This window comes from Delphinus delphis, chromosome 2 (assembly GCF_949987515.2).
Source record: "Delphinus delphis chromosome 2, mDelDel1.2, whole genome shotgun sequence".
Lineage (NCBI taxonomy): Eukaryota > Metazoa > Chordata > Mammalia > Artiodactyla > Delphinidae > Delphinus > Delphinus delphis.
This window is the reverse complement of record NC_082684.1, coordinates 138,052,412-138,121,855: the sequence shown is the minus strand read 5'-3', so window position 1 is coordinate 138,121,855 and position 69,444 is coordinate 138,052,412. Positions and strand designations below refer to the sequence as shown.

Sequence of the window (69,444 nt, the reverse complement as noted above, 5' to 3'; positions counted from 1 at the left end):
GAGAGCAGGGAAAGCTGAAATCAGTCCCTGGGGAAGGGAAAGGGGCTGGAGGTGGTGGGGATGCCTCAGCAGTGTAAGTTGAGGGGCGGGGTCAGAGAGGAGAGTCCCAGGAGAGTGTACAGAAGAAATAACTGCATCTCCAAGACATCTTCAAGAGCCTGGCTCTGGAGGATGATGGGGGATTCATCTCTGGGCAGAAGCCCTGGTCCTTCTTGCACCCTGAGAGCATATTCAGCCTCTTGTCAGTGGCTGCAGGCTCTGCAGGAGACCAAGCTCAACCAGAGACATGCCCACCTGTGTAGCTCAGGACTCCTTCCCTGGTGGCTGTGCTCGCTGTCCAGGGGTGGTCGCAGAGGTCCTCCTGGCCAGCTGCTCCCAGCTCCACCTTCAGTGACTAGCCTCCCTGGTTCCCACTGGTTCCCAAGCCTGGGTTTCTGGGCTTCATATCAGTTCTTTGCGCTAGGCTTCTGTTCTGCCACCTTCCTTTCCCGCTCAAGTTATCTTGACTTGGGAACACCCTGATCCTTGAATGGTACCGCATTTAAAAGCCCCCATGGTTGCCCACTTGTGTGTGTGGGGTCACCCCGATGGGCTTGGCTTCTCCTAAGACTGTCTTGTATTTGGGGCAGAGGAAAGGGTTCATGCCACAGAAAAACAGTTGACTCCTCAGGGTCAGGATGGGTGGTGGTAAGTGCAAGGCAGGCAGGGGTCATCCAGGGGGCCCGGCTGGCACCCCTCTAAGCCCCCACATCTTGTTTGCCAAAGGAGCCAGTGTAGGAACAGGCAGGACTGTGCTCTACGGACACCACGGTGATGATAACCATTAGTCATCATAAATTTTATTTATTTATTTTGGCTGCGTTGGGTCTTCGTTGCTGCACGTGGGCTTTCTCTAGTTGCGGCGAGTGGGGGCTACTCTTGGTTGTGGTGCGCAGGGTTCTCATTGCAGTGGCTTCTCTTGTTGTGGAGCACAGGCTCTAGGCGCGCAGGCTTCAGTAGTTGCGGCACGTGGGCTCAGTAGTCGTGGCGCACGGGCTTAGTTGCTCCGCGGCATGTGGGATCTTCCTGGACCAGGGCTCGAACCCGTGTCCCCTGCATTGGCAGGCGGATTCTAAACCACTGCGCCACCAGGGAAGTCCCATAAATGTTAATAACAGCTACTGATTGACCTCCTGCCATGTGGCTGGCCTTTCTCCCAACAAACCTATGTGGATGTCAGCTACCACCTGCACTTTATAGGTAAGGACACCCTCTCAGAGTGGTTGTGTAACATGCCTAAAGTTGCACAGCTGGTGAGTGGTAAAACCAGGATGGAAAGCCAGGTCTCTCCCCAATCTATAACCATCAGTCAAATTCTCCACAGGCTGTGCCTCCTCCACGAAGCCCACCGTGAATGTCTGAGGCCCTGTAGCCCCTCTGAAACACCATGGCACTGAGCCCCCATTTAAGCAGACACTCCCTGAGCACCCAATCTTTGTGTGCTGGAGCCTCTGCTGGCTTTTGGGAGACAAAGACAAACACCTTCAAGCACCCGAGATTTCACATCCCCTAGCAACCAGCATGGTTTCCGCCTTCTTAAGCTCTCCCACCATTGGCAATTTTACATTTAACTAACCGTTGCTCTCTAGCGCTGCCACTGCACGCTTCCACTATAACCTGTATTTATCAGCCAGAACTGATAACCTTTTCATTCATAAGCAGTGAACCTTAATAGTCTTTGCCAGCCTATGAGGGCCCCTGAGCAATTTACATATCAGCTGAAGCTATGATGGTCAGAACATCCAAGCTGGAGCCCCAGTAAGGCACAAAGTGAGAAAGTTTCAACCGAGGCCCCCGGCATTTGGACATTGTGACAGGCCCATTTCCCATCGTGTGAATTCTCTAGTGTGTCCTCGTCAGACTGCTGGGTGACGGCAATTCGCTATGAGTCACCAACCTCAGGTAACTCAGCTTTGCCAAATAACCAGTGATACTAACAAAAGCTCATATAAGGGTGCTCTGAGCTCAGCCATCAAGGCGTTAACAGACACCTCTGTGTGACCAGGTATGCGGGGTGGGGTAGGGGTAGCACCCCGGAAAGGGTCAGCCAGTGCCCCAGGTAGGGGTTCTTAAAGGGACCATAAGACTCAACTCACAGTCCTCACACAGTTCACAGGTTTATTTGTCCAAAATAAATACAGTCTGAGAACATCCATTTCAATACTCCTACACACGACTTCTTCACCAAAAGAGCAGCGTAAGATATAGACACACAGTTTGCAGTGCATGTTCTCAGGTTAGGCTCAGGAGGGTGTTTGCCCTGGCTTGTGCTGGGCTGGGTCTAGCTGTGAAGATCCCCCCCCCCCCCAGCAAGGTTCCCTTCTCTGCTTGGGACCTGAGTCCCCTGCCAGGACCCCTACAGCCTGTTCCTGCTCCTGGAGGACCTGCCACCTCTCCTCTCTGCAGCCTAAAGAGAGCGGCATTCACAACCGTGTGGCCCTGTGGCCAGCCCCTCGCAGAGAGCTCTGTCCTATAACACCAGCTACCGCTGCAGGCCCATTGCCGACTCCTGACCCCGGAAGCAGCTCACCCCGGGCAAGGGGAAAAACTGAGGCACAGCTGGCAAATGGATGGGAAGCACTCTCTCCTGAGCCCTGCCAGGAGACTGAGAGCCCCTGATGAAGGGAGAAAGGGACATTCACTACCCTCCCCCAGGTATCCCCTGGGGCCTGGCCCACCAGGGAGCAGGAAGAGGGGGAGACCACCCTTTGTCTTCTCTTTGCAGATCAAAGGTTCGGGTCCACGTTCTCCTGGTCTGAGGCTGCCTCATCATCATCTGGGGACTCCTATATCAGAGCCAGAGAAACCCAGTCATGGGCTTGTGCCACCCCCGGGTCGTAGCCTGGGGGCCAGCATCTCCTTCCTCTCAGCCCTGCCGCCAACGGAGCCAGAGGAGGCTCTGCCACCCCCTCCCCATGGTCCTTTGGCCTTCCCTCTGTCCTAGCTCCCAGGCTGCCCACGGCCACATGGCCCACCATTGGCTGACTCCCTCTTACCAGGCTGAGGCCCCTGTCCTGCCGCAGGGTAGCATAGAAGTTCAGCACACGGGGGTCACAGCGAATCACCATGGGGTCAAAGTCCAACACACATAGGCCCTGCAGGCTGCGGGCCCGGGAAAGGGCCACATAGGCCTGGCCGCTGGCAAACACACGGCCCAGAGAGATCTCCACGCAATCCAGGGACATGCCCTGGGGGATGGAGGGACAGGGCTGGAGCCAGCTCAGGCTGAATTCACTTGTGCCCAGGAACCTGACCCCACCTCCACCAGCCCAGCTATTGCCCCTGATCTCCTTGCCCAGTCCAGAGATTCTGAGTCAGAGAGACAGGATGATGGGTGTCTGAGTAGGGGGGTGTCCAGGAAATACAGATCCAAGATAAGAGTAGAGGGATAAGGGTGAAAGGCAAGAGCTCAGGTCTGGGTCAGACAGGCATAGAAATGAATCTTGGCTCTGCAGGGCACTAGCTGTGTGACCTTGGACAAGTTACTTAACCTCCCTGAGCCTTGGTTTCCTCTTCTGTAAAACAAGAACAATTATTACAACTATACCTCCCACAGTTGTCGTAATATGTTGAAATTAACATATCCAATAGTGGCTCAGAAAATGGCAGGGCCCGAGATGACAGAGGGGAAGGGTATGTGTCTAGGAAAGAGAGAGGAAGTGGGATGGGAAATGCACTAACGAAAGGTTTATTCTACAGCTGGTCTGGAACTTTCCATCCAGGGCAAGTTCAACCCTCACAAAGCCTCTAAGACCCCCCCGCCCTTCAACATGCCCCAGGCCTATCCTGCCCCCGTCCCCACGCTCACCTGGCTCTTGTGGATGGATATGGCCCAGGCCAGCTGGAGGGGCAGCTGCTGCCGGCTGAGAAGCCGGCCCCCAGTGGCCTGCACCATCCAGCGGTCTGCACGGATGACCTCGGTGACTCCACACAGGAACCGCACCTGGGGCAGCCCTGAGGGAGGCGTGGAGAAGTCCCACCTTTCAGTCCCGCTCCAGGGCTCCAAGGTGAGGACAGGCCTCACCTTTCCATGCTAGCCTTTTCCTCTGCACACTAACCCCAGGGCCCTGCTGCAAACCCGAGCAGTAGGACTGCTCCCCTATCACTTACCTCTCCCCTCGGCTTCAAACCCAACTACTACCCCTCGGGCACCATTTACCAGGCCCCGAGACACTGCCAAGTTCTTCACCAGCATCACCTGCGAGAGAAGGAAAACTGGAGGCATGGACAGCAGGGCATCCCTACGCCTGGCCTCAGCTCCAGGGGTCGCTTCGGCAGATCTCTGAGGCTGGGGTCTGTCACGGAGGGGCACTGAGTCTGCTGGGGCCCCTGCGACAAACTGCTTTATTTCCTTAGGTCTCAGTTTCCCCTTGTGCCAAAGGGGAATGACATTTGCTCAGTTTGCCTCAGAAGGAGGGGGTAAAGAACAATAAGGTGACAGGGCACAATGACCATGTCTATTAGAGGGAATGTGTATGGACCTCAATCTTGAGGGATAGCCCTCTTCCAACCACTGTGCCTGCATTTCCCCCTAGGTGCCCTTTGGAACCTGAGAAAAGGATCCCACCCGCACCATTGTGGAAGGAAGGAGGATGCTCACAGTAGAGGCTACACTACAGAAGACAACTGAGTGCGGTAGGTATTTTACTCTGAATTTAGAGATGGGGAAACCCAGCTTCAGCAAAGGAAAAGGATTTGTCTAAAGCAACACTGCCTGGAGCTTCAGGTGGAGGAAGAGGAGGGCAGTGGAAAATGGAAAGCAGGAAGGTGACTGGGAACAGGAGGGAAGAAGTTTGCTATGGTCACATCTGGGCCCTCTGGCTGTGGAGCAGCCCGTGCAGAGGGGCTAGGATCAGGGAGGCCGATGCTCACAGGGTCTAGGCCCTGCTTCCCACTCACCTGAGCCCCCAGCTTTAGCTGAAGGAGCTGGCTAACGGGACATTGGGCATCCAGGGTCCGGGCTTGCTCAGGGTCACTGTCCATGGCCTCAAAGCTGTGTACCTCACCTGGGAAAAGAGAGTTGGGCAAACAGATTACAAGTCACTGACTTGTGGCTCAATTTCCGAAAAAACACATTAGACCAGGGCATGGAGAGAGGTAGTGAGCACAGCTCAAACCTAGCTGGGCTTTGGAATCAGAGGCCTGGGTTCAAGTCTCATTTTTAGTGTTTATTGGCTGAATGACTTTGACCCAGGAAAGGTCACATCTCTCAAAGACACAATTACATCTGCAAATGTAAGGGACTTTATGGTCACAGGGGCTGGGACCGAGATATCTGAGATATCTAAATGACACCAAGGGCCCAGGCTGCCTGGGGGGCCATGCCTGCCTGATGGCCTCTCCCAGCTGGTCTGGCCCAGCCCCAGCTCCCTGCTCACCTGGTAGTTTCTGCAGCTGCCTCTCGTTGGTAAGGGCCACATCATCCTGGTGGGTGCAGAGCCTCGTGGCCACAATCCCATCTCGCCCCACCCTGTGGGCAGCTGTGGCCCGGAGCTGGCGGGTGACCTCATCTGAGCACCTGCAGAGGCCAGGCTATCAGGGCGGAGCCTACCTGAACACCAGGGAAGGCGGGGCACGTGGGTGATACGGCCCATGCAGCAGGCCGTGGACCAGGCTTGGGGACTGGATGGGGCACCAGGGCAAGATTTGCTGGTTCCCCAAGCTGGCCAACTTGTTCCTTCCTCACGTGGACCCCAGACATGGAGAATGAGCACGGGGGTGGTGCTTGGCTGTGATCATGGGCAGGCACCCTTCCCTGTGTCTGCCCCCAGGTTGGAGCTAGCCGCTCTCCTGAGGAAGTTAGATATGAGGAGTGAGCATAGGCCAGAGATTTAGAGACTGAGGTGAGGCTCTGATGTTGATACCCTGTAATACTGGTACCCTATAATCAGATTGGCCTCCAAGCTACAATTTTCTAGCCCCTTGCCTGCTGCCTTAGGGGAAAAAAAAAATCTAGCCTGTGTTTCTATTTTCCCCACTTCAAGCCTTCCTCCAGGGAAGCCTGGGTGCTGCAGCAACTCAAGTGAGAGGAGGGGGAAGAAGTTGGGAACACCTCTCACTGCTCTGCCACTCAGCCTTTCTCTTGTCCCCCACACTTGCTGGTGTATGCTGTGCACCTTCCTACCTGCCTCCTGTCCCCAGGCATAGAAAGCCCCTCACCACCACCACGTGCTTCCTTCATCCCATCCCAATCTGACCTGGGTCCCAAGACCCAGCTGCGGTCCATATCTTCTGCCCTCCTGGCCTCCTTTCCACTCCCAAGTTAGAGTACCTGTAGCATTTCAACCTTTTGTCCTAGCTGGGGTGGGATCACGTCTGCAACCTCCTCTCCCCCACCAAGTGGCCGCACAGGCTCAAAGAGTAGAAGGAACTTGGGTTTTAGAGTCAGACCTGAGTTCAAATCCTAGCTCAGCCACTTACTAGCCATGACTTTGGACAAGTCACTTCACCTCTTTGAACCCCAGTTTCTGCATCTGTAAAATGGGAGTGTTAACATCTCTGAATAACTCTTGTGTCTCCATCTGCCCATAATTCCCTGAGATGTACACTGTGCCAGGCCCTGTGCTGGATGATAGGGACCCAACCCTGGGGGAGGCTGGGCCCCAGTGCTCACAGAGTGACCATCCCCAATGGGGCCATGAAGCATTTCTCTCCCTTCTCTGGGTTCCTGTGCTCCTCTCTGACCCACGCTTGGATCCGCATCCCATGGCCCCTTCTCTATTCACCAGGGCCCACCTGCCCAGCCGCACAGCTTGCAGCAGAGAGATGAAGGTCTTGTCTGTCTGCCTCCACACCTCAGTCAGCTCCAGGGTCACTGGGACACATCTCCTCCAGCTCTTGGCCTGGTGGGGGCAAGATGGGGCGTCAGGGAGCAGAGCAGACCCCTATGGGGGTTAGGGCCAGAGGGTGAGTGCTACCTGGAAGCAGAACTGCGGGGGCTGGGATCCCTTGGTTACAGGCGGCAGCTGCAGGAAGTCCCCACAGATGATGAGCTGGATCCCTCCAAATGGCTTGTTCTGCTGCCGGACAGCTCTGGAGAGGAGCATGTGGTGCTTTAGGCGCTGGGGTGAGCGAGTTCCACACGGAAGACCACCAGAACCCAGTCCTCACTGCCCATACTGACCTGGCCACGGCCTCCAGCTTATCAAATAGGTCCGCTTCCACCATGGAGATCTCATCAATGACTAGCCGCTGGCAGTTCAGCCAGCCCTGCCGCACACCTGGCCGCTGGGCCAGGGCCACACACTGGGCCAGGGGAGCCTGACCCGAGCCAATGCCTGTGAGTGACACTATTCAGCCTGGGCTGAGATCCCAGCCCTGTCTCAACCCTGACCTCCCTTCTCTTCCCACCTGCCTGGCTTGCTCCCAGCTTAAGTCCCAGAGGCTCTCACTTACCTGCAAAGGCATGGAGGGTAGTACCCCCGATGTGGCAGGCTGCCACCCCAGTGCTGGCAGTGGCCACAGTGCCTGTGGGAGGCAGTGAGCCCAGGATACGCTTCAGCAGATAAGACTTCCCCGTCCCTGGGCAGAAGGCAAAGTCAGGGCCACTTCTCCTCCATCCTAGCACACCACTGTTCTCCCCACACCCACTCTGCCCCCCACTACCTGCACTCCCAGTGAAGAAAATGCTCTGGCCTTTCAGGACAACCCTCAGCACAGCAGCCTGTTCCCTGGAAAGCTCTGGTTTGGTGGGGGGCAAGCTCAGCTTCTTCACAGGCAGGGGCCACCTTGGGACTTCCTGGGGGGATAGGGCTGTCTCAGGGCCTCCCCACATTCCCTAGGCATTGCCCCCTCCCTTCTTGGCCTGGTAGCCCTTTATGTCTCTGCTGGCTTCTCTCCTTGGAGCCCTTGGGCAGCCTCGGTTCACCTGGAGATCTTGCCAGTAACCACAGGGGTCCAGGTCTCTCCTTGAGGAAGGGACCGAGGCTGGATCTCCACTGACTCCTGGTGCCCTGAAGACCCCAGTGTGCAGGTCCAGATTCTCCTTCAGCTTTCTCCCCTGGGTTCCCTAACTCTCCTGGTTCTCTTACCCATCCTTCCTTCTCACTACCCTTCCTGTCACAGATGTGTCTCTCTTGCCTCAAAACACCCAAGCAAAACCCTGCCTAGCCAGGGCACCTTCTTGCCACATCTCCTTCTTCTCACCAGCTTGTCTCAAACCTCTGTGGTCTGTGATCCATTTGTTCCAGTTCCTGAACACTGTCAGACCCACCAGACTTTGTCCCCCTATCTGATTGGACCTGTTGGCTGCCCCTACACAGCTGACCGCTTCGTTCTCTCCAAAACCTCCTCTCCTCCTCCAGGGCGACCAAGTTCCCACTTTTCTTCTGAAGCACCTTCTCTGCTTTCTCTTTTAATGTGACCTGGGCCCCCTTTTCCTAGTCTCCTTACTCAGTCTCAGGGATTGCACCATGAGAAACATGCACAATTCCCATATTCCTGTCATCCTCATAAGTCTGATGAGCATCTCGTCTGAGATAACCAGTAGCCATCTCGAATACCTCCACCATCTTCCCCCCACACTTGGGCTTTCTCGGTCTCTTCCGTCTCAGTGGCACACCCACTCCCCAAGGCGTCCCCCCTTTCCTGTCCTCACGGTGCTGGGCTTGGCCCCGGACCGGGGCTCCGTGGGCTGCTTCACCGGCGTGGAGTCCGTGACCCAGGTGGCCGCCGCGCGCCGCAGCTCCTCGGGCTGCACCGGGCTGATGGTGACGAAGTCGCGGGGCCGCGGGCCAAGCAGCTGCGTGCGGGCGGAGGCCGGCCCGGGACCTGGGGCCGCGGCCAGCTTGAGGCGCAGAGTGCGCAGGAAGCGGCGCAGGCGGTCAGGGGGGCAGTCGGAGAGCAGCAGCTGCACCGCGCCGGTCCGGGGAGCGCCGTCGGCGGGAAGCCGCAGAGTGCTGCGCCCGGACGCGGCGAAGCGCGTGAAGAGGCGCGCGGCGCGCAGGGGAAAGCACCGCGGCCGCCCCGCGGGCCCGGGCGCCTGCAGACTCAGCATCAACTCGCGGCGCTCGTTACGACCCAGTCTCAGCTCCGCGGTGCGCAGGGCCTGGCGCCTTCGCGGCTGCCCGCCCGGGCTCAACTCCTCCACAGCAACACGGCACCGCAGCTCCGCGTCCGCGCATTCCGCTGCCACTGCCTGGGTGCCCGACAGCATCGCCACCAACTCTGCAGGTCTGCAAAAAGACCGGAGCGCAGGGGTCATCACAGGTGGTATAGAGGTCAGGACGGAGAGACGGGTCATGGCCACAAAGGGTCCCGGGGCTGTCACTGGTAACACAAAGAGTTCACGGAGAAGGTAAAAGGGTCCTGGGGCGAACCGGAAATTCTCTTAGAAATTACTCTCCTACACAATAATTTCCAGAGCGGCGGATGGGCAGCGTCAAGTACACCCAGGGTTGCGGAACCTCGGCTGTCCGACAAGGGCCACAGAAGGGATCCCCTGAGCAGAAAAGAAGCCTGCTTCCAAGAGACCCAGGGCGGGCACGAGAATCCTGAGTCTCCCCCCCCCCCCCCCCCAGGAAGCAGGGGACGTGTGGAGGTAAGCAGGGGACTGACATGTAATCAGTGCCTTCTGTCTTCCAGGTACGTTCACTGGTTTATATGCAGCCAAGCAGGTCTCACTATTCCCCGTGTACCGAAGTGGAAAACAGGCTGAGAGAGGCCACAACGGCTGGTGGGAGTCAGGGCTTGTGTGATTCTGAAGCCCCGGCGCTTCCCATCTCCAAGGTGGGATGGGGTAGAAAATATTTGGCTAGGGAAATCGCGGAGGGACCCTGGCGTCCGGCTTTCCGTTTACCCTCCGTCTGACCCACTCGTATGCACCCTCCCGGCAGGGACCCCTTGAAGAGGCAGGCGCTCTGCCTCCCACCTCTAGGATCGGGTGAACACTCACTTGCGCCAGCACTCGGGCGAACAAGCTGAACAAGGTCGGCATGCAGTCAAAAGTAGGGACACTAGAAACTTTCAAATACTGGGTGTAGAGAATCACCCTATCACCGGCCGGATCTTTAAATTTTCCAGCCAATCAGAGACACCGGGCGTGACAACGGGAGTGTCTTTCTTTGGGTTTCAACTCGCGGGGCTTGGGCTGTACCAATAGCACGCCGGAGGAAGGAGGCTTATTGTGGTGGCGGAGCATACCAAGTCGCGCGGACTAGTGGGTGTGGTGGGAGGGGGCGGGGACTGCAGCGGGGCCGCGCGTGGTGTTGTGTCACCAATCGCGTCTTTGAAGGTTTACTTTCAGAACCATACCTCCAACGCACACTCCCTCCTCTCTAGCCTTCGCACTAAGGCTGAACTTGGCCTTGCGGAAGAGCTGCCTCTGATCCCTCTCATCTCTGTTTACACTCACTGGACCTTTGCCCATTTCTGGGCAGACCCCCCGAAACCCGCGCGCGCGCGCACACACACACACACACACACACACACCCATGGCCTACTGCTGTCGCTGCCCACCCCGCCCCCAACAGCTCTTTACACGCTTATCTGTCTCCGTAACCATCATTTTAGGCATTTGTCTTTCCCATGTGTCTGAGACCCGTCAGTGAGGAACTCTTGAGACCTGTGTACAAGGGAAGTGTGTGGGCCGCTGTCTTCGGGAATTCGCATCCCTCTCATTGAACTGAATGCTTAGGGAATTCATTTTTAATTATCTTTTTCCTCCCTCATTAAATCTTGGAATGACATAGCTAGAAGGCATCTTACAGGTGAGTCAGCCTGCTCATTTATTGAATTGCCCCCATTTTTCAAATGAGGAAACCAAGGCTCCAAGAAGTTTTACCAGATGTCACATAGCTTGTAGATAGCAAAACAAAGCCTTGAACCCAAGTCTAAGCCTGCTAGTTTAACTGCTACACCACACTGCTCCCAGGTGACTGGTCTAACTTGGTGAAGGGAGTCCAGCCCTGGACTGGAATCTCAGCTCGACAGCCAGTGCATTGCCCCAGGCCTGCCAGTCAGATGTTACTCTAAGCAAGTTTCCTTAATGTCTCAAGCCTTTGTTTCCTCATATTTAAAAATGGAGAAAGATGAAGATGTGATGATTGCACAACTCTGTGACTATACTAAAAAGCATTAAATTATTTGCTTTAAATTGTATGGTATGTGAATTATATCTCAATAGGACTGTTAGGAAAAAATCATGAGAAATATTTTTCCTCTTAAGTGTTGTCTTGACATATGAGTACTAGTGGCACAGGAAAATTTTTAATGTCACTGTGGTAGGCAGAATAATGACCCCCCGCCCCACAAACTGCAAAGATGTCTGCATCCTAATCCCCAGATTCCTTTTGTGAATATGTTACCTTACATGGCAAAAGGGACTTTGCAGATGTGATAAATTAAGGATCTTGAGATGGGGAGATTACCCTGGGTTGTCTGGGTAGGCCCAACTAGGATTCTTATAAGGGAGGCTAGAGAGTCAGAGAAGGAGATGAGATGAGGAGGAAGCAGAAGTGTGTGTGTGTGTGTGTGTGTGTGTGTGTGTGTGTGTGTGTAAGAGGGAGAGACAGAGAGAGAAAGATTGATTTGAAGATGTTACTGCTGGCCTAGAAAAGGGAAGAAAGGGCCATGAGACAAGCCATAGAATACAGGAGGTTTCTAGAAGCTGGAAAAGGTGAGGAAGTGGGTATCCCCCTCTAGATTCTCCAGAAGGAACACAGCTCTTGATTTTAGTCTAGTGAGACACATTTTAGGCCTCCAGAACTGTAAGATAATAAATTTGTGTTGTTTTAAGCCACTAAATATGTGATAATTTGTTACAGCAGCTATAGCAATAAGAAACAAATACAATCATAAGCTAGAAAGCGAAAGCTGGGATTATGAACCCATGTCTGTTTATTTCCAAAGCCTGTGTTCTCTCTTTCCACTACCCTCTGCTCAGTGGGCCTAGCACACTCACACTGTCGGCTACCTTCTCCCTTCTCTCTGTGTAGTACCCCAGACCAGTTCTAGAGAAAGCATGGAGGCTTCCACATGAATTTTCCCCTAACATTTTCTTTCTTTTGGCTTTCAATTTTTTTTTTTTTTTTTGGCCTCGCCACTCGGCTTGCGGGATATTAGCTCCCGACCAGGGATCGAAACCCGCCCCCCGCAGTGAAAACCCTGAGTCCTAACCCCTGGACCGCCAGGGAATTCCCTCAAGTTTTTTTTTTTTTTCCCCGGTACGCGGGCCTCTCACTGTTGTGGCCTCTCCCGTTGCGGAGCACAGGCTCCAGACGCGCAGGCTCAGCGGCCATGGCTCACGGGCCCAGCCGCTCCGCGGCATGTGGGATCCTCCCGGACCGGGGCACGAACCCGCGTCCCCTGCATCAGCAGGCGGACCCTCAACCACTGCGCCACCAGGGAAGCCCCCAAGGTTCTTTAAATTGTAAAATATACAAAACGTAAAATTTACCACGTTGACTATTTTTACGTGTACAATTCATTGCCATTAAGTACATTCAAATGTTGTATAACCATCACCTCTATTTCTAGAAAAGTTTCATTATTCCGAAACAGAAACTTTGTACCCATTAGACAATGGTTAGACAACCATTAGACAACTCCCCATTCCTCTCTCCTCTCAGCCCCTGGTACCCCAAACATTTTATTCTGAAAATATTCCAACATATACAGAAAGATAGAAAGACTTTCACAGTGAACACCATATACCTACCACCAAGATTCTACAATTAATATTTTGCTGTATTTGTTTTAACACATCTAACCATCTCTCCATCTCCCCATTCATCAATCCATTTTTTAAAACATCTTTATTGGAGTATAATTGCTTTACAATGTGTGTTAGTTTCTGCTTTATAACAAAACGAATCAGCTATACATATACATATATCTCCATATCTCCTCCCTCTTGCGTCTCCCTCCCACCCTCCCTATCCCACCCCTCTAGGTGGTCACAAAGCACCGAGGGTCAATCCATTTTTTTGTTATTCATTTCAAAGTTGCAGACAACAGTTCATTTCACGTCTGAACACTTCAACATGCATAGAATTAACTAGAGTTTATGCTTACCTTTTAAAAAAAAGAATTTATTTATTTATTTGGCTGCACCGGGTCTTAGTTGCAGCAGGCGGGTTGTAGTTCCCTGACCAGGGGTCAACCCTGGCCCCCTGCATTGGGAGTGCAGTCTTAACCACTAGACCACTAGGGAAGTCCCTATGCTTACCTTTTTTTTTTTTTTCTTAAATAAACGTATTTATTTATTTTTGGCTGCACTGGGTCTTCGTTGTTGGGTCTTCGTTGCTGCCCGTGGGCTTTCTCTAGGAGCAGCGAGCAGGGGATACTCTTCATTGCGGTGCTCGGGCTTCTCATTGCGGTGGCTTCTCTTGTTGCAGAGCTCAGGCTCTAGGCATGTGGACTTCAGTAGTTGTGGCTCGCGGGCTCTAGAGCGTAGGCTCAGTAGTTGTGGCACATGGGCTCAGTTGCTCCGTGGCATGTGGGATCTTCCCGGACCAGAGCTCAAACCTGTGTCCCCTGCATTGGCAGGCGGATTCTTAACCACTGAGCCACCAGGGACGTCCCAGTTGGTTCCTTTTTAATGCTGAGTAATACTGCATTGTATGGATATACTACAGTTTACCCATTTTCCTATTGATGGAGATCTGGGATTTATGCTTTAATTTCTCTTGAATAAGTTCCTAGGTGAGAAATTGCTGGTCGTGGAGTTTATAATTTAGTTTTATATGAAGCTGCAAGAGCTTTTTCCAAAGTGGTTTTCTGCCCACCAGGTTAACAGTGAGTCTTTGGAGCGAAAGAAGTCGGAGGAAAGCTAGATACCGCCTAGCTATAGATTAACGGTCCTCAGACTCCGCCCTCCTCCCCGCCCCTGCGCCACCGGCCGTCAGCTGGATCTTGATTGGCCGATGGAGGAGGGAGGCGGAGGCAGAGGGACTCCTCAAATCTGGGGCCGGACTTCCTCACATCTGGGGCTGGACTTCCTCACATCTGGGGCCGGACTTCCTCCCTCTGGGCTTTGGGCCCTCTTCGCATCCGCGGGGCTTTTGCTCGCTGCTGCCGCGAGGGGTCAATTCCGAGTGAAGCGCAACACTGCTCCCGATCTCCTCGCCTAATCCAAAGCCTGGTTTTAACGCAAGCTGTCAGGAGGAACGGGTTTTCTTCGCTATGAAATTTCCTCCTCCAGAACTCTTTCTATACGTCTTACCTGCTTTCTCCCACTGGCGGTCTCAGTCCAATCCCCGGCTCACTAATAATAACGACGACATCAGCACAGGACTAGGTGGTTTACTAATTGCACTCTTGGCGTTTTCTCATTTGATACTTGAAAGAGCCAGCCCCTTCCTTCCTCTCCCCCTGCGGTCCTTTCTCGCTGTGCTTTTGCCCTCTCCACCTTTACAGCCCTCAGCTTACAACAGTCTGGCAGAGGAGCTGAAAGGGTGTTTCGCGGGCTTCCAGCTTCCAGAGCACTTCACCTCGTGTAGCTTCTTCTTTGGGCAGCTGACACTCATTTTATTGAGCCTCTGATCTGGTACAGCTGATTTTACCTCATTGAAATACTCTCTTAACTTCCACAACATGCTCCCCTCGTTTTTCCTACATATTGGCTGCTTCATGTCTGTCTCCTTTGCTAATCCCTTTCCCTCAACCAGACCTCTCAGTGTGGGAGGACTTTCTTTCTTTTTTCCTATCTTTTCCAATTTCATGGCTTAATTATCAGCTACATGCTGATTCTCAATATTATAACCCCAGCCTGCCCTTCTCCCCTGAACTCGACTGTATTGCCATTTGTCCTCCTGATGATATCTCCATACAGATGCCTAAATGGCATGTTTTTTTTAATTAATTAATTAATTTACTTATTTTTGGCTGTGTTGGGTCTTTGTTGCTGCGCATGGGCTTTCTTTGTAGTTGCTATGAGGGCGGGGGGGGGGAACTACTCTTCATTGCAGTGCGTGGGCTTCTCATTGGGTGGCTTCTCTTGTCGCGGAGCACCGGCTCTAGGCGTAAGGGCTCTAGAGCGCAGGCTCAGTAGTTGTGGCGCACGAGCCTAGCTGCTTTGCAGCATGTGGGATCTTCCTGAACCAGGGCTCGAACCCGTGTCCCCTGCATTGACAGGCGGATTCTTAACCACTGCGCCACCAGGGAAGCCCCTAAATGGCATGTTAAACTCACTCTCTCCAAAACAGAGCTTTTAATCTCCTTCAATACCATATAGACCTGTTTTTCTCCTGTCTTCATCATCTCTGTAAATGGCACCTCCATTTTTGGCTCAAGTTAAAAACCCATACCATATCCTTGATTCCTTCTTCACCTACCACGTCCAATCCACCATCGAAACCTGTTGTTTCTGCCTCCAAAATGTTTTGTTTTTTAGAATTGTAGTATAGTTGACATGAAAAGACAACCTATGGACTGGGAGAAAATATTTGCAAAGAATGCGACTGACAAGGGCTTAATTTCCAAAATATACAAACAACTCATACAACTCAGTAATAACAACAACAAAAAAACAAACAACCCAATCAAAAAATTGGCAGAAGACCTAAATAGACATTTCTCCAAAGAAGACATATACAAATGGCCAATAGGCACATGAAAAGATGCTCAACATCGCTAATTATCAGAGAAATGCAAATCAAAACTACAATGAGGATCACCTCACACCGGTCAGAAAGGCCATCATTAAAAAGTCCACAAACAACAAATGCTGGAGCAGGTGTGGAGAATGCACACTGTTGGTGGGAATGTAAATTTGGTGCAGCCACTGTGGAAAAGAGTATGGAGATTCTCTACAAGACGAAAAATAGGGCTTCCCTGGTGGCGCAGTGGTTGAGGGTCCGCCTGCTGATGCAGGGGACGCGGGTTCGTGCCCTGATCCGGGAGGATCCCACATGCCGCGGAGCGGCTAGGCCCGTGAGCCATGGCCGCTGAGGCTGCGCGTCCGGAGCCTGTGCTCCGCAACGAGAGAGGCCACAACAGTGAGAGGCCTGCGTACCGCAAAAAAAAACAAAACTAAAAATAAACTTACCATATGATCCAGCAATCCCACTCCTGGGCATGTATCAGGAGAAAACTCTGATGCAAAAAGATACATGCACCCCAGTGTTCATAGCAGCACTATTTACAATAGCCAAGACATGGAAGCAACCTAAATGGCCACCAACAGATACATGGATAAGGAAAAAATTGAAATATAGTTGATTTAAAATGTGTTTCAGGTGTATAGCAAAGTGATTTATATATATATATATATATGTATATATAAATCATATCCTTTTTCAGATTCTTTTCCATTATAGGTTATCAAAATGTATTTTGAATCTATTCACTTCCCTCAACCTCCACCCCACAACCTAGAACTAGCAACCTGTCAGCTCTCCCCTGGATTACAGCAGTAGTCTCATAATCTCACTGGATTCCTAGATCCCACTCTGGTCCTCCTACAATCTCTTCTCCGAACAGCAGCAGGTGGGATCTTTTCAAACACATAAATCAGATTTTGCTACTGCTCTAGTTAAAAGCTCTCAATGCCTCCCCAGGCTATTCCTTTTAGAATAAAATCCACAGTTCTTACCATAGCCTGAGGCCAACTCCCTCCCCTTTTTCCTCTGTGATCTCAAATCTACCACTTTCTTCTTTACTCACTATACTTCTGTCACACTGGCCTCCGTGGTGTTCCTTGAAGACCCTATGCCGGAGGCTTTGCATTTGCTCTTTCTTCTGCATGAAATATCTTCCGCCTTTCACTGTGACTGTCTGCTACTTTTTGGTGACTGTCTCTTTCTCATCTTTCAGGTTTCAGCTGAAATTTCCACTCTGTGGAAAAGCTCCACCCCACCACTCACACCATATCTAAAATTGGCTCCCCAATTATTATTTTATTACCTGTTTACTTTCCTTAGAGAACTTATCACATTCTGTTGTTATTGTGGTCATTTGTTTATTTGCCTATCATCTCTCTCTTCCGACTTCAAGAGGGCAGAGATCACCCCTGTCATGTTTATGGCTTTGTGCCCTGTGTTTAGAACAGTGCCTGAGACATGGTAGCCTCTCAACAGATATTTATTGAATGGATATTTATCAATGAATAATGAAACCATTCTCTCCAAGTCCCGACCCCTCTATCTCTACTATCTTTTGAATCTGCTCCTGCCATCCTTATAACCACTGGCTTGGTTCAAGCTCCGTCACCTCCAACCCGGATTTCTGTAACAATCTCTGACCCAATGGGTCTCCATGTCTCTCTTGCCCTGTCACCGTTCTTCACACAGCAGTTATGAAAATGAGGTTTCAGAATGAAAATGATGTCAGGCCCTGCTTCACTGCTTCAGTGGCCCCCAGCTCTTTGCAGGAGGAATTTCAAATCTCTCAGGTCAGCACTCAAAGCCCTTAGTGCCCTAGCTCCTGCTGCCTCCTTGATGCCATCTTTCCGAACTCCCCACCAACATCACATGTATATGACCACAGAAATCTGCCTACAGTCCCCTAACAAGTCAGGGTCTTCTACAAGTTCTTACTTTTGTGAGATGTTCCCACTTCCTAAATTCCCGCTGCACCCCCTCTCCCCCATCCATAGAACCCTGCTAGAATACAACTTAGTTGCTCCAGCCCCTCTGGGAACCAGCTCTCAGCACACACCGTGTACCCTTCTCAGGACGTGTGTACCCTCCTACTGGTTCATCAGCTCTACAAGCCAGGGCCTGGGCCTTTCTGTGGCCTGGTCACACAGTGCTGCCAAAACACATCATTTAGAGAGAGCACTGGAGTCAGGAGAGGTTTGAATCCTTGGGCCACCACTTACCAGTCAAGAGACCTTAAACAGGTCCAAGCCGTGGATTCTTGATCTGTAAAATGAGGATAAAAATTCTATTTATTTCATGGATGGGTACCTACTTTTGTGAGGAGTTTAGTACAGTGAGCAGATAACAGAGGTGCCCCAAATTCTTTTGAGTGAACAGATAAATGCCAGGATGAAGTACTGGAAAACACCCCACTTCAGAGGCACTCAATAAACTTTGTTGATTAAATGGCACATATGCAAAATAGACTCCATCCCTTCCACAGCCCCAGACTTTCAGTGACTTCCCATTGGCCTGAGGTTGAAATGTAGTCTCCTCAACACAGCTTCAAGGTCCTCTCTACACTGAGCTCTGTCTGCTTCTCCAGCCTGGCCTCCCTACACGCGCACACACACACACACACACACACACAATACTCTTTCATGCCTCCATGTTGTTCACACTGTCTCCTCTGCCTGGAATGCCTGTTCCTTCTGTCCCGGTTTTAGTGCCCTTCCTTCCTCTATGCCTTTATCCTCACATTTAACACATAGTTTTCTCTGTTTACATGCCTTTCTCTCCTGAAAAAGGACAGGGACCCTGGGTCCTGCCATTATCTTCCAGCCATTAGTGTAGGGCCTGACGAATAATCAAGGCAAATAAAATATTTGTGATGAAAAAAATGCGTGTGGTGTGGAGGCAACAACCAGAGGGCCAGTATGGGCTGAGTGGGGAAACTGAGACCCAAGTGGTTATCAGTGGCTCACTCTCAAGGGACAGAGCTGCCCGGATATCAAAACTGACCTCACCCCCAACCCACCATGAGTTGCGTCTGTGCAACAGCATGAATTCCCCAGGGGCTCTGGTCTCCAGCAGGCGGAACATGAGTTTCCAGATACAGGATCTTCTGAGTCCTCAGGCACAGGGTACAACGGCTGCACAGCTCTGCAAGTTGAGGGAATAAAACCGTGTGGTGGCCACAAGAGGTGGTTGTCATGTATACTCATTTTCTCAGTTTCCCAGGCTGGATTTTCTTCATCCTTTTAGATAAAGGAACCCAGGCCCAGGTATGAAGAAAAAGTCTGACTCCATCTTCTTTCCCCTTGGCCCTGGAGTTCCAGGCTGCCCTTTTCCATGCTGACTGGAAGTGACTTGGAAGCCTGAGGGCCAGCAGAAGGCAGTGAAAGGGGAGCTGGGTCAACTGGTACAGCCGCTGCTATGGCAACCAGAGCCAAAGGAGGTCACCATTGATTCCACACGCACTTAATTCTTCCTGCAGAGGCATTGGGCAGGGTTGACCCAGAGAGCTAAGAGGGAAGAGGTGTGTGTGTGGAGGGAACAGGACCGTGATGGAGGTTGGGATGTAGCCAGTCACTTTCTCTCCCTAGGCCTCTGATTCTCTAAGTGTAAAGTGAGAGTACAAGGTATAACTAACACCATTATCTGGTCCCTACATTTCACTCCTCGGCAAGGTTGTCAAGGCTGCAAGATTCACTGCTGGATGGGGTGGGGGCGGGGCCCTCAGATATGGGAACCAGAGGAGGACGGCTCTGAGCAATGCCCAACGAGGGCAGGAGAACACTGCATTTGGGGACCCCCGAGAGTCAGAGGCAGACCTCCTCCCCCAAAGGGACCCTGGAGTCCAGACTCTCAGCCCCAGGTCTTCCCGTTAAACGACTCTCCGGACGGGATCCGAGCTCCAGGCGCCGCCCTGCCAGGAGGTTCTAGGGAGAAGAGGACCAGGTAGTCACCACTACCCTAGCGTCAGGTAGGAAAGAAGGACTCTCTGGATGCCCCCATTTCTGGGCCGCCCAGGCCGGCTTGGCCCGGTCAGGCAACCCCAGCCTACTCGGTCAGGAGACCTGAAATGCAGAAGCCGCCACCTCCTCGGGCGCTCTCTCGGTCTTGCCCCACCCCGGCCCCGCCCTCGGACCCCGCCCGCTTCCCTCGCCTCTGCCTCTGGCCGGAAGCCCCCTCCCCTCCCCCTGCCGGTGCCCCACACCCTTTATCCCTTTCCAGTCCCACTCCTTCCGCGAGTCAGGGAAACCTCTCTCCGCTCGGTTCCCCACCCCACCCCCGTCTTCCTCCAGCCCCGGCTCCTCCATCCAGTCCCCGAGCCCCCGCCCGGCCCCGCCCAGGCTCCTCCCTCAGCCCGGCCCCGGCCCTAGTTTCCCGCCCCAGACCAGGGCCTCAGGGCCCCGCTAGTCCCCTCCTCGGGCCCCGCCCCCGGCCCCCGGAAGCCTCTCTCCGCCCTCGGCCCCGCCCCCCCGAAGTTTCTTGGGCCCCCGGCAGCCAGCGGGACAGAACGCACTGAGCCGCCGCCCGGCCGGCGGTGGATGGAGGTAACGGAGACCGCGCGGCGCCGGGAGTGAGCGGCCGAGCGGTCGAGCGGCCGGACATCAGCGGACTCGTCATGGAAGAGGAGGTGAGGACCGGGCCAGTCGGGGGACCTGGGCTGGGGTCTTCGAGACCCTCGCGGCGGTTGGGGTCCCTGGCTCAGGCCCTTGTTCCAGCCAGCCCCTCTCCCGCGGGTCTCCAGGCAAAGCCTAGGCAAATGAGATGAGCAGGGGCGGGGGTAGGGATAGCAGACCCATCCTCCTTCATTATTTCTGTCTTCTCTCACCAACTATGGGCATGGGGGTTGTTATTGTTCCCATTGGATTGATGGGGAGACTGAGGCTCTGGTCAGTTTGATGACTTGCTGAAAGTGTCCTAGGTTGCTGGGCTCGAACCCTGGTTACCACTGACTCCCTGTGCCGTCCACGTCGGATCCTTAGGGCACACTGTGTGTGTGTGTGTGTGTGTGTGTGTGTGTGTGTGTGTGTTTTGTGGTGGGTCTGTGGGTTCTGGAGTCCCTGTCTCAAGGAATTTTGAGGTTTTGACCCTGTCTGGTGGCCGCAGGACTGGAAAAGTTGCGTTTTCTCCCCTGTTTAAGTCCCTGTGAGTCTACCTTCTCCCCTGCTTGGGTGTCAGGCCCTTGTAGGGGCTGATTCCTGCCCCTGCCTTTCCCACATCCCTGGAGGGCTGACTCCCTGGAGGAGCTGGGCAGCTGGACCAGCAATGCCCCTTGAGCCTCCCTCTTCCCCCTCAGGACCCTCTTGGTCTGGGGTGGGGTCAGACACTTTGTGACCCCTGCCCTTTAGTAGCAGACTCAGTTCTCTCAGTAGCCCCCTCATCCAGGCACACTGCCAGCACTTAATGTGTGACTGTGGAATGCATAAACTAGGGAGGGGCCTGCTGTGGCTAGAGGATTTTGCTTCTGGTCCCCCAAGGGGTCTCAGCTTCTGCCCCTCCCAGACCGAGGGGAGGGGATGTGTCTTTGCCTGGATAAGTGGGGAGGAAATATGAAACTTCACTCTTGGGGCAACCTTGGCTAGCTGGGGACCAGGCTGCCTGTGTCCCCATCAGTGCTCGTCTCCCTGCTTCCTGGGACCACTGCCCAGGGACAGCTGGTGTATCCATCAGAGTTCTCTCCAGGCTAGGCCCTGCATTTCTGTGGGATGGTAGATAAGTCACTTCCCCTCTAAGCCTGCATTTCTTCTTCTATAAAATATAGGGCCTGGTCTCCTCCCCGGGTCCTGATTGTAGCCCCTTCTCTCAGAATGGGTGGAAATAGGGGGCAAAGTCAGGCCACTATGATTGGCTGTGTTTTCTTGCTGACAGGGGTGGGGCTTCCCCACCCCTGCTGTGAGGGCTGGGCTGTCTGGCTGTGGCCCCACTCCTTCTCCCAGGGGATTTGGGACAGGATTACTCCATCTCCTGATCTGCTCTGGCCCCCAATTAAGGGAAGTTCTCCTGGGGCCTCTGGAGGTCCGCCCAGCCCTGTACTCCCTCTGGTCTTGAGTCTCTAACATTGCCACTTACTGACTCCCAGATGCCGAAAGCTCCCTGCACATCTGGGCTATCTACGGTCTTGCCCACCACCTCCCCACACAGCCGGGAGCTCCCTGTTCCCTACCCCGCCCCCCCTTTGACATCCCTCTTTTCCTCTCATTTCTTTTCCCCTTAACTTCCTCTTGTTTCTCCAGGCCTCAGTGCCCATCCTCCTTTCTCTAAAACACCTCTTAGATCTTAGTCGTCTGCTCTGCCCCATGACCCCAGGCTGGCCTCATCACCTCACTCCCAAATGGCTGCTTTTAGTCCTCCCCTGGCTTTGAACTTCCTCCCCATGTCCCAGGAACCCTGATGCCAAGCCCCCTCAGCCTCAGTGACCTCCTCCATGCAATGGGTTGGTAGTCCCCATCAGCCTGAGATTTGGTGCAAAAGTGCAGGTCTGGGCATGGGGCATCTAACCATTTGTGTTCTCAGGGCCTCAGTTTCCCCATCTATAAAATGAGGGAGGTGGGCAGTCCAGAAATGCGATGGTTTATGTGCAAAAGCTTTGAAAGCTTCAGTTATCAGTGTGAGGTATTGTTGCAACTGGACTCAGGCTTTTCTATCTCTGCCCTGGGGTTCTGCCCCTCTTCCTCTCAGTCATGCCTTTCCCTGGCTTGACCTCCAGTGGCACCAGGCTGCTCCTTTGCCCTAACACATCTAGAGAGTGGCAGGGCAGTGTCCTGTCGCAACACTGGTTTTGTGACCTTAAGCTAATCTTCGACCCTTTCTGGCCTGCACTTTCTCATCCTGTAGTGAAAGGGTTGAGAGTATAGGGTCTTTGGTACCTTCTGTGCCTTTCCTTCTTCTGTGGGCCAAGATGTGTGTCTCTTTCCCTCCTCACAGTCTTACCAAAACCCTTCCTTCTGCAAGGGCTTCCCAAACTAACCCCAAGTCCTTCCCCTACCAGAGAGCCAAGACCGGGGTATCCGTCTGGGTCAGTGCTAGAGCCCTCCCAGTGGGCTGGGATCCTCTCAAGCAGGGGATGCCTACCCAACCCCCAGACTGGGGATTTCCCTTGTGCAGGGTCTGTGTTGCCCCCATCAGACTGGAAGTTCTTCAGGTCAGAGCCTGTGCTTCCTCTCTCTGATTGCCCCGTCACAGGGCTCTGACATGGTAGGTTCTTAGCAGAGTTTGGTCAGGGCATCATGGGGTTTAGTCAAAGGGCAAAGGTCATTATTCTAAGCTCCCTGTGATGTAAGGTGCCAACAAGTTCTCTTCTGCTGGTCTCTATCTCCCTGTCATGGCCTGTGTTGTGGCTTTCCACGTGCTCCTTTCTGTGCACAGTGTTGGGCTGACTGACCTGGTGTCTTTTTCCTTTTTTTTTATTTTTATTTTTAATGAATGACCCAGAGGCCCTCCCATCTCAGGCAAAGCAGAGCCAGGCTGGTGCCCAGAGGTGCCTCAGCAGCTGCTCGCGGTGGGCGGGGGGAGGGCCTGTGTGAGGATGGGTGGGAGAAGAGAGAGCGAAACAGGAAGAACAGTGGTCAGCTGGTCAATAAGAGGAGAGGAGGCCGAGAAACCGGGCTGAGCAGGACAAAACCTCCCCTGTGAGCCCTGCCAAGGGGAGGGCCCGCTTATTAAAACTTACTGGGGCATCTCCGGCCCCCTGGTGGGAGAGTGTCTGAGGGGCAGGGAGAGGGGCTGGTGAAGGATGGCAGGACTCTGACCTCCAGCCAGGCCTGTCTTCTGGTGGCTCTTGCTGTGGCTGATTCCTGGCAAGGAGACCTTCTCCTGGGCTTCGGTTCATGCCACCTCCAGCCCCTCAGCTGTCACTCCCCCCATCCTCAAGTGCGTTCTCTCCTCAGTGCCATCCTGGTACTCCCATCCCTGAAGGCTCTGGACTGGCTTCCCTAGCTAATTCAGTCATGGCATTCACCAGGCCCTTCTCTGCTCCATGCGGAGAGGATGGTGGTCAGGGTACCAGGTTCCAGCCCGGCCCCCGGGAGCTTCCAGCTGGCAGGAAGTTATCATGTCTCAGGCTGTGGGTGAGGCAAGTAGGGGAGGTCACAAGTGGAGGGGGATGTGAGATCCCATGGGGTCGTGGGTGGGCCTCTGCAAACAGGAGGCGAGCTTGGAGCTCAAAAGTAGATCTGGGCAGCATGCTCCGCGGTCTTGTTTGAGAGAAGCCTAGAGTCTGCAGGCCTAGGGGATGGCCATCTGCTGTAGTTGCTAATGGAGGGGTGTGACATGTCAGATGTTGAGGTGGGGTTTCCCATTTCCCACTTCTACCCCTCCAGCCCTGGTGGAGGCCAGCATAGAGGGGTCTCTGTGTGGATGAGGCCCCAGCGGGTCACACAGCCCATGGGGCTGAACACAGGGTCTCTGGTGATGGGGTGGGCGGGCATTGGGTGCATGGTAGGAAGCTAGAGCCTCCCCCTTCTTGTCAAAGGGCCCTGAAGTCCCCTCTTTCCCTGATCAGGGTGGCTCATAACTGGCCTGTCAGCAAGCCTCTCACTTCCTCATTTCTCCATCCAGGAAGACCATTTGGGACCATTCCACTTCTCCATTTCTCTTGCCATCTACAAGTTAGGGAGAGACCCTGAGGGGGCATCTTGTATTCCTGGAGCTCCTGGGAGCATTGAGGCCCAGCAGCTAAGCCCAGAAAGGCCTTGTCCTGAATTCTGAACCAGGCCCAGGGAAAGGGTTCCAGAGAGCCAGAGGGGATGGCAGTGACAACAGTAACAATAATGACAGCTGCCATTTACTAAGTTTAGGGTATCTTAGGCATTGCTTTGTATGTCGTATCTTTTTATTCAGCAACAAACATTTATTGAGCACCTATTGTGTGCCAGACACTGCCTAGGCATTGGGGATACAGCAGTAATCAAAACAAAAAACCCTGCCCTCACGGAGTTATAATCCTTGCAACTTCTGTTAATATCATCATTTCACAAATGAAGAAACTGAGACTTAGAGAGACCAAGTGACCTGCCTCTGGTCTGTGTGACTTGGGCTTCAGAGCTCAGACTCCTGACCACTGGAGTATGCAGTTCAGAGGGGGAGGGGGCCACAGTAAGAACCAGACTGGGGATTCCCTGCCATGATGGAGCACAGGGAAGCCATGCCCTGTCCAGCCCCTGACAGCCTACCACACTTCTGTCTGGACTTGTCCTTCCAAAGGCAGCTGTGGCCACAGGGTATCCCTGGGGAGAGGTATACTCCTTTTAACTAGAGCCCCATTTTTTTTTTTTTTTTTTGTGGTACACAAGCATGTGGGATCTTCCTGGACCGGGGCACAAACCCGTGTCCCTGCATCGGCAGGCGGACTCTCAATCACTGCGCCACCAGGGAAGCCCTGGAGCCCCATTTTTAAGCTTTATGTAAATTATAAAGCAGTCAGAATTAGTCAGTGCTGATTTCCTTCTAGCATCCTGTGGATTCTGACATGCTCTTAGCCCTCCTCTCCTGCACTCTCCCCTTCACACTCACCACTGTGGGTACCAGTCATTGAAGCAAAGTGGTTAGCAAATAGGGTGTATTTTTATTTTCATTTCACAGATATTTCTTGAGCACCCATTATGTGTAAAGGAACGGTGCTGGGTTCTGGGGACCAAATGTGAATTCGACCCCATCTGGTAGGCATATACCTGGCGCCCAGCTACTTAAGCAGGTAATCAAGAGGCACAAGATGTCAGTGACTGGCCTGGAGACTCCAGGGTGGCTGCCATGTCCTAGAGAAGGGTTTGAGTTTACCTCCTGTACCTGCCTGTGGTCGAAGGCAGTGTCCTTGGAGCCCTCGCCAGACAAGGTGGCTACCCTAAAGTCCTGGCCTGGGGCAGGGATGAGGGCAGCGGAACCTCCTGTTTTGGGGTAGGATGCAGGGGCCGCAGAGTGGGCTCTCTAGAAGGGCAGGGGTAGGGAGGAAAATTATCACTCTGCCTGCCTGCCTCCTTCCATCCTTCGGATCCTGCATGAACGTCCTTTCCTCTGGGAGGCCTTCCTGAGCCACACGGACCTGAGCCAGGTCCCCCGCTGTCCTCTCGCACTCCCTCCTCTTCACTTCCCCTTCACTGATTCCTTCATAGCATTTCATGGTTGTTAATGTATTTATGTCTGGTGTTTATTTGTTCAGCTCCTCCTTCCCCACATTGCCAGCCCCATGAGGGCAAAGATGTGTTCTTTTTATTCTTCCCTGCCTACTCCAGCATCCGTGACATTGTAGGTGCTCAGTACAGCGTGTGTTGACGAGGTTGAATGAATGCATGGGAGGCAGAATGGTGGAGGGGAGAACATGGGGTCAGAGAGACCCAGTTTGAATTCTGGTTTTGTCCTTCCAGCGGTGTGACTCTGGCGAGTCACCTCCCCTCTCGGAGCTTCAGTCTGCTGTGACATGTGGATAATGATGCTACCACCTGGGAGGGTGGTCGCGTGGGTTAAATGAGACAGTTTGGGTAAAACATAATACAGTGGTTCAGTATAAGGTGACTGCAGCTGTTATCGTTGTGGCTGCTGTTGTTAACTGTTATTTCTGATATTGGATTGAGAATATCTGCCTCAGGCGTTGTGGGGAAGCTCAAATGGGGTGATATCAGTAGGTATCCAGCAGAGGGACACATCCCTGTGTGGCCTCACGGCAGCAACCCTCACGGCGCGTCCGGATGCTGTGTTACAGGGCGTGAAGGAAGGGGGCCAGAAGCCTCGGGGAGCGCAGACAGCGGACAAGGCTGGCTGGATCAAGAAGAGCAGCGGGGGCTTCCTGGGCCTCTGGAAAGACCGCTACCTGCTCCTCTGCCAGGCCCAGCTGCTGGTCTACGAGAACGAGGTAAGGACCTGCCTGGTCCTGAGTTTGGGGGTGCCGGGTCAGGGAGCAAAGTGAGGGCAGCCCAGGCCACAAGAGGATTCCAGAACCCGGACTGGAAGGCCTGCTTCGCTTTTGACCCGCTGTGCAACCTTGGGCGATTGCCTGGTCTTCTCTGGGTCGGTGTGGTACAAGGACGATACCTCTAGGTGCGAGCGTAGGACTCCTGGATGAGGGGCTCTTTGAAGCATATGTGCACAGGGATGTGTGTGTCTCCTCAGCTGTCCACCTACACTGCAGCTCCCTGTCCCGGGGCTAGGTTCCACATCTCTGAAGTTTCCAGAAAACTGAAGCTTGCTCCACTCAGTAATGATAGTAGAAATAATACTTATTGCTCATGCTTGTTTGGAGGTCTTACATACCTCTTGGAGGATGCTCACAATAGTCCCTTAAGAGTGGTCATCATGGGGACTTCCCTGGTGGTCCAGTGGTTAAGACTCCATGCTCCCAATGCAGGGGGCCCGGGTTCAATCCCTGGTCAGGGAACTAGATCTCACATGCCGCAACTAAGAGCCCACATGCCGCAACTAAAGATCCTGCACACGGCAACGAAGATCCTGCATGCCTCAGCTGAGATCTGGCACAGCCAAATAAATAAATAAATATTAAAAAAAAAAAAGAGTGGTCATCATGTCACATTCTACAGAGGAGCACCCTGAGGCCCAAGGTGCTCAAATCCTGTTCAGCATCTCAGTGAATGAAGGTCAGGTCTAGAGCCAAAGCCAGGGATCTCTCCACCCAGCTATGTCAGCAAGTAAACTCTAAAACTTATTCTTGGTGGAAGTCCTCTAAAGTACGCTGGATATTGTCTGCCTTTCAACGGAAGGTACTGGCCTAATGGAGTCTTTCCTTGGTGGCTCAGAGTCACTGAGGATCAGGCTGTTCCATACTGCCAGACGGTGCTTTTCAGCTTTGCATTCTCCTCTAACATCAAGCTGCCAGTTGCCGCTTTTGCCATCCTTGTGCCTCTCACAGTCCTCATATCTTCCCACTTCAGACTTGTGCCCCTTTTCATTTCAGCAGGTTTGGAACTTGGACAACCCAGGATGTAGAAGTTGTGTGTTAAATAAGTGTCAATAAAGTTCTGGGTGAAGACCTGAGGCCAAAAGGTGGCCTTTACTTAGAGATGCTGTTTATGTTCTGGGGTTGAGGCTCTCAGAGGGCCTGTCCACTGCAACTGGGCTATTACTGTATGACTCTGACAGACGGAGTACACGGGGAAGAGCTGGCCTGGGGGCAGAGGAAGGGGGATCCTGCCTGTTCCCCATCAGCCTCTGTCAGCATGCCTCAGGCCGTCTTGGCAAATTCATAACTGTCGCAGACCAAGAAAGATCTAGGTGTTCAAAGGAGCTGCCTTTGAGAAGCATCTCACCTTTCCTGACCAAGTCCCCAGGCTCATGGAGTTGGGGTGTCAGAGAAGCAGCCGGAGGAGACCAAGGGGGTGAATGGTGCAGACAGCCCCCCAGATGTTCTCTACTGCTGCTGGCCCCAAATTAGGTTGTGCTGTGGCGGCGGCAGGGGGCTATTTTTATAAATAAAGGGGGCTGTCGCAGCTTCCTCCAGTCCCAGCTGCCATAAGAGTTCAGTGACAGGCCCCCCAGCTGTCAGCCCATCAGGCGCTACCAGACTTGTCCTGGGTCACCTCTCTACATCTGGCCCACGTCTGGGAAGCAGGAAGGATTTCATATCCCCTAAACACAAAAAAGTCTAAATCATGCTTTAAAAAAAAAAAATCACTATTCAAAACCTCAGGGCAGTTTTAAGAACTTAGCACTCGGGGGTGGGGGAGCTTGGCACAGGAGAAGGAGTTGAGAAATGCTTACTAGTTCAATTCCTCTTTCTGATGTAAGGAACTAGGCGAGTGCGAATGACTCTTGGCTGTTTCTTTGCTGTCAGTGAGGCTGACATTCCAAAAATGCTGCCCCCGCCCAGTGCCTGCTGGTTTATCCGACTTTTCTGAGAGGCAGAAGGGCCGGATGATTCAGCGTTTCAGGTTGAGAGGAGACCCAGGTCAGGCAGCCGTGGGGAGCTGGGTGGTGGAGATGGAGTGACTTTTGTTTCCAGACAGAGGAGGGTATGTTTGGGCCGGTAGCTGCCTAGTCGGGGGAGACCTGTGCCCATGGAGTAGGTGAACCTCTCTCTCTGGGATGGGGGTCGGGGGGACGTCCTTTCTGGAGTCTCACTCTGAGTCAGGCATTCAGTTCAGCAAACTTTTCCTCTTGAGGGCTGCCCCTTGTAGGGTGCTGTAGGGGGAACAGAAAGGAGAGCAGACACATGCAGCAGAGGGTAGAGAGAGATGGCTCAGCAGGGAGTTAGGACCATTCTTCCCCATGACAGGGTGTCCCTAGCACCTAGTAAGATGCCTGCAGAAGTGCCCTCTGATGGGGACCCTTAGAGGAGGGAGAGAGCACCGAGGCTTAGGCTCATGCAGGTGAGCAGGGCAGCTTCCTGGAGCAGGTGGATTTTACCAGCCCTTGTGTTGAGTGCAGGAACCTGGAAGGGACTGGAGACTAAGGATTGGAAAGAGGTGCGTGGAGGCAAAAATGGGAAAAGACACCTGTTTGAATCTAGATGGGAAAGATCAGGCCACCCTGGCCACCTGTTCCTCTTTCCCTGAAAGGCTGAAGAGAGAGTAGGTCAGTGGTTACTCACCTTAGCTGTACAATCATCTGCTTTGAAAAATACTGATGTCTGAGCTCTGTCCCCTGGGGATCCTGATGTAATTGGTCTGGGATGTTGCCTGGGCACTGGGGTTTTTTTAAGCTACCAGGTGCCGCCAAGGTTGAGAATCTCTGGTATAGAGCAGAGGTTCGCAAACTTTTGTATAAGGGCTTGTTAAAACTCAGATTGCCAGGCCCATTCCCCCAAGATTATGATTCAGTAGGGATGGGCCTTGAGAATTTGCATTTCTTTTTTTTTCCAATTATCCAATTTTTTATTATTAGATTTAACAGACAGAAAATTATATTTCAATAACTTTAACTAGAACAAACGTAACATAGGGGTAAAAAAAGATTACAAAAACTTAAACTACATCTTGACGAAGACCTGTCGGAAATAATGTGCAAACCAGCGCTGGTCCCCAGATACACTTTGCATTAACTTTTTTTTTTTTCACACACACACACACACACACACACACACTGTATTTTATTTTTATAAGAGATAAATAAACTGACACCAAGCATTGTAAATGGATGACCACAACAAAAGCAACAATGATTGCAATTACCAAACACGAAACACACTCACACTGTGTCATAATATTGACATTGAGTCCAGTAATCCTCCACTGTAACAGCTCCTTTACTTTGCAGTGAAAATTGATTTGTATATTTTTTGCCTCTGAGTCCTTGTGGGATATATATATATTTTTTTTATTCAAGAGAATTTGCATTTCTAACAAGTCCTCAGGTGATGCTGTGGCTGCTGGCCCAGGTACCACACCTGGGGGACCACTGGTGCAGAGCAGCCTGCAGCTAGGGCACTGTCCAGCTTCTGGCTCTGCCTGGAAGGAGTCTGATATGCTACAAAGGGCTCTGGCTTGGGAGTCAGAGGATGGGTGTTTGCGTTTGGCCCTGCTCCTTACATTTGGGTCTGTGCCCAAGGGTAAATCTCTTCGCCTCCAGCTCTCATGCTCTTCCTCTATAAAATGAGACAAATACTGGGGCTCTAGGATTTCAGGGTGCTTGAGGGACTCAGGAGAATCGGGGATGCAGAAGTGCTCGCTAAGTGTCAGGGTTTCTTAGTATATGCGACTTATCATGGAGGGAAATTGGGGCATTTCCTCTGCATATAATCGAGTCACTGCCTCCCGGATATTCCACCCCAAACTGTGGAGCACTGAGGCGGTCCCTGGTTGGATGCTCTGCGTGATGTCCAAGAGCAGGAGTTGGCTTAACTTGCGTGCCCGTCTCCAGGGCCTGCATCTGCTTCCCTCGAGTCTCCAGGGGGCGAGTGTGCCACACCCAGGAAGCTGTTCCAGCTGGGTGTCCCCTGGAAGTGGAACCAACTGACCAACACTGAGGGAGGAGGGTGTCCCAGACAGCTGGCTGGAGAGGCACCTGGTGGGTAGAGCCCATGAGGAGAAAACACTCAAGGGCCAGGGCTGGCAGGCAGAAAGGCAGCCCAGCCAGTGTCCAGGGGTGGCCGAGAAGAGGCTGGCCACTGTCCTGGCCACCAGCCTTACTAGTGATGAGGCCTCACGGTGGCAGACTCAGGGGGCACTCTAGAAGGAACCCTTGCCTTCTCCATTGTGCAGGCCATGGAGAGTGGCCTCTCACCCCAAGCCAAGGGTCAGCAGAGGAAGATGCCAAGTGGGGAAGTCAACTCCGGATCACTGTGGTGAAGGCGGGTTGTGTAACCTCAAACAGCCTTATTCACGCTTCTCTCTGTGGCTCTGCCTGGAAAGCCTTTTTTTCCCCTCGTTTGTGACAACTTGCTCCTCCTTCCAGACCACCTCTTTCACAGGTCTCTGCCTGGCTTCTGGGCCTGCGTGGACTCCCTGGCGCACTTTCCTAAGCCTTTCTAGCTTCCCCGTTGCCTCCTTTGACCTTAGGCGCATTTGAGTCAGCCCTGCCGCCTGCCTTCGGGCTGTGAGCCCCATTTCTCCTATGGATGGTGAGCCTGGAGGGCATCCCTCCAACCGGCGTGGACTGAACACCGTCTCCTTGCCAGGGTCTGAATGCTGCATCTTGGTGGTTGATTGGCAGCCCGAGGGCCCCCTCTGACCAAGCAGTGCCCTCACTGAGTGGGATCAGGGTCTGGGGCGGGGCCTGGGTGTTTGAGGGTCTAGGGCATCTAGCTCTCACCATGTCCCCTGTGTCTCCCTCCCCAGGATGAGCAGAAGTGTGTGGAGACAGTGGAGCTGGGCAGCTATGAGAAGTGCCAGGACCTTCGTGCCCTCCTCAAGCGGAAACACCGCTTTATCCTGCTGCGGTCCCCAGGGAACAAGGTAGGGCAAGGCCTGCTGCTGACTGACCTCGCTCCAGGCCAGGGTCTGCTGGGCAAGGTCACCCCTGGAAGGCTCTCTAAGACAGGCTGGGCCCCTGGATGCAAGTCTGCAGGTTCTCTGTTGAATGTGGCTGAGGCCCAGACCCAGGGGCTGCCACAGGTTGGACCTTTGGCTTGCTTTTAACTTGAAGTTGCCCCAGCCCCTGGTTGATAGGAGGCGCATTTAGACCTCTGCTGAGAGCTCTGCTCCCCTCTCCCCTTCTAGGCCCTGGGGCCTCCTTCCCAGGCTGTAGTTGGAAAGTAGTCTTTGGGAGGTGGGGCCCTTGGCCATCTCCCGGACCCAGGAGGCCCAGGACTGAGGCAAGAAAGCTGGGGATGAGGCCTTCACCCCGCCAGGCCTCTGACACCCTGACGTAGTCAGGCGGCCACACCCTCCCCTCATCCCAGGCCTTCCTGGGTGGGCCACCTCTCCTACCTTTCATCCGAGGCTCAGTGCTTGGACCTGCAGCCCCCCAGCTTTCCTCCCTTTGCACTGTTCTTTCTTGGCTGAAGCTGGAGGAAGTCTCTTGCCTGAGAGGTTTTCGCCCTGGGACATGCTGTGTGTGTGGATGAAGTTCGCTGTTTGCACCCCGCACCTCTGGCAGGGGGTCCGGGTGGGTGCTAACATGTGGTAGAGTTTCACAGATGTCAGGAGGGAGATCAGATTGGAGGCTGGCATTTACAGCACCTCTCGCCAGGTCACACCAATCTGCAGCTGGGCCGTGCCTTGCCCCAACCTCTGCATGTCATGTGGAGCCTCGCAGAGCGGGGCTGAGTCACAGAGGCTGGGGGTTGGAGAGTGGGCCTCGTCTGGGCTTGCCCGAAGCCATTCTGTCTCTTTCATAGGTTTAAGGGCCAGGAACCCAGTCCTCTGTGGTCCCCGGAGCTCTGGGCCCTGGAGGAGACCACGATGCTTTACTCACTAACCCTCTGTCCCACTTGGCGGTGGTTGGGGGCAAGGGAGCCACCGTGGAGCTCTGACCCTGGGCGGGGTGGGGGGTGTGTGTGCCCAGGGTAGGGGCAGGTTTCATTGACCTCTGATGCTTAGGGCTCTGTGAGGAAGGGGAGAGCCACATTTTGGTCTTTCAGGCCCTGGAACCCCGACCCTGTCCTGGAGATCCACTTCCTCTCTCAGTGGCGCTGTATTTGTGTGTATGTATTTGGGAAAGGTGTAGAGTGCGCTATATGTGAAGGTCTGCCTGTGTGCCTGATACACGTGTGTGCACCTCTTTATGTGCCGCTGAGTGTTCGCCTGGCCCAGGGGCTGCCTGGGTCTTTGTGTGTCCCTTAGTGAGCATATGTGGATGTGAGGTGGAGGGGACCTTGCTTCTCTGTCCTCTGCCAGCACGGTTCTGTGGGCCACCTCCTTTCGCGGCTCTGAGAATCATCTGGTGGTGGGCCAGGTGGGTCGGGCCCCACTCGGGGGGGGGGGGGCGTCACCTTCCGAGAGGCCTGTTTGTGCAGCTGCATTGTCAGCTGCTTCGGCCAGCACCCTCCCTTTCATCCCTGAATCGTGCCAAGAGTTCAGGTCAGCTCTGGGTGACCCTGGGAGCAGGGCGAGGGTCGGGGAGATAGGGCCGTGGGGTGATTGGTGGGGGCTGCTGGGCAGCGGGAGCACAGCCCACGCTGGTTCCGGCTCAAGGGCCCCTGACCCTCGGCACCCAGGAGCTCACACAGAGAGTGGGCGCTCTCCAAAGGCCAGATGGTAGACGGCCCCGCCCCCCCAAGCATCCTCTCTCCTTTCCTATCGCCCTGGGTGTTCCCCTCCTCAGGGAGGCTGCAGGCTGGCCGGGAGGTCACATGACCCTGGCTGTCTGGTCCAGAGGCCGCCTTTTTTTCCCTCTAATCAAATAAACAAAGACTCCAGTGTCTTGCGTGCCCCTCTCCCTCCTGCCTCCCTGTCCCCACGCCCCTGCCATGAGGTCACAGGCAGACGCTGCCAGGAAGCGGGGTGGCCTCTGCTGGGCCTTGCTGCCCCGCTGGTTTCAGCCAGCTTGGCCCTTTCCTCTTTCCTGTCTCCTCTCTCCCCCTCCCGCTTCTTTCCTCTCTGCCATTTTGTCCTCCCCCCTTTTCCAGCCATGTGGGCCTTCTCTGTGTCCAGTCCCGTTAGCTTCTCCTAGTGGGGCCTGTGCTAGGAAGGGCTTGAGGAGGGACGTGTGCAGCCTTCAGGACACAGGGGTCCTGGCAAGGCAAGAGGAGCAACTTCTTGGTCTCCTGTTTGTCCCCATTCGGACCACCTTGTGGGATGCCTGGCTCATTCAGCAGGATTTCAGGGTTCCTTAGGGTGACGCTGGGTCCCATTTAACTTCGTATTCCCTCTCCTAGGGGAGCCCCTGGGCCAACACCCTCCCCGCAGCCTGCCTAGGTGGGCTGTCAATGGGAAAGGGTCACAGCTTGGGTTGAGTCCAGTGGTTGTGTTTTTGTCCCACTGAGGCCCTGAGTAGTAAAGAGACCTGTGCAGGTCTCATTGCAGGTTGGTGCGACTAGAACGCTGTGAACTTGACTCTCAGGCCAGTGCTCTTTCTCTTGCTGCATCTGTTGCTGAGTTCAAGTGTATGCCTCTCAAGCTCTCTGGGATGCTAAGTCCTGCACCAGGCAGGGACCCCACCAACTCAGGGCCTGTGAGCAGGAGAAGCGTAGCTGGGCTCATGGGCTGCCCTGGGTCACCTTACTCGCAGCCCTCATTCAGGGCTGGGTGGGCCCTTTCAGAGCCCAGATGCAGCGCTGTCCCTTCCTGAGCCCCTACCGGCCCTGATGGCTGGGCTGAGGCAGTTGCCAAGGTGCCCTGGGGTTTTCGACTTAGCTGCCGATCTGCTGCCAGGATCAAATTTACCCTGGTCATGCAAATGAGCATTGGGCTGTGCCTGGCATGGGGAGGTGGGTGGAACCAGGGCCCTGTGTGAGGAGAAGGCAGAGGCAGCCAGGAGGAAGTTATATAACAAGGATGCTGAGGGGGCCAGGCGGGCTGCATGTTACATAACTGGGAGAGCAGCAGGAGGGAAAGCGCTATCTTAACACCCGGGCAGGGATGGGCAGCTGGCGACCCGCCTGACAAAGAACTAGGGCTTCCTAGTGTCAGAGTGCGCAGCGGCCCCAAAACAGGAACCTTGGGCCAGTTCATTCATTGATTAGCTATTCATTCAGTAACCATTTCTGAGTACCTACTATGTGCCAGGCTGTGGCTTTAGTCATGTTTAATTCCCTCAGCATTGCTTTGTGGTAGGCGGTGTCATCCCTTTTTCCAGATGAGGAAACTAGGACTGTTTTGTCCAGAAGGAGATAAATGGTGATAATTCCTAGTACTGAGCACCCGCTCTGTGCCCGCTTCCACGTTTAACACTTTGCTACATCACTGATCTTCATAGCTCCCTGAGGCTCCGAGTCAGCCAGCTGTGAGTGCTGGTCTGTCCAGCTCAGAGGCCCTACTGCTGTGTCCACCATAGGGGTGGCTCCTGGGTTTGTGTGACCTCACTCCTTCCACTGTTTCCTGTCTGACCATGGGGCCTGACAGGAAGGGGCCTCTCTGAGCTGCCTTCTGATGCTAATGTAGGAGTTCGGAGCTCCTGCCTGAGGTGGGAAGGAACCCGTGGGGTAGCGTGGGATGAGGTTGGGTGTGAGGTCAAGTCATGGGGTTACTTTAGGCCACCTTGGCCAAGTCCCATCCCATCTGATGAGCCTCTTTTTTCTTATCTATATGATGAGGGGGCTGGAATTGACCCCCTAATGCCCTTTCTCTCTTGCAGCCTGTGATTCAAGGCCAGAAAGGAGACCCTGGGACTTTTTCACTTGTCCAGGACTGGTTGTGGGGCCCACTGGGCAGCTGCAGGCGGCCCTGGTTCCAGTGGGCCTTCACCAATGGACACCCCTCATGCCTGTCACCTCTGTCATTGTACTCAGTCTGATGGAAGTAGACTGGGACTACTCCTACTTTACAGAGAAAACTCAGAGGTCAGGCAGCTGGTCTGCGGGAGTCACATGGAGTGAGACCAGAGCTGGGCAAGGCTGATTTGAATCCAAATCTCTGGCAGCTGTATACATGGAGAGGGCCCCTTCTCTGCTGGATCTGTCCCCTCCCTTGCTCTGAAGCCCCAGTGTCAGACCTGACGTGGGGGTCATTGTGGTTTGCTCCTGACCAGCTGTGCGGGGGCAGACTTCAATCTTGGGTGGGAAGCTTCCTCAAGACCCCAAATGGGAACCCTTTTAAACATCTACTATCCACCCCACGCATGCCCCTTGCAGGTCAGCGACATCAAGTTCCAGGCATCCAATGGGGAGGAGAAGGAATCCTGGATCAAAGCCCTCAATGAAGGGATCAACCGAGGCAAGAACAAGGCTTTCGACGAGGTGCGATGAGGTCCTGTGAACGGCTCTGGGTCTCCTTTCCCACCGTGTGTGATCTCAGAGTGGACCCTGCCCCACCCCACCCTGACAGCCCCTTGATTATGTCACTGCTACAAACACTGGGGCATCTGTGGTTGTTACCTCGTTTAATCCTCACAATACCCCTCAAAGTAGGTGGTTGTGTTCCCATGTTACAGATGAGGACACTGAGGTGTAAGGAAGTTAAGTAACTTGTTTTAAATTAAAACGTGGGTAAGTGGTGGGGTAGAACTTGACTGGGTGCAGCCATGCATCCTTTCCAACCCAGCCCCAGCCGGAAACAGCAGGAAACAGCAGAGAGGTCTGTGGGTGAGCTGAGAGCTTGACAGCTCACTCTTCAGTTGGGCGGTGAAGTCCAAGCTTGGCTGGCTCTAACCCTGGGCCTCCTTATCTGCTTGCAGTGGCCACCCAGCCCCCTGTGCTGTAGTGGTGATGGCAGCAGGGCCATGATCAGGCTTTCGGCAGGCAGGGTGTCCCAGGGGGCCAGATCTCCTAGGGAGGGTTTATCTTTGATATCATGGATTCATAGCTGTTTGGGCAAAAATGGGCTTGGGGGGCCACCTAGAGTGACCCCTTGGATTGCAGAAGACTGAGACCCAAGGGGAGCGAATTTTCCCACGCAGGTTCCCTCTTAACACCCAGGTTCCCTGCCTCGCAGCCATGGCTCCTGGATCACGTCTTACGTGACTGTGCCATGCTCAGCCCTTCACTTGCTTGGGAAAGTGTCCCCATTTCAGGGGAGAGAGTGTTGGAGGCCACAGGAGCATGGGCTGGGTCTCGGCCCACAGTCTTGGCGGAGCAGGACCAGCTCCTCCACTGCAAAGACCCTCAGGTGGGCCTGAGCCTCACCTGTGGGCAGAAGAGTCTTAGCCCACCCCCCCACCGCAGGGACAGGCTGCTCCGGGATTCAGAGTCTGGATTTCCCACGTGACTCTTCCTATGGCTTCCCGGCTACTCCCCACCCCCATTCCTTATCCTTAGAGAGGAGACGCTGCCCCCCAGACTCCCTGACCCCTGGGGGTGGAGGCCCTGCTCTTTCTTGAGCTATCCCCAGGGGTCCTGGGAGAGTGACTGGGGCCAGGGAAGGTCTTTTCTGGAAGCCAGGTACTAGGGGATCGTGGGCTGTCTTCTCCCCGCTCCCCCCCAAGCTTAGCGCAAGAGCAGCCTCGGGGCTGCTTACGTATTGCAGTGGACTGAGGGGTGAGGGCTGATAGCCCACATTTGGGCAGGAAGACTGAGGCTGTGCAAGCAGCTGCAGAGAAGGGAGAGCCTCAGACTGCAGAGAGATGACACAGGCTGTGGAGAGTCGGGGGGAAAAGCAGGGAGGTGCCTCAAAGAGAGGGACAGCTGGGGCCCTTGACCCTGTCAAGCAAGGATGCAGGTGCAGACCCTGCCTCTGAGTCTCAGGTTAACGCCTGGGCGTTTCCTCCTCTCCTCAAGGCCTGCTGGGGACTGACGTGGTTCCCTGTCCTTCCCAGGTAAAGGTGGACAAGAGCTGTGCCCTGGAGCATGTGACACGGGACCGCGTACGTGGGGGTCAGCGGCGCCGGCCCCCTACAAGAGTCCACCTGAAGGAGGTAAGGCCTTGGCCCCAGCTTGGGAAGGTTGGGAGTCAGATGAGCCTGGGACCACAGCTCCTTAGGTGGCCGCGGGCTTGGGCCACCTTTTTCCTGAGCACTCTTGGTATCGGGCTGCCTGAGTGGCATGCGGGGTGTCGGTGTGGAGGCGCGAGTGCTGTATGTCCTCAGGGAGTGGGTGCGCCTGCTTCCCGTGTTGAGTCCACGGGCCTTAACCCAACCTGGTGCTGGAGGGAAACTGAGAGCCTGAGGCTAGTCCCCGCCTCTCAGAGCTCAGCTTCCAGCCGGAGAGGAGACCTGTCCACGGACTGCTCCAAGCAGCGCTGTCTAATTTTGGTACAGAGGGCGGCTCAGGCAGGCTGAGCAGGAGGGACCACGGAGGACCCACAGACACCTGAGCTGACCCTTGAAGCATGGGAACGGTTTCAGTGGGCAGACTTGGAGTGAGGGAGGTCCTGGGTGGAGGGAATGGTGCGAGCTTGAGGCCCAGGGCAGGGGAGTTTGAGGTGTGCCTGGTCCCTTTGGCTGGGAGATGTGTCTGGGAAGGTGGGGTAGGGGGAGGAAATTGTGGAGGCCTTGAAAGCAGGAGTCGGGGGCAGGATGGATGGGAGGGTGCGTTGCAGAGGTCAGTTGGAGGCCCTGGGTAGGATGGGTCAGGTTGATGGAGGGAAAGGCAGGGGGCCAGGAAATAGAGGCAGGGGTGGGGCCTCTAGGCCCCAGGAGGGGGTGAAAAGGGAGGGGCCGGTGCAAGAGACACTGGGAAGCAAGAGCCACCTGGGCTTGTGATTGAATTCAGGACTCGGGGAGGCGGACTGGACAAAGAGGGAGGGTTGTCAGGAGTGCCCCCAAGCCTGGAGACCCGGCGAAGGGAGGCCCTGGACACAGGGAATGTGGGAGAAGTTATGGGCAAGGGGGAGGGGGCAGGGAGGAGCCCTTCGTCAGACCAGTGTTACTGATGGGTGTCGATAGTTGGGGGAGAGACCTTGGAGGCCAGGAAAGAACCTCAGCCGATGTTGCCTTTGGGGAATGGGGGGCAGTAGGGAGCAAAGGAAGAGGAAGCCAGAGAGTGGCGCATCCGGAGAGAAGGGCACAGGACTGGGGGTCATCAGCCAGGTTGGCAGCCACAAGTCACGAGGCAGGACTGAGGAAAAGGCAGATGGTGACGTTTACAGCACATTTTCTCAGCTTAGGGCTGTCATGGGGTGCAGGGCTGGGGATGCTGGAGAGAAGGAGATAGACCATGGTGGGGAAGGAGGGAGACAGAAAGGGGCCAAGGTCATTGGAGTGTTTGCTGGTGAGATGAGATAGCCTGTTCATGTCTGTCAGCGGAGGGAAAAAAGCCTGCAGAGGGAGTGACTGAAGTAGCCAGAGAGGAAAGTCATGTCTGAGGGAGGAGGCCTAGGAGGTGTGGGGCAGGCCAGCCTTGGAGAGGGGAACCCTCTGAGAAGAATTCAGGGAGGCACTCGTGTCCGGTGACTGAGCGCATGTGTAGGCCAGGTCACCCTGTGTGTGTAAAAGGGAGTGAGGGACCTTGAGGGACCTTGGGAAGGGCCTCCTGCCCAGCCCCGCTCCAGGCCCTCTGAGGCTCCCTGGGAGTTTTCCCCATGACCGTGGGGCTGCTGGGTGTCCCTGTGGGCCCCTGGGGCCAGATGGCGCCAGCTGCCTGCTGGGTGCAGCTGTTCTCCTCTGGCACTCAGCTGTGGTCTGGGGCTGCCCGTGTCTGGGGCCACACGTGACAGCACGAGGAGAGTGGGCACCAGCTGCTGAGCAGCTGGGCAGGCGAAGGCTGGAGAGCTCTGGCCCGGAGGGCTGGCCGACCGGACAGAGGTCTGCAGGGCGAGCAAGCTCAGGATGACGCAGGAGACCCATATGTGGGTTCTGGTCCTGTCGACTGCTGACTGTGGGGACCCTGGGTGGGTGGTTGCAGAGAAGGGACCCTCCCAAGGCCCACAGCCAGGCTGGAACCGTGTCCCCTGACACCCAGGCCAGCACAATTGCCATTCAAAAGAGCGGCCTATCACACAGGCTGGAAGAAGCCAGGCTGGGGCGCTGAGAGCGCACCCTAGCTCTGGCTTCCTGGCCTGTGATTTCAAAACCAGGAATTCTATGGAAGTGAGAGACAGGAGAGGATTCATCAGAGAATCACTTTAGCTTCTAATCAGGTGGCTTTGGAAACCAGAGCAGAGGGCATGGAGAGTAGGGGGCCAGGGGCCTGGGCAGCCTAGATGGGAGGGCTTAAATACCTTGTAGGTGGGCACACCTGACCCAGTGGCTGGTCATCCAAGTTCATGCCCATATCCTGCCCCTCCACCCAGGTAGCCAGTGCAGCATCCGATGGGCTTTCGCGCCTGGACCTTGATGTTCCTGACAGCGGGCTGCCAGTGTTTGCCCCCAGCAATGATGTCAGGGCAGCCCAGCCCCGGGAGACACCCCGGCCGCCCATGCCTCCTACCAAGCCTTCTGCAGCACCTGAGACGACCAGTCTTGGTGACGGAGTGGAGACCCCTGTAGGGGAGAGAGCCTCAACCCCTGTCCCAGCAAGCTCTGAGGCCCACCCTGAAAGCCGAGAAGACTCAGAGACTCCAGTGGGGGAGGACAGGGGCTCTGAGCAGCCCCCCAGCAGGGTCCTGCCTGACAAACTGAAGGTGAGCTGGGAGAGCCCCAGCCCTGAGGAGCCCCCTGACCCTGAGAGTACAGAACCGCCCCAGGTGCCCGATTCTGGGACTTCCAAGGCCGTGCCTAGGGAGGGTGGGAAGCCCGCTCCACCCCCGACACCCCCAGCCAAGATCTTATCGGAGAAACTGAGAGCCTCCATGAGTGGCGTGCAGGCTTCTGGGCCAGCCCAGAGTCCTGGGGCCTCTGAGACCTCTGCCCGAGGCCCAGCACAGGTCTCGGTGAATGGTGTGGATGACAGCCCTGAGCCCATCAAGCCATCCCGGGATGCAGGCACCCCAGGAACTTGCCCAAAGGATGCAACAACGTCCACAGCACTGCCCCACTGGGACCCGCAGCCTCAGTTCCATCCCCGCTGCTCCTCCCTGGGGGACCTGCTTGGGGAAGGCCCCCGACGTCCACGGAAGCCTGGGGAACAGCTGTATCGGGCCCAGCTGGAGGTGAAAGTGGCCTCGGAACAGACGGAGAAACTGTTGAACAAGGTGCTGGGCAGTGAGCCGGCTGCTGGGAATGCCGAGGCGCTGCTCAGCCAGGCCGTGGAGCAGCTGAGGCAGGCCACCCAGGTCCTGCAGGAGATCAGAGATCTGGGAGAGCTGAGCCAGGAAGCACCTGGGCTCCGGGAGAAGCGGAAGGAGCTGGTGACCCTCTACCGGAGAAGCGCACCCTAGGGCCTGCCAGCCCAGAGCATGGTCCCTCCCGGCCGACTCAGTCCACTGGAGCCCAGCCCTGCCGAGAAATGTGCTTCTTTCCAGGCTGTAGAAGGGCCATCAGGCATGTCAGGGTTTGGCCAGGACCTGCAGAGACTCCTGGGATCCTTCTCGCCCTGCCCTGGCCAGAGGTGCCAAGTGCCACCCAGGGCCGCTCTCTGGCCGGGCCTCCAGCTCTGGGCTTGGGCTGGGAGCACGCATGCGGTACCTCTGTGCTGGCGTGGTTGTTCCGAACAGCCCCAGGGCCCTGGCACAGCGCTCGGGTTTTTGAGGGCGGTGTCATCTCTACTTCGCGCCCTCAATAGTTTACATTCCTGACTTCTGAATAGAGCACAGCTGAGCCCCCCTGCCGCCTCCATGTCCAGATGTTCCCAGGCAGAGGCAGCTTCAAGCCATAAGCAACCCTCCCCACCCCCCCTATTCCTAGTAGCTGCAGGGGCCTTGGGTCTAGACTAGAGGTTTGTCCTTCAGCTGAGTGAGACCTGGAACCCAGCTAGGGCCTCTGAAAGCAGGTGGGAGGCATCTGTGTGAGAAAGCCACTAGCTGTGGGCCCCCTCCCTGGGCCTGTTTCCTATTCTGCAGGCCTTCCCCTCTGGTGAGCCGTGATTGGGGGACTCCAGGGTGGAGGAGGAACTCAAAGGGTCTCGTAGTCTAGTCCCTGCCCCTGGACCCGCTTGTGTCCAGCCTTGCACATTCCTGTACAGGTGAACCCGATGTCGACATCAGAACATCCTGTATGTAATTCATTATAAATCAACCTTCAGAAGAGAAGCTGCCCCAACTTCTGTGCCTCCCAGATGGGATTTATATCTGGGTCTCTGTGGTTGCTTCTGAACCCAAACAGGTCCGGTATCCCAGTTATTTCTTCAAATGCCGTTGGGAGTGTGTTGGGACCTGAACCCACTTCCCTCTCCCCTTTCCCCTCACCCCTCTGGCTCAGGCTAGAGGGACTGCTCCTCCTGAACTTCTTGTGGAAGGAGCATTAGCTCCTGTCCCTTTCGTGGTCCGTGCCTGCACCCCGGGCCTCTCCCGAGCCCCTCCCCGCCGTCGTCTCGGGCTCCAGGAGCACATCCAGTCTCCATCCTGCTGCAGCGGCCGGACTGAGGGCAGTCTATAGGTGCAGAGGCCCTGAGGGCCACAGCCACTCTCCCTGGGGCCTGTGGGAGTAGGCGCAGCTTCTGACAGGCCTGCTCAGGGGTTTCTGCAAGTGCACTTTTGTTTACTGAAAGAGAAGGAGGGTCACAGCTGCGTGCCTGGCCTTCCTGCCCACTGCCTCACCCCCAGCCACCAGTCATGCCCTCTGAGGCCCGCCGGCACAGCTCACTGCCTTCTTCTCCTTGGTTCTTGAGGACAGTGGCCAGGGATCAGGAGGGGCACGTGTCCACCCTGCAGCCTGTACTGGGCAGGGGTGGGGGCAAGCAGCAAGGTCACGGCTCGTGAGCCCGCCTTGGCCTCCCTAAGCCACACTCCTTGAACAGACTAGGCTCCCATGCCCCAGTCTGATGTCTTTCCATCTGTCTCCAGTGTGAGAGCAAGAATGTCACCAGGGGCTCACAGTCACGTGGCCCCCTGCAGTCTTCCTTTGGGGAACAGCCTTGCTCCACCAGCAGCCTGGGCTGGCTGGAGCATTAGCCAAGTCACCTCCTTCCTGGGACTAGAGCCTCAGTTTCCTCCTCTGATAAGTGACCAGGCTGAGCAAATAGCTCTGGGGTCACCTTAGTGGCCTAATGCCATTGGTTTCTGTGGGCTTCCTGTGCCTTGGCAGCCTGGACCCGAGGGGGAAGCCAGCTTCCAGGGGAGGGGAGAGGATCGGGAATTCACAGGGGCTGCCTGGCCTGCCTCCTTGAGGAGGGTGGCATTCCATGCCTTCTGCTTATGAAGCGCCTTTCTTGAAGTTTGGCAATAAATCCCTTTTCATGGAACTTCGCTGCCACAAGCCTGTTTGTTGGTGTGGGGACCAGCTCCAGGGCCTCATGGAAGCAGAGGGTAGGTGGTGGTTGACCAGGGCATCACCTTTCCTCCAAGCTCTCTTCGAGGGCCCACATCCCATAGTCCAGGCTGGGGGCCTCGCCCTCCCTCAGTGCTCCACCTTCGCCAAACTCGGCCAGGTGCTCCAGTCTCATCCCCTGCCCCCAACACGTTTCTACAGCCCGGAGGCCAAGTGTCATAGGGAACAATGCTTTTCAGTTTTTAAAAACTTCATTTGGAAATAATTTCAAACACAGAGAAAAGTTGCGAGAGTAAGTATAGTAGAGAGAACACGCATATACTCTACTCAGATTGACCTGTTGGCTTGTCTTTCGAGTGCCTTCTCTCTGTAATATACACACAATTTTTTTTCTGAGTCTTTGGAGGGTTAGTTATCATGGCCCCTTTCCCCTAAATACTTCAGTGTGTATATCCTAAAAATAAGCATATTCTCTCATTAATCGTAGTGCAGTTATCAACTTCAGTAAATTTAACACCGATAGAATACTTACTGTTCATATTCTGATTTTGTCGTTAGACCCAATAATATCGTTTCATCACATGTTGCCTCCAGTGTAGGGTTGAATATTACATACATGTCTCTTCGAGTCTCCTTTAATCTGAAATGTTTCCACAGCCTTTATCTTTCATGATGTGGGTATTTTTGAAGACTACAGTCCTCCCCAGCTTTTTAATAGAATATTGTTCATTTGGGGTTGGTCTGCGGTTACTTCATAATTAGATCTTCATAATTAAATAGAGTCTCAGCCAGAGAACTGCATAGGCAATACTAGGTCCTTCTCAGGGAATCACACCTGGAAACATAGCCTCCATCCGACTTTTACTGGTGATGCTTATTTGGATCACGCAGTCAAAGTGTCTGATTTTTCTGTTGTATGGTTACATATTTTTCTCATGTAACTAAGAAGCAATCTGGGAGACTTTTTATTAAAGACCATGCGCAAATATGTTGCACCACGTCAAAATTTCCCCTTAGATCTAATCTCCATTGATGAGTCTTGCCTGAACAGGTGTTTCCTATGATGGTTCAAAATGATTCCAGCTGTCATTTTAACCTCAGAGCCTGGTCCTGGTTGGGGTGATCCTGGGCCCTGCCTTATGCCTGTGGCACCCCTAATACATCTCAGCAGGACCCCAGGGCTTTGCTGAGTGTTCTTTGGAAACCCCTGGGCCAGTAGACAGAGCTCCACTCAAGTCAAGCTGCTGGGAAGGTGTCAAGTCCCACCCAGGGACTTCAGTGAATCTCAGCCTCCCGGGGCCTCAGTTTCCTCACCCATAAGAGGGAGATTGCAGTGCCACCCGCTCCCCACGTGGGAAAGCACCACACTGCTCCCCAAAGGCCAGCTCCCTTCCTTATCTGTGAGGGCTGCTGGAAAGGCCTGGTGGTCAACACAACAGGAAGCACCTGGCCAAGGCTTATTGACTGTTCTTTGACTTTCGTATCCCTCCTGAATTCCCCTGCCACTGACCTGACGTGTGTCCACCATACCAAGTGGGTGGCCTGCAGAAGGTGGGCCATTTCACCTTATTGTTAAGGAGGAACCAAAGTGAGGGAGAGAAGTCCCTTTATCGACGGGGGCATACTCCCACCCTGGCCCAGGAACAAAGTCTCCTCCCGAGGGACGCCTTGAAGGGAGCAGCTGCTGGGAAGGTGTCAGTGGCCAGCCAGCCGCAAGACTGAGGAAGGATGTGGTGAGAACTTTCTTTCCTTCTGGCCCTAGGGGCTGGAGGCCTGTGCAGAGAAACGGAGCCTTTTTCTTTTGAATACGAGTCCCCGATATCTCAGTGGCCTGAAGTCCTGTGGGGTTTTGCAAAACACAGGTGGCTGCCTTCAGGCGGGACCCAGGACAGAGCGGGAGGGTCTGGTGGGGAAGGGGACATCCAGATTGCCCCTCCCTCTGCCCCCACCTGAGCCTGGACCCTGGAAGCTCCCTGTGTCTTTCTGGAGCCACCATATTTTATGCCGTCCAAGCCCTGTGTTCCTGCCTCCCAGCCTCCCTGACCCCTACTCTCATGTCCCAGACATGAGGCAGGACTGTCAGAAAAGACCTCACGAACTCACTCAAGTGGAGGTTTCTGTGACGTTACGAGGAGGCTCTGTGGGGGGATGTGGAGGGTGGAGAGGCGATGGTGGAAATTCTGCCCTGTTGTCATAATTGTGTTTACAGGAACAAAGTTCCTGGGGGAAGCAGCAGGGTGTAAGTAGAAAAACATGACTTTAGATTTGGAGGCAGACATATCTAGATTCAAACCCCAGCCATGAATGAGTGACCTTAGGTAAAACGTGCCTCAGTTTTTCCTGTCTGTCAAATGGGCTAATTCTCCCTTCTTCACAGGATTGTTGTGGAACGCTTAGCCCATGGTCTGCCTCACAGAAGATGAGGTTAGTAAACCCCAGCCACCCCGCCTCACAGAGCACCTACTACTTGGCAGGCCTGTTTTGGTCTCTCACTGTCACCAGTGGTCTCATGAGGAAGAGGTATTTCTGTTCACTCCTTTGACAGTTTAGGAAACCGAGGCTTAAACAACGTGCCTAGGAGACCACAGGTTAGTGTTGGGACCTGGGATTTGACCCTCTGGGTTCCTGACCTGGGCTGACACTCGACTGCTTCCTGTTTCTTCTCTGGAGAGTCTCTGACTTCAGATGGACACTCAGCCCAGGGGAATTCGGGCTGACTTGGGGCTTGGGGCATCCCCACCTTTCCTGAAGGACACCCTGAGGCTGGCCTGGCTCTCCACCAGCCAGCCAGGGCCCCAGGGAGAGGCTCGGGAGGCCCTTCCCTTATAAGGACAACAACTCAGCAGTGATGAAACTTCTCGGCCTCCCGGCTGGGTGGGCGGGGGAAGGGAAACGACAGGCTCCAACGGCTACGGCTGAGAGCCTGAGCCTCCACAGGAACTCGCCCACGAGCCTCCCCTCTCCCCTTCCTGTCGGCTCTGAGTGGGGCTTTCCAGAGGGTCCCACTGGCAGGAGTGGGGAGGAGAAGCCAGGGCCTGGGACGTCAGAGTGGGTGGTGACCCGTGGAGGGAAGATGAGTAAACAGGCCAAGAGAGGGGACAGGACTCTTGCAGACCATGCAGGAAGCATGCAGTCTGGACTCCAAGCTGTAGGCCTATCTAGCCCAGCCCATCCCTCAAGCTGGTCAGGCAGGGCGGGAGAGAGAGAGTTGGGAGGAGGCAGGAGGAGGCCCTTGGGCAAGTGTCTTTCTCCCTTCGCCCTCTAAGGTCAAGTCCTAAAGGGGAGGAGAGCTGGGTGGGGGCTAGGCAGCCTGCAACAGGACCCTACCCTCCTCCTTCCTTAGCTGTGGCCCAACAAAACCTACCAGCCCGCGGTCCATCTGAGAAACTAATTGAGGAATCACAGGATATCAGGACTGATAAGGATCTCTGAGACCATCGAGTACCTCCTGCTGGTTTTACAGTGGAGGAAGTAACAGCTCTGAGGGAGGACCTGAACTTGCCCATCTGTTTTGTTAAAAAAAAAAAAATTATTTGGGGGTGCTTTTTCTTGGTTTCCTATTTAAAGTTCCTTTTCAACAAATCCCAACTTGTTAGTTGAAGAAAAGGACAAAGGGCTTTTTCCACACCCAGGTCTGGTTAGCTCTGGAGATTGGGGCTTCCTTGGAGACCCTCGGGTTGGCAGTGGGGGTGAGGCCAGATCCTAAGGGGGAATCAAGTGTAGCAGATGGAGAATCCGTCTCTGACACGGCTGTGCACAAGCTGTGTGACCTGAAGCAGCTGCTCAACCTCTCTGAATCTCAGTCTCATCTCTCCCAGCAGCGTGATCTTGAGGATAAAATGAGGTAATTTTGATAAAGCATCTAGCTCAGAGGCTGGCACAGAGTAAGGGCTTAGTAAATGGATAACAGTACTGTGTGTCGGACACCCACGCCTTGCCAACATTACATTAGGTCCTGTGGATTCCAAGTATGACAAAATGAGACAGACATCCTGACTCAGCAAACACAGTGGGATCAGCCCCGAGTTAGAGGGGCGAGTTCTGCAGCAGCATAGAGGAGAGATCAACAGGCTGCTTTTGCTGAGGGAATCAGGCAAGGCCTCATGGAGGAGGTGACCTTTGCCTGGGCCTTGAAGGAGGAGTAAGAGGTTACCGAACAGGAGCTGGGGAGAGTATTTGAGAGAGGGAACAGCATGTGCAGAAACAGAGAATCACAGCATATTCCTGGAACTGGGCAAATTCTGTGTAGTATCCTGTAGTAGGAGGTGCTGAGGGAAGGGTGAGGGGATGGGAAATGAGGTGGCAGAAGGCAGGGGATCATGATGTTCCCCAGAAAATTTGGACCAAAGGGAGTCATGGGAGGGTTTTAAAGAAGGCAGGGACAGGCTGCAGGGTGAGGACTGGAGGCAGGGAGACCAGTCAGGAGGTGGTTGTGATGGACCAGTTGTGGAGTGGTGAGAGCCTGAGCTGGGACACTGACATTGGAGGTGGAGTGGAGGAATAGATCCTTTTTAGGAAGCAGAATAGGGGATTTGGGGTCTTGTGGATGTGAGAGATGGAGTGGGGGGAGGGGAATCAGAGATGCCTCACGGGGGTGCTGGGGGTGTGGAGGTGCCCTTTCCTGAGATGGGGAGTATCCGGGGAGGGGCAGGTTGGGGAGAGAACAGCAGCTGTGCGGAGTAGTCCAGTGAACTACCAGAACTGGGCTGGGGCAAATCTGAAGGTCACAGACATGTAGATGGTGGGTGATTGAAGCTGCAAGGATAGCAGAGTTATATCTCATGTGTTACTCAGGATGAGATTTGACTGTGACTGACAAGAGGCCATGGTGTCAGGAGAGTTCATCAGAGGCTAAAATTGGCTCTGGGGGAGATAGACAAGATAGCAGTGACTCAAGTTCAGTCCTCCCATGTGAGAAGTCCGGCGGTAGAGCCCATCTCTACCACAGCAGCTCCGTGGTCACCCAGGACCCAGCCTCTTTCTCTCTCACCGTGTGTTCTGCCATCTTAGCACTTGCCAACAATGTCATGACCCATGAGTGACCCAGCTCTGGTTATCCTACTTGTATTCTACCCAGTGGGAATGGACAAGAGGTCATAAGGACACACACCTTCCCTTTAAAGACACTTCCTGGAAGTTGCACTTCTACCTACCTCTCCTTGGCCAGATCTTGGTCACATGGCCACACATAACTGCAAGGGTGGTCTTGCACCTTGGTCTTTGACCCTGGTGGCTACGTGTCAGCTGAAAATCAAAAGTCTTATTACCAAAGAAGGGAAGAAAGGATCTAGAGCAGTGGTTCTTAACTGGGGACCATGTAGTCCTCCAGGGGACATTTGGCAGAGGCTGGAGATATTTTTGTCACAACGGGGAGGGGTTTCCAGCGGGGGAGACCGGGGATGCTGCTAAACATACGACAAGGCACAGGACAGCCATCCACACTATCTGGCCCAAAATGTCAGTCGTGCTGAGGTTGAGAAACCCTGACCTCGGCAGGCAATTTATAGTCCCATTGCCACAACCAGGAAAGTGAGTGCAGAGTGAGTGGTCAAGTCACTTGTGGGCCGGCAAGACACCTGTCCCCCGTAGGCCACATGTCAGGGGGGTTCAGGAGCTCAGATCTAGGCTCAAGGGTTTTGTCAGATTTGCCTCAGCTTGGAGGGGCTTCTGCCCTCTTACAAAAGCAAAGGGCCTTTGTTTGTTTGTTTCATTTGTGTATCTTTGTTTTATTCGTTTCTTGATGTTGGGCTCAGAAGTGCAGATTCCCAGGTTGGACTCTCAGGGAAGGGGCTTGTTTAAGCTATAGGTGTTTCTTTGCCCACCAGCTGCCACCGCCCCCCCCCCCCCCCCCCCCCCGGCTGCTGGTGAGGGAAAAAGCCCCATAGTCTGGGCAGCCAGGGCCAGGCTTGGGCTCAGTCCCTCATTTACAGTGCGACATCATCAGGCCTCTTACCCCAGTCTCCTAGCCACAAGCCAGGGCTGGGTGGCCCAGGAGAGGCCCTTGTGGCCCTGAATCTACAGAGACGCCAGGGCGGCTTTGCTGGTTTTGCCCACAGCCCCGGGCCGGCCTTTCTGTGCTTCCTCCCTCCCAGGCAGCTTTCCAACAAAGTCAGCGTTTCTGGGCTCCTCCCACCTTCATTTCCTTCCTGGCCTGTGGCCTTGGGTCTGAAGGGAAGCAGGCCTGCCCAACTGCGGCCAGTGCCAGGTCATGCTGGGCTTAGGCCTGTGGGTCCTCAGAGTCCCCAGGACACGATGTGGCCAAGAGTGTGCCTGTCCGTGGGTGGGGAGTGTGTGAACAACTCTACCCCTGGGGAGGGCTAGAGAGAGAGATAGCCCCCAGGCCATTCTGAACTGCCTGGGGTCCCTGCTGTGGGTGAGCAAAGGTCTCCCCAGGCCAAACAGCCCCCCACTCTTCTCTGGCTATGCAAAAGCCTCCTGAAAGGAACTGACCTCAGAATCACCTGTTGGACCTCGGCCAGGGTCAGTCTCCGCAGTGGGTCTGGGAGGCAGGCTATCCGCAAGCTCAGGAAGGGATAACTCTGGCCTCCCAACCTGTTTCTGGAGACCCAGAGGGACCTTGGAGATTTTCAGCACTTTCAAATGTCCAAGTTCTTCAACAGGGCTAGGTGATGGATTGGATTGGTGGCACAGACCTTCCCGCCCTGTGACCTCTGACAAGTTGCCTAACCTCACTGATCTCAGTTTCTTCATCTGTTAAATGAGGAGAATAATGCCCCCCGAGTGTTATAAGCATTACCTAAGGTCAGGCAAGTGAACTGGACAGTGCCTGGCCCATGGGAGGCACTGAGGAAACAGCAGCTGTTCTTCTTGTCTTTGTATTAGTAGTATACTGTCTCTCAGGAGAGCCTTTTCTACCCTTTATCAGAAGGTCGCCTTAGAGCCACCACTGTGATCTTATCACAGAAAGTCCATGGTGGGAGGGATCTCAGTAACCTGCATTTTGCAGATGGAGAGACAGGGAAGGGACTTGCCCAAGGTCACACAGGGAGCCTGCGGCAGGGTATCAACCGGCCTGGATTCACTGCAGCATTCTCCTCCCGCCCTCTCCAGGGCTCTCCACCCCCACTCAGGAAACAGGCCCAGTCCTTTCATTTGCACCATTGTTGGGAAGAGCCCCAGACACCGAAAGGCTGTTTTCCTTCTGTCCAGCTCAGCTCTGATGCCTGGAATCAGGAAGCAGGGTGATGGGAAGTGTCCTGTCTGACGTCCTCCTGCCAGGGGTGGGGGTGGGGTGGGGTGGGGGCGGGAGCTCAATGGGCTGGGCTTCCTGAAATACAGCTGTGGCAGCAACTGCAGGAGTTGACATAACATTTAGCATTCATTAAAAAAAAAAATCACTGTGGATCAAGAGGTCCCCGGTTCAGATCTGGGTCCCCCCTCCAAAAAACAAACAAACAAATATTGAGAATGGGGTGAGAAGGGAGGAGAGATGGGGTAGATGTAAGGAAACTATCTTTTCCAGCAGAGAATAACTAGAGTTATTCTAGAGTTGATAAATCAAGAAATAGAGGCACCAAGCATATTATTTGCAGTCGAGGAGAGAATTCATGAGAGTTAAAAATCATTACTAAGCCACTGCTGAAGTGATTACTTCTGGGCAGGAGTTCTGGAGGTGGGAAAATTTAACTTCATTTGATATTTTGAGCACTATTTGGATTATTATTATCATTATTTGCCATGTCTGTGTGTTACATCTTTTTTTTTTAATTAATTAATTTATTTTTGGCTGCATTGGGTTTTGTTGCTGCGCGCGGGCTTTCTCTAGTTGTGACGAGTGGGGGCTACTCTTCATTGCGGTGTGTGGGCTTCTCACTGCGGTGGCTTCTCTTGTTGCAGAGCATGGGCTCTAGGCACACGGGCTTCAGTAGTTGTAGCATGTGGGCTCAGTAGTTGTGGCACACGGGCTCTAGAGCTCGGGCTTGGTAGTTGTGGCACACGGGCTTAGTTGCTCTGCAGCATGTGGGATCTTCCCGGGCCATGGCTCGAACCTGTGTCCCCTGCATTGGCAGGCGGGTTCTTAACCACTGCGCCACCAGGGAAGCCCTGTGTGTTACATCTTTAATAAAATAGTTAATGCTGAGCTCAGATGCAGGCAGGGGCTGCTTGGGCAAAGCTGCCATGTGGCTTCTTTTGTCTCTGGCCTCCTTGGATGTGACCCCCCCTTCCGGAAGTCCTTGTCAGGAGGGAATTCTGTGTCACTAAGACTTCATCTGGGCCCTCCCTTCCTGTCCCCTCAAGATCTGTTAAGATTGGCTCCGGGGTTGGGCGGGGGGCGGGGCGGCGTGGAGAAGGAAAGTTGGCTGCAGAACTGGTCCACAAATGCAGCTAGAAGATTTAATCATCCCCATGGAAAAGATAAAAACCCCACCTCACACCATACACCAAAAATCAGCTCTAGATGGATCAAGAACTTAAAAGTTAAACATCAAAACCTTTAGAAAAAAATTTGGTGAATATCTTTCTGATGTGCTACTTCATTAAAATTAAGAACTTCTGCTCATCAAAAGACACCTTGAATAAAATGAAAGACAAGGCTACAGAGGGGGAGAAGATAATTATTTTATACAACCAACAAAGGATTAGTATTAAGAATATATAGAAAAAAACAGAACTCCTACAAATCAGTTAACAAAAAGATAAACAATACAACAGAAAAATGAACAAAAGATATGAATATGTGTAACTAGTAAGCATGAAGAGGTACTCAACCTCATTAGCATTTAGGGAAATGCAAACAAACCCCGTAATGAATTCCATTTACATCCATTTGGCTGGCCAAAGTTTGACAATACAAAGGTAGAAGAGGATATAGACAATGAGATCTCTTTTTTTTTTTTTTTTTGCGGTATGCCGGCCTCTCACTGTTGTGGCCTCTCCCGTTGCGGAGCACAGGCTCCGGACGCGCAGGCTCAGCGGCCATGGCTCTCGGGCCCAGCCGCTCTGCAGCATGTGGGATCTTCCCAGACCAGGGCACGAACCCGTGTCCCCTGCATCGGCAGGCGGACTCTCAACCACTGCGCCACCAGGGAAGCCCAAAGAGATCTTTTAAACACAGCTATTGGGAATCTACATTGGCAGAACCACTTTAGAAAACAATTTGAGGGACCTCCCTGGCCGTCCAGTGGTTAAGACTCCGTACTTCCACTGCAGGGCGTGCGGGTTTGATCCCTGGTCAGGGAACTAAGATCCCACATGCCGCAAGGCATGGCCAAAAAAAAAAAAAAAAGAAAAAGAAGGAAAAGAAAAGAAAAAAATTTGACATTTTCCTGTTAAGCTGACTATACATGTACCCAGCAGTAGTTTGAATTGTTATTCCCAAATGAGGAAACCGAGGCACAGAGTGGTTAAGTGACTTGCCCAAGGTTATAGCTAGTAAGTGTCAAAGCTGGGATTTCAACAAGACAGTCTAGCTCCAAAGAAGGAAAAGAGGGCATTGATGAAAATCTCCCAGACGCTGGGGAAATGCCAGCTGGCGCTGAGGTTTTCTGCGATCCCAGAGCGGAAAGCTAAATGAAATATCTGGAAACAATACAATTATAGACATGTGATTATAGTCTCACAGGGAGGTAAGGGGCCTTCCTGGGCTTTGGGCCCTGCTTACAGGTGCCCGGCATTGTGAGTATAAGACGAGAAGCACTTTCTGTCTTGCAGGAATCAGCCCAATGAGGAGATCAACACATATGAGGCCTGGACAAGTGCCGTGCTGGGTGGCAGCATGGGGGCTGGCACCCTGGATGGCAGGGTGGGTGGCACGTCACCCTGCGACCCAACTGCAGGCATTTCTGTGTCTCACGCAGTGAACACATGAATCTTAGGAAGACCCTGCTGAGTTGGGGGTTATCGCAGCCCTTTTACTCACAGGGTGTGTAAGCTCAGAGATGGCCAGTGACCTGCCCACGGACACACAGTTTCGGCATGGCAGAGCAGGGTCTGGAATTCAGGCCTTCTGCTGCTAAACCCTGCATGATTCCCAGCAGGTCACCCTCCAGGCCCCCAAGCCAACAGATGCACTCCTCAGCTCCTGAGGTGCAGCCCCTCTCCAGCTTCCCTCCTCAGAAACAGATGCTCCATCCTGCCGTCTCCCTCTGGGCTTGACAATGATTGAGACAAACTGGATGAATCACATCTAAAGCAGAAGCAAATCTTTATCGCCCCCAGCACCTACTTGGTCAATTTCCTGGGTTGGGTGTAGGGGGGGTTTATTTCTTCAGAGTTCTCAAACTCCCACTCAGATCCAAGACCAGACTCTGCCTACAAGAGCATGTCTTGCTTGGGGTATGATTTAGGGGATGGGGTGGGACAATGTGGCAGGGCCCTCTAGCTAAATGGATCTTCACCCCTCCTGAAACACCACCACCGTCATTTCTCCAGAAGGACCCTGATAATTGAAACACATCAGACAGCTTGTCAGCCATGATGAGTCCCATATTACAGCTCTGAAAATGCTTTACAGTTTATGAAGTGATTTCACATCTAAAAATGTTCTTGGTCCTCATAACAGGTATGAAAGGTAGGGCAGCGATTTAAACACATCATGTAATAGATGAGGACACTGAACAAGGTTCAGAGAGGCAGAGGACTTCATAGCTAGCCAGAGCCAGGAGTTGAATGAAGGTCTTTAACTCCAAATTCCTCGTACCTCAGGTAACTGGAAGTTAGTTGCCTTAGAGCAGAGGGTGACGGGACACAGAACAGGTGGGTTTTGATAGGAAAGTGGAAGGAATGAAGGGAAAAGTTTCCAGAGAAGGGGCAGTTGGATGTCAGACCTTGGCTAGAGGGAAGAGCATGATCACCAGGGCATTGACATTTCTGGCACGGGGAAGGGTGGCCTGGCCATGGGGGGAGGCTGAAAAGGAGGAGTGGGGCACGAACTCTAGGGAGTCAGAGCCTGTCGGCCTGGAGTCAGCCTCTGCTGTAGGCCTCCATCTGCCCTCTGGGCTCTGAGAACCGTCCAGCTCCGCCGCCACTGTCTGATTCCTGGCCAAGTGTCTCGTGAGCCTGTCAGCAATGACCTGGTCACACTCGCTTGTGACTGTGTTCCTCATGTGACCGCAGATGAGTCAAGAGGGGAAGCAGGTGCCTAAGGGCTTCCGGGGAATTCCGGGATGCAGGCAGCTTGAGGCCCTGGGTGAGGGAGCCTCAGGGTGCCTCGGAGGCTGGGGCTCCCCAGGGCTGGTTGTGAAGCCACCCTCCTGCCAGGGTCGAGGGCCAGTCAAAATTTTCCCAGACCCAACGCAATTCTTCTCCTGCCAAGTGGCATCAGTGTGAGGCGGGGCACAAAGGCCCCTCTGGTGGAGGAAGGCCTGGCTCAGTGCCAAGCAGTCTGCGGGCATCTGGGGCACAATGTCTTGATGTAGCTCTGGGAGCTCCACTTTGTGGGTGAGCAAACAGAGGCTCTGTTTTCCCTAGAAGAACGAATGGAGTAACCTTAGCAGGAGCTCCAGGCCCTGGGCACAGAGATTCTCATTTATGGAGACCTACCTGTCAGGCACTTTATTTATTTGTAAAATTAATCAGGTTTTGAAAACTGCATTTGATACAATTACACATATGTGCTATAAAAGATAGAGCTAGACCAGGAGTTCTTAATCTGGGGTCTGTGGGATCCCTAGAGATCAAAGGATAGAATTCAGGAGTCTGAAAATCGGGAAGAGAAAAAAAAATACATCTTTATTTTCCTTGACCTCTACCTGAATTTTTTTTTTTTCCTCTTCAAAGATGTGGCAACAAACCACAGCAGTATTAGCAGGACCCATGATGGTGTCACTGACAGAATTACAGGTATTTTCAAATTACCTTTTTCAGGTATTTCGAAATATGGTTTACATTCATCACTGTTTTAAAACTACAGTAGTTGTTAGACCTATTGCTAGATCTTGATATTTCATGCATTAATTAGGAAGCACCATCTACATCAAAAAAAATTTTTAATGTTTGATAACTACATTTTCATATAGTTGGTTTCCTTCGTAGCCCTATGTTATTTATTTTATGCATTTAAGAACATCCTTCTGAGATGGGATCCATAGACTTCACCATATGACAAAGGAAGTTATGGCGCAAACACACAAGGGTACGAGCCCCTGATCTAGGCCTGCCCTGCGGTATTTTGAGAGGATCCTGATTTTTAAAAAACTATTTTCCAGTTATATAAGAAAGTTGAATGCTGATCTGTTTATTTTTCTTACTCGAGTGAAATTCAACTCCCTGCCATCACCGGACGGTGAGCAACCCACAGCTCTCCAGGTGAACACTTCTAACAGCCTATTAGCAGAGAAATCTTTCCCCCAAACAGGCATTGACATTGTTTAACGTAACTGAAAAACAACCTTGAGTCGTCCGCATGTTTCTCTCATACTCACTGTAATTAGGCAATGTCCTAAGAGGAATGGTTAAGAATGGAGGTCTTATGGCTAGAAAAGAGGATGGCGGTGGCGGGCTGTCGGGGAGAGGACACAGAACAGCTGCCTTGCTTTCATGAAGGGCGGCCCTTACATTCCTGCAAGCAGCCCTAGAAGCCCACCAAGGACAGCCAAAATCAGGATGACCGGAGATCGTCCAGATAGTCTCTGTTTTCTCCTTGCAGCCCACTTCTCTCCCTCATTGCCCTCTCTCTCTGGGGTCCTGGTTCCTCACGCTGGCTCCCCTTCCTCTTAACAAAATGTGCTCTGGGAGACAGGTCCTGAGAGAGAAGGGCTGTGGGGTGGATGGAGTGACCCACCCAACAGAGTGGCTGGTGGCCAGGGCATTGCAGAACCCGTCACCACACTTCCCTGAGTCTTGTGTTCCTCAGCTGTAAAATAGGCATAATGATATCTGCTCTTTTGGGCATGGACTAAATAAGATGCTAAGTGAGAAAACATTTATGGTACACGGTCACAATGATCATCCACTCACTCAGAGTAAGGTACAGGCGGCTAAAGCTTCAAGGATGGCTATTCTCAATGCGCTTGGTACTGAAATTGGGCATGGAGTTAGGTGGAAGGAACCACCTTCTTCTCTAATGGTGAGCTCTCCCTTCACAGGGATGGGGGAAACAGCACAGGTTCAGAATCACATCGAATCCTGGCTCTTCCCTGACCTATGTCTGACCTTGGGCAAGATGATCTCACTTCTCTGAGACTCAGTTTATCACCTATTAAGTGGAGATAATAACAGGATCAACCCCAGTGTTGTGAAGGTTCCATAAAATCCTGTGTCAAGAGCACTGGGCCCAGAGCTTTGGGGAAAACACCTGAAAAATGTTTCTTGATGAATATGATCTTGATCATTCAGGATTCAAATCCTAGGTGGGTGAATAGGCTGTGAGTCATTAAGGCAGGCTGGACCCACCTGGGGGCTAGTGCAGTGAGGAGGTCGAAAGAAGATGGAGTCCCGCCCCCACCGCCACCATGGGGCTTCCTACTGACACAGGGAAGATGCTGCCCAGAGGTTCCTCTGTGTCAGGCGTTGGAGTGAGCTCACTCAACCTCCTTGATGGCCAGCCCCTGTGGAGGTGACCCCAGACTGCCGGGTCAGCCAGCCAGGCCCTTGCCGGGCTCTGCATCCTCCCTCAGTCCCCTGGGTCCAGGCAGCTGGCGAGGGGCCAGGCCTGATGCTCAGCTGCTTGGAACTGGCTTCTAGGCCAGGCCTGGAGACCCATGAGGAAGGGCCCAGGAGTGGAGCTGCCTCCTTGGGGAGGCGCAGAGTCTCCCTCCTGCCTGGATGGCTTCTCAGAAAATGAGCAAAGGGACTTCCCTGTGGTCCAGTGGTAAAGAATCCGCCTTCCAATGCAGGGGATGCGGGTTCGATCCCTGGTCAGGCAACTAAGATCCCACATGCCGCGAGGCAACTAAGCCCGTGCGCTGCAACTACTGAGCCTGCGTGCCTCAATGAGAGAGAGAGAGAACCTGCATGCCACAACTAGAGAGAAGCCTGCATGCCGCAATGAAAGATCCCGCATGCTGCAACGAAGACACAACGCAGCCAAAAATAAAAAAATTTAATTAAAAAAAAGAAAAATTATTAAAAAATAATAAAGAAAATGAGCAAAGCTGAAACTGGTAGGGACATAGGCGAGTAGGAACCAGGACCCAAAATGAGCTAAAACCGAGAGAGGAAGGGGGCACCCACACAGGGCAGGCTGAGTGGAGAGCTCCCCTGAGTTGACACTAGCGCCCAGGGGCTGCATCTCACTCTTCTGAGCCTCCACAGGCTCCCCTTCCTCCCGCCCACCTCCCGCCCACCTCCCTCCGCAGCAGCTCAGCCTGCTCTCCTCTGTCTCACCTCCCCCAGGGCCTGCATGACCTAGGATGAACTGCCCCCCTCACACACACCAGAGCCTGAGCTGCATGGCCAGGACGGACAGGTGGACAGGGTGGGAGTGGAGCACACACTCAGGAGTCACCCTGTTGTTTGCCAATAGAGGCCCGTATTCACTGCCTCCAACCAAGAGATTTCAAGGATTGTTTCTAAAGCTTCAGCCATTCATGCAACACTTTCCAGAGTTTTGCTACCTAAACTATTATCCATTTAATATTTCTCAACTTTCAAAACGTAGCCTAGTCCCAAGCAATAATGTCTGTGAATTCACGAGTATGACAGCTGATTTATTTTTTCCTGATTTATATTTCGATCAATACATTGGTTTTGTTTCATTTTGGTTTTGTTTTTTTAATTTGGCCACGCCACATGGTTTGCAGGATCTTAGTTCCCGACCAGGGATTGAACCCACGCCCTCGGCAGTGAAAGCACACACTCCTAACCACTGGACTGCCAGGGAATCCTGGGATCAATATATTGTTAAAAAAAACAAAAACAGTTCACCCACATATCATCTAAACTCACTTTATGGATGGTGTTTTTAAATTCACCTTGTGATCTGTGTGTGGGAACTTGTTAGTGGAAAGACAAAGAAAGATTTTGGGGTCATACCCCATAGGTCCTAGTTGTGTGAGCTTGGGAAAGTCACTTAACCTTTCTGGGCTTCAGTTTCCTCAGCTGTAAAATGGGCACAGGTGTGAGTACTGAGCATGGAGCCCAGCCATGGTAGCTTTCCTCCTCCTCCTGGAATCTTGCCCCCTTCCCTGCAGGATAACTTAGGCAGGGAGCCTGGTCTCTCCAGCCCTCTTCCTAACCATGAGGAGCTACTGCATTCCAGGGAATCCTATACTCTGAAGGCATGCTGGGAGGAGGTGAGTGTTCTTTTGGCACTTGTCCTGGAGAATCCCTGGGGAAGTGCTTCCTGGCATCTATCCTGAGTACCCATGCTACCATGTCAGCTCCTGTTCTTGCGTTCCACCCTCAGTGGAAATGAGAATTTGTTAGGTGCACTCCTTCATTGAGGGGCAGCCTGATGATGTGGAAAGGCATGTGGGAAGCTGGGTGCAATCCTGGCACCGCCACTGTCTCACTGTGTGTTTTCTCATCTGTAAAATGTGGGGCGCCAGCTTTGACTGTGAACCTGGCCTCTCCTCCACTTACCCTCCCCCACTGCAGATGGGGTGCGTGGAAGGGGCAGGGACTCCTGCTCTTTTCTATAGAGGAACTAATTTGTTTCTCTTCTGGTTGAGGATGTGGGAACCGGGAGGGAGCAGGTCAGGGTGGGGATGGGAGTGGAGAGGAAGTTGCTGATGAGTGTGGGAGACTGGCTGCCACTAGCCCTTCCCCACTGGAAACATCCTCCCTCTCCCCTCCCCCATACAGCCACAGGGTCTAGCCTAGGTTTCCAACAATGGTCTGGGAAAGGTCAGATCAATGTGAGGTCAGGGGCATGCCTGGTGGGGTTTCGGACTGTGCATGGTGTCTCCATCTGAAGAGTGTACTCTGGATACTAATCTGTCTCCATAAATGAGGGGGTGGGAGGGTTCAGAGATCACCTAGCGTAAATCCCCCATCCTGCTTTTACAGAAAGGGAAACTGAGGCCCAGAGAGGTGTTGTTTGGGGCCATACAATGACTTGGCAGCAGAATCCTGCCCTCTGCTCCCATCCTTCCTGCCCTTCCCACCTCTCCTCCCCTCCCCGAGCTCTGATGACACTCTCAGGGAGCTTTGGGGCTTCTATAAAAGATGCTCTAATTGATTCTTAACAGGAAGCGTGGGCTTTTTTTGCTCTGAGTTGATAACCACAGCGGCTACACACACATACAGATAAGCACATATGCCCCCGCATACACCCACCCCGAAGTTTTACACGGTTGCATGCACACACACAGAGCCACCTGCTTGTACTTGTTTGGCATTTAGGCACACAGATGAGACACATCTGTGTACTTCTCTCCCTGATGCCAGGAAATGCCCAATCAGAGGCTCTCACCTGGTGCGCTGTGACCTGCCTTTTGTTTCTGTAGTGGAGGGTGGGTTTGAAGGGGTAGAAGTGAAACAAGGGGATCGGGCAGGGCTTTAATGGGTAGCAAAGGCCCCCATGACCCAGGCTGGGCCCCAGGGCTGATGCCCGTCAGTCCTGGGCATGGAGGGGCTGCTCATTCACAGGGCAGACTGACAGGGAAACCACCAATGTGTCTTGGGGAGTGTCAGTAAGGCCGAAGAGTGGGGGCCCCCAAGAGGTTAACCGACTTGCCCACAATAGCCCAGCATGGAAATGGCAAAGCTTAGATTTGAACCCGGTCTGTTTGACCAAGAGCCCAGGTTCCTGGTTCCACAGGCACAGCTTTCTTCATTCCAAAGAGGCTGATGCACAGAACTTCTCATGGACAAAATAAAGGAAACAGTATCATTGGGTGTCTAAGTGGGGTTGAGGGAGGCTTCATAGATGAGTTGGCATTTGAAGCTGCTTCAAGAATGAATGACAGGGGGCTGCCCTGGTGGCACAGTGGTTCAGAATCCGCCTGCCAATGCAGGGGACACAGGTTCGAGCCCTGGTCTGGGAAGATCCCACATGCCGCGGAGCAACTAAACCCTTGCGCCACAACTACTGAGCCTGAGCTCTAGAACCCGTGAGCCACAACTACTGAAGCCCATGCGCCAAGAGCCCGTGATTGGCAACAAAGAGAAACCACTGCAATGAGAAGCCCGCTCACTGCAACGAAGAGTAGCCCCTGCTTGCCGCAACTAGAGCAAGCCTGCGTGCAGCAACAAAGACCCAACGCAGCCAAAAATAAATAAATTTAAAAAAAAAAAGAATGAATGAGATTATTAGATGAGCGGAAGGGACAGGGAAGGGCATTCCTGGCAGAGAGAACAGCATGAGCAAAGGCAGTGCAAGAAGGTGCAAGGGACAGGGCAGGGCACAGTAACAGTGGAACAGGGGGGCAACTGGCCTGAGAGGTGTGTGATCAGAGCTCTGGTTTGGAGCTAGAGGATTGATGTGCAGGTCGGAGGGGTTGGAAGAACCTTGGGTGCCAGGCAAAGGCATTTGGGTGTCAGGATATCCTGGCAGGTGCTTAAAAAAGGGTGTGCCTCCTGTGTTCCAGAGGCTCACTCTGACTCCAGGATGAAGGATGGTAGTGAGTGGCTGCAAGGAGGAGAGGCTGAGGAAGAACGTGTCCAAGCAGAGGTTGTGGGGCTAGAACCAGGCCTGGGACAGTGGGATGGAGAGAAGGGTGGGTGGGAGAAGAGAGACAGCCTGAGAATAGATAGGGGAAGGGAGGATTATGAAGCCACCAGGCAGAGGTCCTGAGACCACCGAGTGCCCACCTCCACCCCAGTCCAGGCCACTGGGTACAGGCTGGAAGTTCTCAGAGAAAATCGTACCTCTGCCCAGACTCCCTGACCTTTCCAGTTTCTACCCACCTCCTCTACTTCCCCGGGGGGAAGCAGCAGGGACCCCACCTGCAGGCAGAGCAGGATTTTCTCCTTTCTCTACTTTCTCTCTAAGGAGAAATACTCAAAATTTCTCTGCAGAAAACGAACAAACAAAACAAACAGAACAAAAATTTCTCTGCAGAGCTGGAGGGACAACACTAGCTCCCACCACTGAGTACAGACACGGGCTCCACCAGCAGTGAACGAGGGAACCTGCCCCTACAAATGGCTGCTGGTGCCTCTGGGAAGTCAAGTGGGGCTCCCGTTGTTACGGCTCTGATTGCTGTGATGGATCTGTACAGTTACCGATTCACAATACCAGGTCTGGGGTGGTTGTGCTGATTGGCCAAGCCTGGTCACATGCCCAGCCTTAGCTGCAAGGGAGGCTGGGAAAGGGAGTATCTGGCATACTTAGCCTCAGGAATGGAAGCTGGGCTCTTCCTCATGCATGAAGAACACCCCACACAAAGGAAGGGGTTTCAGATGCTGGGTGGCCAACACGAATGACGAATGTCCGATATGCTACCTTATGGGGATGTTGGTGAGAATTAAATGAAATTCCATGTAGAAGTGTTTAGCAAAGCATCTGGTGTAGAGAACATGCTTGGTAAATGTTAGTTCTCACTCTGTTACACTGTAAGCTCCATGGGGGGCAGGAGCTGGACCTCGTTTTTGCTTTCTACTGTGTCCCTAGAGCCTAGCATGGTGCCTGGCATGTAGCAGGAGCTTGACAAATGTTTGTTGCATGAATGTCTTGCTCCTCGAAGCTGTGCCCTGTCCAGCCTTTCTCTCCTACCCTTTTTCTCTTTGCTCTGACTGTGACCACAGCATTTTCCAAGGAGGAGGCACATGCCAGAGCGGAAAGAGCACTGTAGCAGGAGTCAGGGACCCACAATCGGCTCACTGTGTGAGGCAAGTCACCATCCCTCCCTTGGTCTGGGTTTCCACACCTGCAAGATGGGTACAGCAACCTTAGTTGCTGTGCCCCATATCTCTGGTGTGAGAGACAAATGAGAAAATGTGAGAGGTTGATTGCAAAGCCACAAAAAGCCTTCTGCACCAAAGCTGGGGAGGAAGCTGCTGCTCAAGCCATTCACACAGAAGTGTTAAGACCCCGCCCCAGAGGATCTGCCTTTTGAATAGGGGCCAGGGGAATGTGTGTGGGGAAATGGCCTTCCTCTTCCCTCAGTGGAAAGGCCTGGTGCTCATGCATCTGTGAACTGAAGCTATTTTTATGTAGCGCAACTGTGATTATGACAGGGCCTCTTCCGGAAGGGGAAGGGTGGGGAGTAGACCTGATTCATCAGTGGGGCTGCACAGCTGACACAAGTCTGCCATGAAAATCAGCCCTAACCCCAAAAATGACCCTGCCCTTTGCCTTCCTCGGGGAGAGGTGCCAAAGAGCGCCGCGCGGTGGACAACCTGCTCCAGGAAGGACTAGGTCAGTCATTGGGCTCAGAGCCTGTCAATCATTGTTGATCTTCCAGTGAGCTGTGGGCCGGCGGTATCCCTGGGCAGGAACCTGAGGACCCACTGAAAAGAGCTGGTAGAACAATGAAACGTGCCTGACACATCCTTCCTGCCCACTGCGGGCTAGGCCGGCTGGGCTTGAAGTTTCACGTAGGGTTTATTGGGCACCGATTGTGTGTCCGCACTGTGCTTAGGGGCGTTACAGCTCCTTTTCTTGAATTCTTCCAACACCCTCCCCCTTAGGTAGAGGTGACTTGCCTCCATTTTATAGATAATGGCGCGGAGGCTCCGTGAGGGTGTGACTGACTCAGCTCCACAGCACTCCTGACTGTGAGTCCTGGGTTGAGGGAGCCAACAGGAAGGGTGATTATTTTCTTTACTGGAAGGACAGGGAAAGGCTTCCCAGAGAGGGTGACATTTGAGCCTGGCCCTAAACAATGAGCAGGATTTAGCTCTCCTGGGGGGGGGGGGCAGGGAGAGGGGAGAAGGAAAGGCATGTGACATAGAGGGACAGGGCATGGACAAAGGCATGGAGGTGTGACAGTGCATGGCTTGTTTGGGTGTGTCAGGTAACTCTTCGTGGCTGGGGAGCGGCAGGGACGGAGGGGAGGGCCTCGCATGCCAGGCTAAAGGCTCTTTGGGTTTCCTGCCGAGCTGTGCAGGCACAAGGCATCCTCTCAGCAGTGTGGTCATGCAGAGAGGGGAGGGGAGCTCACACTGGGGGAGCCCACACGGGGAGGAAGGCGGGAGGCTGTCAGGCCCAGAGGAAGCCGGGTAAATTTCCTGCCCTAGAGCCTGGGCTCAGGCAGTGGTGGGCCTGTGCCTTGCAGGGCTGCTGTCCCTCCATCAGAGCCTTGGAGCCTGGCTCCGCTGTGTCCCCCAGGGCTCCTTTCCTCTGCCGTTCTCTGAGTGCCTTCTCTGTGCCAGCGCCTTTGCATACAGTATTCCCTTTAATCCTCACAGCCACCTGCAAGGTGAGTATCACCCCCATTTCGTGGGGGAGGAAACAGGTGTAGAGAGGTTAGGGGACTTGACCCAGATCACACAGCTTCTCTGGGTGACCTCATGGGGCCTCCACCATCATCCTTCAACAAAAGGATCCTCTCTGAGCCCTGCTTTCAGTCAGGGCAATGACAGCCTTCTTCCTTCAGTGAAAAGGGGGCTCTGAGGCCAACCTAACTGTAACTCATCTGCCTCCCAGGCACCCGCAGTGCAGACTCAGATGTTCAATCCAGATAGCCCCTTAGAGATCATTTTGTCCATTCTGCGTATTACAGATGGGGTAACTGAGGCCCAGAAAGGAAGAGACTTGCTTGGAGTCCCACAAATGGCCCTAGAGGTGACTGGCCAGCCTCTTTTGAACAAGAGTCTCTCACTGGGGCTCTAGCCCAGCTGAGAAGTTGAGCAATGAGGGACAAGTGGGTTAGAGCACAGACCTGGCGGGGGGTGGTGGCTTGTGGGACAGGGGATGGCTTGGGGCTTCTTGGAGATCAGAGCCCAAATGCACGCAGCCCCTTCATCCCACTCGGCTCACTTCAGACAGATGCCCCCTCTCAGGAACTTTACTGCCATCTGCCTGAAAAGTGTGCTAATAACTGAAAATTTTGGTGACTTTGATGTGACTGCGTCCCCTAGAGTTGCGCAGTGCACAATGTGTACAACTGTGAGTGGCTGCCCAGCCCTGAAAATGGAGTGAGTTATCTGGCAGCTCTTCCCACTTCTCTATCCCCTCTATCCCCTCTCTTCTTTCCCTTACCCCTTCCCACAGAGCCAGGGAGCAGGGGGCCATGTCCCACCACGGTGGGAGAGGGAAGGAAGGACAAAGACAAGGGAGGAGGAAGGAGAGTAAGGCGGGCAGCAGAGGGAAATGGTAGGACTCATTTCTGCTCTCAGAAACTGAAACCAAAAGTCCTGGCAGGAGTCAGTGGGAACGGCAGATCTGCAGCAAGATGCTAAGATTGCAAAGTGGCACTGAAAGAGCACAGCCTTCATAACTGACTGGTCAGAGACTCCCTAGCTGCAACCTTGGTGTCACCTAGACCAGACCTTGCCCTTCATGCTGACAAGAAGTGTGCAAGGCCAGAGGCTCTTTTCTCTGAGGATTCAAAAGGCCCCTCCAGACATTACGGTGCCTAGCACAGGGGTTAGGATCTTTGCTGAAAGGGGGAAGGGGCACTCCTCAAGCCATGGAGTCACCTAATGCCCCAAGACTGGGTGACCCTTAGCCTTGGCTGGTGTTAGTGTCTGTGTGGGCATGCACACATCCACGAAGCGGGGGCAGCTGGCATCTCTGTGCCTGGAATAATGGGGACTCTATTTCCCCAAGTCGAACTCAGGACATGTGAAGTCACATGGATTTTTGTGACCCATCTAGCCGTGAGAGGTTATTTAGATGCCACAATATTGGATTCTTTGGGGCTCTTGATGCTTTATTCCAACAGTGGGATGGAATATTTGAAACTTGGATTGTCTTTAAAAATTCAGGTTGTATGTTTACCATTTCTTAGGACCTTTGTGATTCAATGAGCCAGTCCTGTATCAGGGACCCAGGTGTCACCCCTCCACAGAGGTTTCTGGATCCTTTATGTAGGATGCTGTTCCCAGAGTGCTGTGGCTCTTGGCTTCAGAATGGGCAGCCTCTTGTGGGCTCGTGTTTAATTAATCTTTGTATCTCCCATTATGACAGGAGCCTCCCCTCCCCTTGGGGGTTCTCAGAGTGTAAGCTCCTGGCTTCTCCATTTGTGAGCTGACACCTGCTCTGTGCTGGCCGTATAGAGTCAGGGAAGAAGGGGACAAGTGCAGGGATGGGCACAGGGGAATTGGGCTCCACCATTTCCCAGCCCTGTGGCCTTGGACAAGTTCCATTCCTCTCTGAGCCTCAGCTTCTTCACCTGGAGATGGGGACAACTTAAACAGCTGACTTTTCTTGAGTACATGCTATGGGTCAGGCACTGTGTTAGGCATATTATACGTAGTGACTTATTCAGAAAGTACTTACAAGGGCTTCCAATGTGCAAGGGACACCACGAGGTCAGCTGAGGAAGTGGGGGCTTGGAGAAGTTAGGTGACTCCCCAAGGTCAAGTGCAGGTGAGTGGCAGAGCTTGTGCCCCAGAACCCACTTTTCTAACCAACCTTCTGTACTAGATGGACCCCAGAGGGCCTGTGAGGATAGGATTGCAGAGAGCTCAGCATGGAGCCGGCCCAGGGAAAGCGCGGAAGGGTGGTGCTGTTATCTGTGGAGCCCAGGCCCGGCTGTCCCAGAAGGTGCTCAGCCTGACTTCATGGGCTGGGGCAGGGCTTGACCCAGCCAGGTGACCCCACGGGATGCTGTGGGAGGAGGTCCTCCAAGCCAGGATTTGGAAAAACCATGGCCAGCAGGAGGGGCAAAGGCTCAGGGCCCTGAGGAAGGGAGTTGGGCCACCCCTGAGCAGGACCTTTACTCTCCCCTCTCCTTGGATGCCCCCACTGAGGGCTGGAGCCCGAGAGGAAGCCAGCCGAGTGAGTGATGGAAGAAGGAGCAGGTCACATTGAGTTCTGGCTGACCCCCAGAACCCGGGTTGAAGAGCGTGGGTCCCTTAGAGGATAATTGGGCACTCAGCAGTGAATTTAAGAATGTGTGCACCGCATGGCTCAATGCAGCATTTGCACACCTGAGTGCATACCTAATAGAACTCTTACACGCGCATACAAAGAGACACACACAGAGAAGCATTTCTCCTTAACAGCAAAATCAAGGGAATAACCTGTGTGTGTACAAGTAGAGAAATGGATAAAAACATTCCTATGTTAGGCCATGATCTCAGGATGGAGCATTATAAAGCAGAGAACCTGTGGATACATCTCAAAAATATAATGCCACAAGAAGTAAAATGATCTATCTAGACATCATCTTTTAATGTGTGGCAGTTAAAACGTACACCAAAAATAATACTCTTGGATTGTTGGTGAATGCGTTCCTCTATGTGTAAGATGGAATAAAATGATAAATACTAAATGTCTGCTATTGGTTGCCTCTGGAGTTGGAAGAAGAATAGGAATGTAGATGTTGGTAAAAGGAAAGGTTAGTCATATCTATAATAGCCAGAGTGTATAATAATAATAATCTCTTTAGATTAAAAAAATCTAGAAGCAAATATGAAGAAATGTCAACCCTTATTAACTCTAGGTCTTGGATATGTTATTGTTTGTAATTCTGTATACATTATCTTCCTCAAAAAATAAAAATAGTACCTTCTCTACATTAAAAAAAAAAAGAGCGCGGGTCTGGGAGTGCCCCAGAAAGCAGATCACTGATATGGCAACTCAGTCAGCTCACTCACTGGGGCTGCTTCTGGGGATCAGGCTTAGCTTCCCTTCCCAGCGCCCCAGGGGCTGAATCCACGGCTGACCCTGAACCAGGGACAGACAGAGAGATGGCCCTGAGCAGAGGGGGCTGCGTCTTGCTCAAGGACCCCTCCTGGCCAAGGCTGGCAGACCTCTAGGCCTGCCAGAGAGGAGATGGGTCTGCAGTGTACAGCCCCAGGGACTGGAGACACGCACGCAAGCATGCACGCACACCTGCAGCACTCAGAGGCCCAGGCTGGGTGGATGCAGAGAAGCCACAAGAAATCTAATAGCCCAGCTAAATCCAACAGGCCAGAATCCTTGGAGCACCCTTGCCTCCGTTGTCTCACACCCCACATCCAGTCGTTAGCAAACCCTGTTGGCTCATTCCTTCCCCACTGCCAACTGAGCCACCATTGTCTCTCCCCTGGGACTCTGCAATAGTCCCCTCACTGGCCTCCCTGTTTCCACCCTTGGCCTCCATAATCTGTTCTCAACACAGTAGCCAGAGTGATAACATTAAAGATCATATCACTCCTCAGACTGAAGCCCTCCAATAGCCCCCTTTCCCAACACATGTCGCTTCGATACCACTTCCTACTGCTCCCCTCACTCTGCTCCGGCCACTCTGGCCTTTCTTCAAAAAGGTCAAGCATACCATCCTATCTCCAGTCCTTTGCATGGGCAGTTCCCTCTGCCTAGGACACTCTTCCCTTGGATATCAGCATGGCTTGATACTCAGCCTGCTCAAATGTCACTGTATTTCTCAGCGTTTCAGCAGAATACAGCACTTAAGTTAGGATTACTCGAGGACTATCTGCAGAAGTGTGGATGGGATGTAAGGAAACCCCAAGGGAGAGTTCAGTGCAGCGTGGGGCACCTTTGCTACTCCCTGGCCTGAGTGGGAGGGAAAGCAGTGGCTGCTAGAATCGGAAAGGAGAGCTTGGGGGCAAGGGCCACCTGGCCAGAGCTGTGACCCCCCAGGGAAGGGCCCTCCTCTCCTCTCCTTCCTGCCTCCCCTGCACAGGCTGAATCCGGCTGGAGGGCAAATGCACGTCCCCCAGTAACCTCTGCTCCTCTGCCCCCAACTCCCAAGTCCTCTTACTTGGCCCTGTTTTCTTCCAGGGTACTTCTCCTAACATATTTACATTTTCACTCTGGTTATTTTTATTGTCTGTAAGCTCCAGGAGGGCAGGAATTTTTTTTTTTTTTTTTTTAGGGCAGGAATTTTGATCTCTTTTATTCTCTACTGTATCCCAAGAACACTGACTGGCACATAGTGGGCATCAATAAATAATCCCTGAATAAATGAATGCCCACTCAGTCTCCCTAGGCACCTGGGGGAAGGCCTTTGGGTCCCTTGGGCCCTGCCTGGTGAAGGAGTGGGTGGAGAACGCTATTGTCTGGGGCTCCGGATCAGCCACGGAGCCTGACTGGGTTGGGAGGAACGCCTGAAGGCCTGTGTTCAGAGCAGCCTCCCCTATCTCTGGTTCCCAGAGCAGATCCCTGCCTCTCCCCAAGGTTGTGATGTTGAGACCAGAGGATTGTCCTTGGCAAAGGCATTACTGTGTTTGATCTCCTGAACAAGGCACCACTCTGTGAAATCTCCTACCTTGTGAATCAGCTCTCTGAGGGCACATCTGGCCCCTCTCCTGGGCCTGTAAGGAATGTTTCTTTCAAGGAGGTCTGAGTTCACCCTGCAGTGGAGGTCTAGGAGTTATGGCCAGGCCTCAGGTTCCCACAGAGAGGGCTGTGGGGAGCCTGTCTGACCCCAGGGCTGCCCTTTGGGCTCTTGGGTTCTTTCTCGATAGGTACCCAGAGTGCTGGGGCTCCCCGACATGGCACTGCCACCCCCTCATTAAGCCTCGATGTCCTATGGAAGAGAAGATTCAAACCAAGGTGACTTCCAGCCCTGCCCTCCAATTGTAAGCTTGTGCGTTTTCTTTACGGGGTCTGTCAACTGAAAGCTATTTCAATCCAAGCACCAATAGGTGCTTTCGAGAGGAAGCCTCGGAAAATGATACGAATCTTCTTCTGGAAAAATAAACATTTGAAACTAGCAGGAAAATTCTGAAAAAGGAAAGGAACGCTCCACATACAACTCAGAAGTCTTAAAGTAAAAGATTGATAAATTGAACATGTAAAAACATTGAAAAACCTGAATGGAGAAAATTACAAAAAAAGGCAAAAGGCTATAAAAACTATTTGTAACACAATGTCAGATAAGGAGCTAATCTCCTTAATATACACATTTCAGAAATCAATATTAAAAAAAAACAACCAAATTTAAAAATGGGCAAAGTATGTAAACAGACAATTCACAAGGAAAGAAAAAATTTTAATGAACAGTTATTACATGAAAAGATACCCATCTTCACTCAAAAGTAAAGGAATGCATAATGAAACAGCAATTAAATATACCATTTTCAACTGCCAGATTGGCACCAATTAAAATGTTTTACAATGGATAGTGTCAGTGAGGTTGTGGGGAAAGTCAGACTTGGACATTTTTGGTGGAAATGTAAATTGACCAACATTTTGGAGGGCAATTTGGAAATAGCTACTGTGGTGAAGTAAAGGTATCCACAAATTCTTTGACACTTCTCCCACAGAGAGATGGGGTCTAGGTCCCCTTCCCTTGAACTTGGGCTAGTCTATGAGTTCTCTGACTAATAACCCTAAATCCAAGTGTATTCCCTTAACTTGTCCAGTGGGTTCCACTTCTTACCTCTTACTTAAACTGTGATTACCTGACATCACCTGCTCTTATGAAGGTCAAACCATGTGGCAAAGCCCTGGAGGATATAACAGCACGTGGAGAGAGAGAGGTCAATGACCACTGAGCCTCAGTTATCTAAGTGATGAAACCAGCTCGGAAGAGAATAAAAGATGAACCATCCAACTGAGCCCTTTCTGACCTACCAAATCATGAGTAAGATAAAATGGTGGCATTAAACACTGAGTTTTGGGGTAGTTTGTTATACAGCCATAGGCACCTGCAACAGCATCCAGATTTAAAGGTATTCTTTGAGCCAGCAATTGCACTTCTATGAATCTAACCTACTGAGATGTTTGCACAAGTGCACAAAAACCCCTGACTGAAGAAATTCATCGCAGCATTGTTTGTGATAGCACAAGACTGGAAAAATCTATCTGCCCATC

The 69,444-nt window shown here is 53.3% G+C and overlaps 2 protein-coding genes and 1 long non-coding RNA gene across 3 annotated transcripts; 2 read left to right on the top strand and 1 right to left on the bottom strand.

Moving 5' to 3' along the window:
- Positions 1 to 870: 870 nt before the first annotated feature.
- Positions 871 to 9,691, bottom strand: PIF1 (PIF1 5'-to-3' DNA helicase). Its single transcript, XM_060005778.1, has 11 exons — positions 8,636 to 9,691; positions 7,435 to 7,777; positions 7,163 to 7,316; positions 6,957 to 7,071; positions 6,775 to 6,881; positions 5,418 to 5,557; positions 4,939 to 5,045; positions 4,150 to 4,237; positions 3,848 to 3,993; positions 3,036 to 3,227; positions 871 to 2,825 (listed from the first exon to the last, which is right to left on the bottom strand). Exons 1-11 carry the CDS (start codon positions 9,278 to 9,280, stop codon positions 2,766 to 2,768), a joined length of 2,097 nt encoding a protein of 698 aa, XP_059861761.1. The 5' UTR covers positions 9,281 to 9,691; the 3' UTR covers positions 871 to 2,765.
- LOC132420915 (uncharacterized) lies at positions 3,904 to 9,691 on the top strand. Its single transcript, XR_009518470.1, has 3 exons — positions 3,904 to 4,046; positions 4,575 to 4,674; positions 9,622 to 9,691. It is a non-coding gene; the product is annotated as an uncharacterized lncRNA (long non-coding RNA).
- Positions 9,692 to 19,892: 10,201 nt separating this feature from the next.
- PLEKHO2 (pleckstrin homology domain containing O2) lies at positions 19,893 to 42,685 on the top strand. The gene is made up of 6 exons (XM_060005776.1): positions 19,893 to 20,199; positions 26,263 to 26,412; positions 31,286 to 31,402; positions 35,680 to 35,784; positions 37,299 to 37,397; positions 39,713 to 42,685. The coding sequence occupies exons 1-6, from the start codon at positions 20,188 to 20,190 to the stop codon at positions 40,736 to 40,738; spliced, it is 1,509 nt and encodes a 502-aa protein (XP_059861759.1). The 5' UTR covers positions 19,893 to 20,187; the 3' UTR covers positions 40,739 to 42,685.
- Positions 42,686 to 69,444: the final 26,759 nt, after the last annotated feature.

Bases quoted from the DNA above. Each gene is read 5' to 3' on its own strand.
- PIF1 (XM_060005778.1), bottom strand. From the start codon at position 9,280: ATGACCCGTCTCTCCGTCCTGACCTCTATACCACCTGTGATGACCCCT. The intron at 7,778-8,635 runs GTGAGGACAGGA...CTATCCCCCCAG, and splicing joins CCGGGGCCAAGCCCAGCACC to GAAGTCCCAAGGTGGCCCCT. The intron at 6,882-6,956 runs GTAGCACTCACC...TGCCCCCACCAG, and splicing joins CCCCGCAGTTCTGCTTCCAG to GCCAAGAGCTGGAGGAGATG.
- PLEKHO2 (XM_060005776.1), top strand. The intron at 31,403-35,679 runs GTAGGGCAAGGC...TGCCCCTTGCAG, and splicing joins TGCGGTCCCCAGGGAACAAG to GTCAGCGACATCAAGTTCCA. The intron at 37,398-39,712 runs GTAAGGCCTTGG...CCCTCCACCCAG, and splicing joins CAAGAGTCCACCTGAAGGAG to GTAGCCAGTGCAGCATCCGA.